Source organism: Saccostrea echinata, unplaced genomic scaffold (genome assembly GCF_033153115.1).
Source record: "Saccostrea echinata isolate AGI-Se365-2 ecotype Australia unplaced genomic scaffold, CSIRO_AGI_Sech_v1 ptg000022l, whole genome shotgun sequence".
NCBI lineage: Eukaryota > Metazoa > Mollusca > Bivalvia > Ostreida > Ostreidae > Saccostrea > Saccostrea echinata.
In genome coordinates, this window is record NW_026889771.1 from 5,280,430 (window position 1) to 5,352,518 (window position 72,089).

General features: G+C 34.0%; 3 protein-coding genes across 4 annotated transcripts in view; 2 read left to right on the plus strand and 1 right to left on the minus strand.

The window, feature by feature from the left end:
- Nucleotides 1-21,156: 21,156 nt before the first annotated feature.
- Nucleotides 21,157-52,361, plus strand: LOC133190814 (uncharacterized). The gene is made up of 10 exons (XM_061326499.1): nt 21,157-21,279; nt 41,978-42,556; nt 43,968-44,033; nt 45,028-45,149; nt 47,268-47,442; nt 50,904-51,001; nt 51,089-51,196; nt 51,463-51,498; nt 51,665-51,766; nt 52,053-52,361. Exons 1-10 carry the CDS (start codon nt 21,270-21,272, stop codon nt 52,344-52,346), a joined length of 1,590 nt encoding a protein of 529 aa, XP_061182483.1. The 5' UTR covers nt 21,157-21,269; the 3' UTR covers nt 52,347-52,361.
- A 9,361-nt stretch (nt 52,362-61,722) lies between these two features.
- Nucleotides 61,723-70,454, minus strand: LOC133190272 (SERPINE1 mRNA-binding protein 1-like). 2 transcript variants are annotated; one of them, XM_061325787.1, is made up of 7 exons: nt 70,121-70,454; nt 69,417-69,543; nt 69,015-69,191; nt 68,773-68,844; nt 66,226-66,300; nt 65,401-65,626; nt 61,723-62,170 (listed from the first exon to the last, which is right to left on the minus strand). In XM_061325787.1, exons 1-7 carry the CDS (start codon nt 70,344-70,346, stop codon nt 61,949-61,951), a joined length of 1,125 nt encoding a protein of 374 aa, XP_061181771.1. In that variant the 5' UTR covers nt 70,347-70,454; the 3' UTR covers nt 61,723-61,948. The 2 variants fall into 2 exon arrangements, with proteins under 2 accessions (XP_061181771.1, XP_061181770.1); XM_061325786.1 differs by having other exon boundaries at nt 68,773-68,847; nt 70,121-70,453.
- Nucleotides 70,455-70,591: 137 nt separating this feature from the next.
- LOC133190271 (zinc finger protein 367-like) overlaps nt 70,592-72,089 on the plus strand; it is a 6,735-nt gene continuing 5,237 nt past the window's right edge. Inside the window, exon 1 of the mRNA XM_061325785.1 lies at nt 70,592-71,150. Within this exon, the coding sequence (XP_061181769.1) occupies nt 70,883-71,150 (268 nt within the window). The 5' untranslated portion in view covers nt 70,592-70,882. The remainder of the gene's footprint in view (nt 71,151-72,089) is intronic.

A 72,089-nucleotide genomic window follows, 5' to 3' on the forward strand; every position in this document is an offset into this window, starting at 1 on the left:
TATGAACAGATATTTCCTGAACTTGACTGCTGAACACCAATGTAAGTATTCAAATGTTGGAGCCAGGCGAACTCTAGTACTCTCAAGACCAAACAGCTTCTAGGTCATTGTGCATCACAACATAGCAATACGGCGGGCCGTTCGTGTAATAAATGCAGTTCTTTTCAGAATATTCGTCTCAAATGTGAATAAAAGTAATAAACAACAATGTTAAAAAGTTCACTGGGAAATGAACTTGGTTGGTACGTGATCAAATCTTCTGAGAAGCCCTTCGGCTTTCACAGGATTTGATCACGTGACCAACCAAGTTTATTTTCCAGAGAACTTAATATAACCCGTTTCACGGTAACTGCGGTACTGCTCTTTTGCAGGGCAAAAAGATATAGTTTGGGGAAATATGACGTAAAAGTACTTGTTAAACATACGTCATTTAATTATCTCCCAACAAAAACTTCGCCAAACATTATTATTTTGCCCTGCAAAAGAGAAGTACCACAGTTACCATGAAGGGGCTAAATTGTTTATTTCTTAATTAATTTTTTTCATCTTCAAATTGTCTTTTAATAGAAACACTGTGTATTTGATGATTTGGAAAATATATGTATAAGGTATGGGAGAAATAAATGAGGAACTGTATTCATTATATTTTTTACTATGTGAGAGGTGTGAATAGTGGTTTGGATGGTGTGAGTGAGTGAGAACCTTAACAATGTAAAGATGTTTATATACAATTAATAAAATTTGTTTATTACAAGAAAAATATCAATAAAAAAGAGATAGATGTGTATTTTTTCATAACACTTGGAGCACATTACATCACATTTAAAGCACTTTTGGGGCATTTTGTATTAGGGATGGCAATCGAATACAGAATTGCTAATTAAATTCATATAGGTGTTTGCCTGATTGTATTCAACATAAACCTAATTCTAGTTATTTAAGAAGAAAACCTATCAACAATACTTCAAGGAGCTTATTCAGCATTTCCAGCTTTTTGACATTATAGTGTATCAGTTCCAAGTTTACAATTTTGCTGTACCATTGACTAACAGAACATTGTTTTCATTTCAACACTTAAAATGTTTGATGCATTTCAATTCTCACATTAAGTAAAGTTATTTCCACACAAAACGAAGTCGGTTCTTCGGATGAGACCGTATAAACCGAAGTCCCGTGTCGCAGTAGATGCTGGCACGAAAATGATCTCTCACTGCTCAATGGCCCTAAGTGCCAAGTATAGGTCAAAATTTGCAGCCTTCCACCTGCAAGTGGTGGCGTCTCCATATGAGTGAAGAATTCTCGAGAGAGCGTTAAACAGCAAACAAACATTCTTTGTTTTTCTGAGATATTAAAAAGGTATATGATCAATCTCTTCATAGACCATCAAGGTCTACTTAGAATGATAGCACTTGCATATCATCTGCATCTTTTTTGCAATATATAACAACCCCATTTGTAAAGAGAATTTAAGTATAACACAAGTATAAAGACAATGTCCTGATTTAATAAATATTTCGCACACAAAATGGATTCAGTGAGAATGTCAGACGCATTAAATTTCCTTGTTTTATTACATCTGCAAATTTTGCAATTTTAAAGATTTTTTTTTTTTTTTGAAAACAGATTTCTATCTACCATTACTTTCGGTACCTTAATTTAGTTTGATGAGTGAATGTCGCACATATTACTCTGATTGCGTCTGAATAGCTTTCGTATTCATTATTGAAATCTATGCCTATGGCCCATATCGGATATTATACTGTCTAGTTTGAGGCTACGGTGCATTATGTTATTGCTTCTCTCTTTCTCAAAGAGCGAAGGCAATTTATTAAAATATTGTTACAAAAGACTTGACTTGCCATACTTTACAAACAGCAGTAATTTTTTTTTTAATTTTATTCTAAATTTTGAAAACTGGTTATTTCTTTTAAACTCTATTTCATTTATTTCAGACAGTTTACTTGTTGTTAAGAGTAACCTAATTACAAAGTGTATAATGAATGTAACAGGTAAACAGAATGGATTTTTTTTAATTCCAGAATATGTTCAATTGTTACGTTATCATAACTAAAAAATATGACATTTTATGAAGGGACATAAAAAACAATTAGAATATTGCACAATAATAATGTTTATGCATTGCCTCTGAAATATATATAAAAGAACTATCAGATGTATTCGTATTTAATAAATACTTACCTCTGTGTTACAAAGCCAGGTGATAACTCGCTTTCTTTTTACATAATGTATGTTCAGTTCAGTTGACAGATCTTGTCGTTATGGTTTGACTGCACATAGAATTCACTATTGATTGATTTTTAAAGTTTACAGATGATAAACACGATGCTCTTGTGAATTATTAATTTGAAAAGGAAGACAATTTCTTCTTCGTAAAGTAAAAAAAAAAATTGTGGAAAGTAGTGACTATATGATTTCACAGCCGATCAAAAAAATAAATTTTATTAAGTACAAGAATGCAGCATAGAAATTGTTCGATGGGCATTCATCTTTTTAAAGTATTTTAATTTGTAGAAAAAAAAATAAGCATTAGCATTTGATAAAAAGATTGCACATTCAAAAGAATTCATCATAGTAAATTTCAGAACGAATTTTAAGCCAGTTAAAAAGGAATACTCTATTACAAAACTTTTAGTGTACTTATCAATTTTATATCATTCAAAGAATATTGCAATACCTATAATTAAAAATTAATTCAGGGAAAGGTTTTCCTAAGTTGTTAGGACTTGTTACCAATCCCTTTGTATTAATTATGCAATGAAAATATCTTCAAAACAAAACAATTAAAAACGGGTATTGTGGGCTTTATTATTGAATTGTTTGTTTGTTTGTTTTTATTGTTTAACGTCCCTCTCGAAAATTTTTCACTCATATGGAGACGCCACCACTTGCCGGTGGAGAGCTACAAATTTTGACCTATACTCGGCACTGAGGGCCATTGAGCAGTGAGGGTTCTTTTTCGTGCCAACACCTACTGCGACACGGGACCTCGGTTTATAAGGTCTCATCCGAAGGACCGGTATTATTGATTTAAAATATCGGTAAAATCATTAGATATGTCAAGAAATTAAACATTATAATGATAGTTTTAATATTTGTTGGCATTAAAACATTAATTATAGATCTCCTATTTAAAGTCGTATTTTCGGGTCTTGTCATTTCTTATCGATTTTCTTTTGTACATTTATTGAGTAAAATAGCAATTTGCCCAAATGCGATAATTTAAACTAGGGTATTGTAAATTTTACTTTCCGTGCTGAATCGCAGTTAAACTATAGTTTACAAATAAGCTTGTCGTTTATGAAAATGGTGAAGTTAACGAACAGTGATCACTCTAAAAATATATATATAACAGGGACCCCCGGAAATTACAGATTGAGATCAGATAGGAAGAGTAAGCTCCCCTGTCGACCAATCAAACCCACCGGAAGCCCTGTGTACTGATCAGGTAGACGAAATATTCCATAGATTCAATATTTGAAGGGGCTTGGACACAGATATAAAATTAATATTTCTTTAAAATAATACATGATTCTAGATACATTTCACCAATTTATTATAAAAGCGCAATTACAAACTTCTTTATCTGAAATTTTTTAACACTACAATTTTCAGGAGGCATTTGATTGATAAACATCCTTGCACTTTCACAAAGTATTAACTTTCCTAAATAATTGAAAAAAAGAAAAAAAAAATTTTTGTGTATTTATGAAAAATATTAAAACTAAAATACACATGGCAGGTGTGACCGGTCGACAGGATCTGCTTACTCCCCCATGGCACCTGATCCCACCTGATGTTTTTAGAGGTCCGGGTTTGCTCTGCTCCCGATTTGTATTGTTTCCATGGACTTTTGAACTTGATTACTGTTCGTTATTTCTATATCTCATCATCCAACTCAGAGTAGAAATGTTACAAAGCAAAACAAACAGACCTGCGTCGTCAGTTCGTGTTCAATGAATGTTATCCAACTTGTCAAGGCACAGGGATAGAAAGCAACTCATTGAATAAAAATCATATCCAACAAAAATTAGATTTTATATTTACCAACTCCTCTTGGCATCCATATCTAAGACGACTTTCGAATTTTTATAACAAATTAACGATTTTAATTATGAGTGGAAGATGAAGGTTAGTATGGGAGCTAGGTTTTACTGTCTAAAAATATTTCCTAGATTTAGAAATAGTTTTAGGTCTGTAAATTTAGGTCTTTATTGATTAGACTTCTAAACTTCTTTATTTGCATTTACCATTTAGAATCATGATTTGGGAAGTGCTAGTTGCATTTCACTAGGCAACCGTAACTACCTTTCTGAATTCTGCTTATCGTCCAAGACTATACATTCTATTGGTTCATATAGACAAGGATCGTAATATATGGTTTATAGCCAACATTTTTTGAGTTCTTGCTTAATGTATCTTTATGAGGTGAACTGTAAAGTCGTAGACTATGACAGCTCATATGTGAAAAGGTAAATAAAATGATCAATCTCAAACAATCAAATCGTTAACAGGGCAACAAATACATTATTGACCTTTGGAAATTCAAGAGGTGGGATCAGTAACTAGAAAAAGTAAGTATCGTCTATCGACCAGTCAAACCCGTGAGCCTTATTCTCAGGAAAACCGAGTAATCCAAAGTCACGATTAGTACGAGTACTTTGTAACATCAACTTATTTGTCAGTTGCCTGTATCGGTTTAAAAATTGATCGTATGCAGAACATGCGTACAAAATCAGTTGGGAACAGAAACACTATATGCCACCGACAGTTGGAACATTACTGAATAAATAGGAGACGTTGACTAGGAACAAGCTAAAGTCTCCAATTTTTCATATAGTTTAGTCGTTAGTCGCCCATTAACATCTATGTTGTCAAAGACTCTCATATGGAGAAATGGTGTGCAATTTATTCATGAGATTGCTTCCACGTGATTTATTTCTCATTAATATTCATAAGATACTGCATATACTCGAAATTCCATTTCTTTAATTTTTTTATGTTAAAACCTGCATGCTGTTTCGTTTTTTTTCTTCAAGCTTCAGTCATAGTTATATGGGTAGAATTTTGTGTGATTAACAGCTGACCACTCAGGATAAAGTTTTTTCTGTTATTAAGTATGTCACACTGATGCAAGAAATTGCCGTTTTCAAATTAAAAAGGCGGTCATAACTCCTTATGAAATGGTAAATCATATGTAATTTATAAAAATAGGCTTTCTCCTGCACTTCTTAATCGGCGGAAGAACTCTGTCAACTTGCAATAAACACTTACATTTCATCCTCAATAATGACAAAAACACCAATTATGTACTCTTTCCTTCATTAAAACAATATAACCTCGCTTCGAATTTTCAAATCAAAAAGGCGGTCGCAACTTTCATTTTAGTATCAACAATCTTGTTATTTCCGGTAGGAGATATTAAGAAGAATCAAACCATCGGCGGAAGAACTTTATCCGAAATAGTTAGGAAATAAAAATTTGCGATATTTTGTACTTTCTCTATATAAATCTTCATGAAATCGGCCGCCATTATAATTCCAATATGGACGATATGCAAATGGGCAGAATGAACACCATTTCTCCATATGTGTGGTGTTTATGATCTCAAGTTCCCTGAGATATTTCGAGTCCACATATGAATGAAAATAACTAATGTAATTTGATAAATAGTTGTCGACATATATCAATTTCGAATTAAAGGCCGTGTAAGAGGTTTTCTTTTCCTTGTGTAGAAGGTATTTTTTAATTAAAAGAATTCTGCTTCACAAGAAATCTGAATACAAAACTTGACAAATATCTATACAATCTCTAGATATAAAGTGTTTAAACATCCACGTCCATACTTTCCAATTACGAAATGAACCCTACCAGGTTTACATATCAAATATAAGTTTTAAATATCAATCAGATTCCAAACAATCAAATTGAATTTGAATTGCCATACGTATACTGGATTTCTAAACTTCATTAAATTCCTTACAAACAAAAATATATAGTTGGTTTCTGTACATGTTCTACAAAGCCTCTTTCTTTACTCCGTATTGATATATTAACGGCAATGGAGAAACTTCAAAAGTTCTGTGCAACAATATATTCGAAAAGTTGTGAAAACCAGATGCAGATACTTAAAAATTCCAAGGAACTCTTAGAAAATTTGAAATCACAAAATTTTACCAAAAACAATAACATCAAAACGTACGTCTTTTCAACACTTTATACAACCATTTCACACGATAAATTAAAGTCCAGACTTTTTGACATCATAGACAGCTGGTTTTACAATAAAAATGTAACTCGTAAATTTACTTACCTTGTCATTGGGCATTTGCATAATTATTTTGTTAAAAAACATTCTGATGATACACACACGTACTCTGAAGTAGATATTAAAAAGAAGTTTGAGTTTCTGAATGACAAGATCTGTGTAGTTTTTGGAGTATAAGCCTTCCAACAATCTGTCGGAATTCCCATACAGTACCAATTGCGCCCCGATACTTTTTCTAGAAAAAGACATTAATTGTAACTTAGCAACAAAACTTCATTATAAAGATGATTTCAAATTTTCTATCGTCAACTCCCCTTACTAATGTAGCAATATACCCTTCTCATTTTTATGGGGTTTATATCTCCCAGTTGATTCAATAGGCATGAGAATGTGCTACGTACGAACAATTTCTATAACGAGGCATGCTACTGACAAACAAGTTTTTGAATCAAGATTATCAACAGTCTCGTTTAAAGTCACCTTTTCGAAAGTTCTATGGTCGATACAATCCATTATGAAGTCGAATGCTGACTGGCGTTTTTCATACTACTTGTTAGGCCATTATTTACACACTGGAATATCGACGGATCTTTCCGTTTGCCCTATCATGACAACAACGAGTAACGTCGGGTGTGACCTGACGACAGGGGATGCTTACTCCTCCTTGGCACCTGATACCACTTTTTTTTTTTTTTTTTTTTTTTTTTTTTTGATGTCCCGATTTGTATTGTTGCAATGGACTTTTTAGCTTGATTACTGCTCGTTATCTCTATATTTCATTTAAAGTATTTTTACCTCATTTTGTCCAGAGATACAATCTCATTTCGTGCACGAAATTAGAAGCAACTTTCAAAACCAATCTGTTATTGATTTAATAGATTTGTCTGACTTCAGGATACGTCATCAGAGTGTGAAGTGTATATTACTGCATCAATTATTCATTATTTTCAATTATCATATATTTTTTTTTTCTTTAGAAGAAAATGGTTTATTTGGTTTATTCATTTAGTAGTGTATACTCAGTAAAATTATTGAAGTAACACTAGACCTCTCGCACAATTCATCTTGCATCAATTTCTGTTTGATGAATTATTAAAAATAAAAATTTATGAAAACCTGCTTTCAAAGGAGACCACTCTTTGAAAATAATTCAGTTTTCAGCTTTTTACATTGATTAATTGACAAAAGCCAAGAAGACGTACTATAACATATTATGTTAAACTCGATTCTTAAATGTTGAAATTTCGTTACACGTAAAAGATTCAGAAAAAAAATTACACGCCAAGTTTATCTTCTGAAAGAATGAATGATATAAGAATCAGATTACACAATGTATTTGTCAATAGTTATCTTTTGTACAGCTTTACGACAATACTACAGTATTGAATATTGATTGAATGTGCACTGTTGAAGGTTTCATATTGAATAGAGTTATCTTTCATAGACTTATTCATGGGAAAAAGTTGCCCAATTAAAGGGTTTCCTCGATCTTTAATTAGTATTATGCTGCTATTCATTTATCTACAATCCAATATTACCTGTAGCAGACAAAAAAGTTCGACAGCATATTCATTCTTGATAAGAATTAGACTAAAAGGGCACATGGAGGACGACCTTCAATTTGCTATCGTCACAAGTTTTTGATGCTATATTCCATATCAAATTAAGAAAAATATATGTAGTTCAAATCAAAGATTTCATTTTCAATTGTATCATGGAAAGAGTCTATTATATAAGTTGATATATCTATAATTAACAATTTATATCCAAACAAGATCTACTCAGTTCAATTCATTTTAACAGAACAATTTACTGAGCATATTAATAACAATTAATGTATACTCAAGTCAAGTAAAACCAGCGTTATTTCGGGGGTTTCTTTTTTCGATATTTTTCTCCTTTCTTCACAGTAAAAAGTTTCGATTTAATTATTCACTTCCTGGAAGAACTTAACAGTTTTTCACCTTTTCTTCAATGGTTCTATTGTACAAACTACATGACTATTTTTTTTAAACCTGTCAATATTGTTGTTATAACTTTTTTTTTTAATTATAAAAGAGAATACCGTCTATTAAGAATTTCATTCAAAAATTTTTTTCACAACTTATATTTTGGGCTTTGAAATTTTTGGCTTTTTTATCGAACGTCAATTGTAATAATGACACTCCCATTTCTTTAGAATTGATAAAGCAATATTCCTCGCAATGTTTTAAGGCTGTGGTGGGGCACTCCTAAAATTTTCAAAGTTAGCGTAAATCATAGTTTCGTCAGGAAAATGTAAAAATGTCTACTCGGTAGACTTCATGCCGGCCCCCAGACCCCCTGCCTAATTTTTGCTCCCTTCCCCTTCAATTCTTGGAATCCCACTCTCTGAGTCTAGCAAGTGAACTCTGCTGAAATGGAGATATCATGAAGTTGGGAGATAGAGTGAGAAACTCTCCGCCTCTGTAAAACTCACATATTGAAATAGATTTGTAAATAATTACATGTATATATTTATCATGTCTATTAAGCTATCACAGCACGTCAATCGATCGAACATGTGTTTACCCCTTGTTTATATGTAGAGAGCCAATATGATTGACTATTATATCTTTAAAATACCTTTTCTACAGATATTCGAATGAAGCATGTGAGAAAAATTTAAGACAATCGAGGGCTCTCTCTCTCAGTGCAGACGGGTGTCTCAGAGCAGCGTGAAATCTTCCACCCCTGTTGATAAGCACCTTTAACAGAACTGATTAACATTTATTCAAATGCATTTGAAAACAACAGGTTCATAAAACTTGCCCGTTTTTTTTCAGTGGCTTTGTCAGTTTGGTATTGGTTAAACTATTATTAATTTCATCTTGACTCACTGTGTGCTTTGATCAGTTTTGTTAGATATTCATTTTATTTTTACTCTAGTAGCTTTATATTTGATTTATGGCGCTAAGGCATAAAATGTTTTGGATTCATTTCATTTACAGCTTGGTAGAGGAATCTCAAAAAGACCCATAATAGGACCTTAAATTCACTCATTCTTCAAGTTTACTCGAGGAAGAGGGCCCATGGGACGTGAAATGAAAATTGACGATCTGTTCTCTCCGTGAAAAGGTTAAATAACATCTGATATTATACCGGTATTGTACTTCAGTTTAAATTGTTTATGATGGAATAAGTCTTATAAATAAATATTTTGATAAAATTAAATTGGGATCTAAATTACTAATTTTTGATAACATAAGAGAGATAATGAAATAAATGTTTCAAGCACCTCGTCTTGATAGTGCACATTGATTACAAAGATGTTGATGAAGAAATGATTCTGTTGCTGTATCCATAGACGTATAATTATACGTCTATGCTGTATCTAATTGTGAAAACAGGATTGTTTGTGAAAACAACATTGAAATAGCCATGGGTAGTGGCACACAGGGAAAGTTTGCCAGTAGTTATAAAGTTTTTATGGATTTGTTTCCTATTAATTTCTTTATTTGATGTTTTAAAGGTGCTTAGACACAGATCTGAAGTTAATATTTACTCAAATTTTCTGTATAATTTCATGAGTAATTTGTTGCTATAGCATTTCATATGAAAATTTGATAAAAATCTTATTTTATCTGGAAGTTGTTGAAACTTCGAATTTCTGGACGCGTTTGATAGACACATCCTTGCACTTTCACAGATTTTAACTTTATCCTTATTACTTTAGAAAAGTAGCAATTTTGTTGTTTATTAATGAAGAATATTAAAACTATAATGCAGAAATTTCAGAGTAGAAATGTAGAAAGCAAAATCCTCTAACCAGTATTGTCAGTCCCTGCTCAGTGGTGTGTGCAGAGTTTAACAATTGAACACACCCGGTGAAACGTACACATTAACAACAACAGAGCTCGTGCCTGTTTACGAAAACAGTTTACGTTTCACGGGTGTATTCAATTTGTTAAACTCTGTACAGAACTACACAACACTGAGCACGGGCTGACAATACTTAAATGAGTGGGTTTTGCTTTCGCACATTTTTACTCTGAATTTTCTGGATTATAGATGTAATATTATTCATTAATACACAACAAAATTGCTACTTTTCTTAAGTATTAAGTATAAAGTTAAAAATTCTGAAAGTGCAAAAGCATGTGGCTATCAAACGCCTCCCGAAATTAGTAGTTTCAATAATTTCCAGATTAAATAAGTTTTTAATTTTATTTTCGTGTGAAATGCTATAGCAACATATAAGTTGTGATATTATACAGAAAATTTGAGAAAATATAAACTTCAAATCTGTGTCTATGCACCTTTAAAACAGATTTTTATACAATTGAATCAAAACATGGACATACCATAGATTTCTATAAAATGATTTTTAATCATATCATATTGATGATCTCCTTTGTCTACTTTATGTGTCAGATATATCATATGAAGGTTTTATTTCGCTGGAATCGAATCAAAAGTCGCTGGTGTCTTGGCGAGTCGAGATTTTAGGAAATTGCAATTATTTTCTATTTAATAAAATGAAACTAAAAACGGATGATGGTTTCAAAGTAACATATGATGTACTCAATATAGCTAGGTTTCAAAGAATGTTCGAGTAGATAACCATGTATAAATAAGTTACTTCTCAAATGAGCTGACCTATCCCTAACAAAAAAATACTATAGGTAACTATAGTTTACTAAAGTTAACTATAGTAAATCAAAGTGTCAAAGTTATCACTATAGTAAATCAAAGTTTTCAAAGTGATCACTATAGTGTCAAAGTGATCACTTTAGTAGATCAAAGTTTTCAAAGTGATCACTATAGTGTCATAGTTATCACTATAGTAAATCAAAGTCTTCAAAGATATCACTATAGTAGATCAGAGTTTTCACTATAGTAATTCAAAGTTTTCGTAGTGATCACTGTAGTAAATCAAAGTTTTCATAGTTATCACTTTAGTAAATCAAAGTGTCAAAGTTATCACTACAGTTAATCAAAGTGTCAAAGTTATCTCTATAGTAAATTAAAGTTTTCATAGTGTCAAAGTTATCACTATAATTAACCCTAGTTAACTGTAGTAAACTATAGTTAACTATAGTATTTTTTTATTAGGGATACTAAAAGGTGTATAAGGAAGAACTGTCTGGGCATTCTTATCAGGGAAAGGGCAAAAATAGGCTGAGCCTGCTGCCCAATCCCATTCACTTCTCTGAATAAAATATTGTTTGTTCACTTTCCATCAGGTGTGACAAGAAATATATAGGGTAAGAGAACTTTCTCCAATTATTGTCTTAACCATATCATTTCTCTCAGGAGGATATCAAATAAGGGTCTGTAGCCTAGATGAGATTTTTATGAATGTAACCTCAATATATCTGACAATTACAACATTTATTAGCCTTACAAGCCTTTGAGACACGTCTTTGACGTACATCTTGTACGATCTCATTTCCCCCTAAATTACTAAGGCCTCTCTCTTTTTAATGAAATAAATGAAGATAACGAACAGTGATCAATCTTTAAAAAAAAAACCCCACAAACAATAGAAATCTGTGAACTCGGTATAAAATACGGACCCCCGGAAACACCAGAGGTGGGATAAGGTGCCTAGGAGGAGTAAGCATCCCATGTCGACCGGTCACACCCGCCGTGAGCCCTCAGTATTGATCAGGTAGACGGAACATTCCATAGTCAAATTAAGTATAAGAAGGCCTAACAATTGGTATGAAAAACGTCAGACAAAATATGTTTAAATGATAGGTTATATTTGCTAACAAGGTCATTATAACGACCATAGAATTTACGAAATGCTGACTGTTAACAGGTTGTTGAAATCCCTTTAACATCAACATATCTGTCAGTAGTAACCTTCCTTGGTTTAAAATTTGATCGTACCCAGAGTATGCTCTTGAGTATGGAATAAGATGGGAGACGTAAACCCCATATGCAGGTGAAAGTGGAATATTATTACACAAATAAAGAAAATTGACGATGGAAACTGACACAAATTAAAACAAATGGCTTAAGACACCAGAGTTGGGATCATGTGCCTAGGAGATGAGTAAGCATCCTCTGTTGACTGGGAATGATACTCTTGATAACAGAAAATCGTTTTTTAACGCAAGCCTATAATATTTAGAATGGCCGAACGAACGGGGAGAGGGCACGGGGGGGGGGGGATAATTTTGCCGACATACATGTATAGTATACTATAGAAAACAGCTTTCTTTTTGCCTATGCCCCGTCAATAATAACTTTTGATAACCTTCTCTTTTTTATTATTATAGAATTTTTGCTTTGGTAGTCCCCCCCCCCTCAACTGAAAATGTTAGACGTCCCTCCAACTGATATTGCTTCCTACGGGCTTGATTTGTGTTGCAATACTAAAAATTTGATATATGGAACACGTCTTTGTAGATACTCTGATGTTTTGCTTCTTTAAATGTAATATTATCTGGACAATGACGATGATGAACTTCAATCACCTTAATTTAAGTCTGCTATTGTATTTCCCACTAACAGTATATGTAAGCAAATATTCTATATTTCGATAATTTAAACATAGGTCTTATACCAGACTGACAATCTGAAATAATTTATTTTGAAGAGTGACACAAAAAATGTTAAAAACATGTATTTCTGAATTTTTGTTTACGCAAAATAATTTTGATACAGGAAGATTGTTATTAACTAAATTTTATCCCCTGACTTAAAATGTGGACATTGAAGATATATAGAAAAAATCTAAAATGGCATAATAATGTTGTTATGTGTTCTTTACATTCTTCAAACATTCATATTGAATATAGAGGTCAAAATGTAATGTCACAGGCTGTTTTATGTAGACCGAAAAAAGTATTTTAATTTCATTAATTTCTTCAATTTGGAAAAGATAAAAATTTTTCGATATTTATAAATAAATATTCCACCACCAAACCGAGTAATTAAAAGAAGATGGGCGTATTTAGCATGTGATCTGCAGGAATCATCTGTACGAAACATTTATAATTAAAATGTCCACGATTTGATCGGCTGACCACAGCTGGACAGGCTTTCCACATAGGAGAATGTTACATTTAATTTGAAATATCTTGTCAAATTGTTATATTTAAGTCCGCTTTTCTTAATAATTACTATAACATAGAAATGCTTCAAATAAATAATAAAAACCTATAAGACAATAGGGGTAGAGAAATACAAGTACATTATTTTGTATATTAAAGTATCAGTAGGTTGGAACAATGTTTTTGCTTTCAGTGCAACAGAATCAGAATTTATACATTTTAAAATAAAACACTACATAAAATTAAACTGATAAAAGAATTGATTATTTGCATTTAAAAAAATATTAACGCTTCATGTAAGGATCGAACCAAAACATTTTCGATTCTATTGCAATGGACGGGTAACGCAATTACTGAGTTATCATTGCTACACACTATATGGATTTTATAACGACAATGAAGCACTGCAATTACACATTGGAATTTTTTGCAAAAAAGCTCATTTTTTATGGTCTCTGGGTCTTCTCTCCATTTTTTACTAATGTTTATTTTTCTTTGAATTAAAATGCACACAAATAACGTTTCAAAATCATGGAGAGATGACCCAGATATAGTAAATTGTTAGAAAAACGTGTTTAAAATGTAACATTTTGTACAAAATGACTCATCTAGCCAATTTTCCTGAAAATTCCTGAATCCCCTCACATTAAAACAACTATAAGACAACCCTAGGATAGGGTATCTTATAGTTCATACTTCACATATGTAATCCTTGTGACATCACCTTCATTTGAATACCAACCACTTTGACCCTTTGACCTTGACCTAGGAGTTTGACCTACTTTTGAGAAACTTTAACCTTGGCCATGACTTTTGAATGGTTGGTGCTAGGGCTTTCATACTTCAAGACCTTCCTTTGGATACCAACCACTTTGACCCTTTGACCTTGACATAGGAGTTTGACCTACTTTCAAAAAACTTTAACCTTGGCCATAACTTTTGAATGGTTGGTGCTAGGGCTTTCATACTTCAAATATGTAATCCTTGTGATAGATGTTACAGGATTTTCAAAAACCTCGTTTAAAGTCAGTATTTCGTAATTTTTATGGTAGTTATAATGACCTTGTTAGAAATACAACCTAACATTGTGTCGTATTTTGACTGACATATTCCATACCTAATGCTAGGCATTTGTTTTTGTACTTAATTTAATTACAGATTATTCCGTCTATCTGATCAATCAATGCACAGGGCTCACGGGGATGTGACCGTCGAAAGGGGATGCTTACTTCTCCCATGCACCTGATCCCACCTCTAAAAGTTCCACGGGTCTGTGTTTTGTGCCATGTTTACAGATTTGTATTGTTTGTAGGTTTTTTTTTTAGATTGATCACTGTCCGTTATCTTCACCTATTTCATCTCATCAGTATATGTGACGGTTAAAATTTAAAATTCCGTTAAAAAAGTTATCTCTTGCACTTGTTAAAGAGTTACTAAATCATGCAAATTATTCTCAAAAAACTTTCCATTTAGTAGCAAGTTTTTAACATTATATAACGAGCAAGGCTTCGCCAGGTTTCTGGAATTTTTAAAAGAAAGATTTGTACCATTTGGTGGGTTCTGGTGTATTCGGTGGATTCCGGTGCATTCTGTGGGTCTTTTTTTCATTTATCAAATAAACAAAATTTAGCAGTATTACTTTAAAGTGATGAATAATTAACTTTTTTCCAAAAATGACGTTTCCTGTTCGTGTTTCGTGTCAAATGGGAGTGTGATAGCACCAAAATCAACTCCCCCTTCCCCCCCCCCCTCCCCCCTTGTGACGAACTTGCCAAAAGTAATTACTTCGACAAAAGGGAACTGAATAAGCTTGCCCAATAGAACCTCTAGTTAAAGCTTTGAGAAACTTTTCTTTAAGCAACAGGGCTCAAAATTGATAAATATGCAACCATACTTATTTAAAATTTTTCTTAAGTTGTAAGGATCTTAGACTTCGAAATTAAAGTAAGGACAAATAAAAGAAAAAATCTACGATCAATATAATGACTTTGTCAGCAAATACAATTTATCATTAATTCGAATGCTAACCGGTCGACAGGGAATGCTACTCCCCCAAGGCACCTGATCCCACCTCTGATGTATTTTAGAGTTCCGTGTTTGATCTGCTCCGATTTGCATTGTTTCAATGGACTTTCGGGCTTGATTACTGTTCGTTATTTCATATTTCATCCTGTGATCCTTTAAAAAATATCTTTGGGAAACCCTATAGAAGGAAGTGCACTTTGATTTGCTGGTTTTAACGATTAAACAATTTTAAAAACAGCTCTCCTCTGTATTATAATTATTGGTTCTCTTTCTGATTCAAAGTTCAGTCACATCACTGAATCACAGTTACCTTGATAATGTTTTGATATTCTGTTAGACTCTGAAAATTTTCTTTAATCTTCAATTCTTTAATCTCCAAATTGCCTTGATCAAGCCACCATATAACTTTCAGAGCGAGATATTGGTAAATAATCCGGATATTTAATCATCGTTATAGAGTGCTCATCTATTCCAGTTTTAAGATAATCTTCCCAATGCAGTGTCGATTCTGCCTATTTCCGAGTCCTTTCAATTAGTAAATCAGAAATGCTGCAGGTGCTTCCCTTGTATTCCTGCTTGTATTACTACATGTAAATAGAGCTTAGTTCAGTTTGACTAGCCACTTTTAGAAAATCTATACAACTTTGAATCACTTAAAGAACAAATTAATGAAGAGAGATTGGAGATTAGCAGCCATACAATACAAGCACATTTAAGAGTGAATCCGAATTTCATGTATTCGAAAAGGTTTTTTTGCAATTGTAGTACTGACAAATTTTCTTTCTCATTACAGAAATGAGCAGGTTTTAGATGTAATTTAATTTTATTGAATTTCAAAGCATGATATTTTGTATTTCTTTAAAGATTACTGATTCCTTATACATACCACAGGCTATCCTTCTTATACATACCACAGACTATCCTTCTTAGGTTCAAAATCGTTATAATAGAGCATCTTCTTATATTAGTAATTCTTATACAATATTAAAAAATAGTGTCTTCTCAATTATTGTGAAATACTGCAAGGAATGAACCTTCGTAAAAATTTAATCCGAATGGACAGAAGCAAGAAATGCCATATGTATAGGAGGTTTTCCCTCGGTGTAATAGGGCTAAAAAAGGGGGGAACCCCGTTCTATAGCTAGCTTTCTATGTTGGAAGGCCTACTATATAGCCAGTTTTCAGGGGAGTGCTATGTAGCCAGTAGAGTCGCTAGGGAAAAAACCATTGTACAACAACGGACAGACCGACAGAAGTTAGGCAATGTTATCCTCTGCTACTGCTACGAAGACGACACAAAAATAAATTCATCCAAACATACAACATCTTGTTGATGATTTGAGCCGAGAATTGCTAATCTGTCATGTAATCCGTGTCTTCAGCAATACTTCGTAATTTGTGTTAATGGCATAGATGCGTGCTGAGTGCAATTATTTCAGTTTTAGAAGAAAGCGTATTCCGACATATTGACTTGAGCGTAGTTTTACATCATTATTTTTTTCCCTTTAAGGATATCTATTCATTGAAATTAAGTAACACAGGAAATAAATAAGGAATACATGTATGTAATGTGCGTTAACCAAATCCTTACCCTAGCACTCGACATAACACCATACCCGAACACTGCATTGTTGCAACCACTATTGAAAAAAACACAATACACAACATTAAACTGTGTTTCCACCAGGAACTCCTGTCATTCTGAACATGTACTGTGTTCTTTAACATGTACCTAAGCCAATTCATAAATGGAGCAGCATTAAATTCATTAAAAAACAAAATATGAGAATGAACTCTTCATGATTTGTTCAAGGTCTTCAACATCTCGGGGGACAAAATCTCAGCAAACATGAACCATAGCCCTTTCGTTGAAAGATAACATACCGTATCCTAGAAAAATCTTTGGCGCGACAATATTCTGACTTAGATGGAATAATAGATTTGGTTAGGTTCAAGGTCATTTCTGAGGATAGATGCCATATAAAAGAAAATGATATCTCTTCAGAACTTGTAATCGCATATGATCCGATTTTTTTCACTTCTCTAGCTCTGTACAGCGAGTTTAAGGACACTTCCAATCAATCAAACACAGTGCAAAGAAATAACATATACCACCACTCTAATCAAGCTTCCTGCAGTGGCCAACAATTGGCATTAATATCTTTTCTTAAGTAGGTTTTACAGCGAATCGAAAACAGACGCGGGCCACCATTACCCCAATTTACAACCAATCAAAAGATTATTATTCATCTATGTCACTTGTTAATTCCTGGAGTGGAGTTACCTTCTTACCTACATCATTACCTTAGATTCATTAGAAAATTTTGTCGCAATATAATATCTGAGAACACAAAACAGAGGAGGGGAAAATCGATTATTTCTAATCAATGCAAGTGTGAACTTCTGTTCGCCTTTTACAATGTAAAACATACTTCAAATTACCAGGTATTGTAAGTGAAGAACTCGCTTATGAATATCAAAATGATCTATCAATTGATTAAAGATAAAGTATGGTGTGATTGTCATTAAAAAGCTGTGAAATAGGATTGAAAATTTTATAAAGTTTAAAAGCTGAATTATGACGAGAAAAAGACCTATTTTAATTTGGGATCCAGGATGTTAGCCAGCCCTTAGAACTATGTACTCTTATAACAGTATTATACGGGTTTTTCCCAATTTTGACCGGGATAGCTAAATAGGTTACCGCTCTTGTAACCTCAATTCCTTTTGACAGTCAAAGAATCCCTCCCAGGCCCTTCTTCTGTAAAAGGATCAAGGTCAAAACATGGGATCCAGGATGTTAGCCAGCCCTTAGAACTATGTACTTTTATAACAGTATTATACGGGTTTTTCCCAATTTTGACCGGACTAGCTAAATAGGTTAGAGCTCTTGTAACCTCAATTCCTTTTTACAGTCAAGGGGTCCCTCCCAGTCCCTTCTCCTGTAAAAAGATGAAGGTCAAAATATGGGATCCAGGGTGTTAGCCAGCCTTTAGAACTATGTACTCTTATAACTATACTATACGAGTTTTCCCAAACTTTGACCGGGCTAGCTAGACAGGTTTCCGTTCTTGTAACCTCAATTCCTTTTGACTGTCAAGGGGTCCCTCCCGGTCCCTTCTCCTGTAAGAAGATGAAGGTCAAAATATGGGATCCAGGATGTTACACAGTTCTTAGAACTATGTAATCTTATAACTGTATTATACGGTTTTTTCCCAACTTTGACCGGGCTAGGTAAATAGGTTACCGCTCTTGTAACCTCAATTCCTTTTGACAGTCAAGGAGTCCCTCCCAGACCCTTCTCCTGTAAAAAGATGAAGGTCAAAATATGGGATCCAGGATATTAGTCAGTTTCTGACACAAGGTTAACCCATTAATTGTATTATATCCATTGTCTTCATTTTGGTCAGGCTAGCTTCACTGGTTTGGGGTCCTCTCTCTTCTTTTTTAAGTGAAGTCTTTGATTCGATTCTTTAACGTGCATTATAATGAGTTATTCAAGTTTTTTTTTTTTTTTTTAAATTATTAGGACACTTACGGTAATTTGAATAGGGAACCGGCCACAGCATGCGGTTCGCCATTCGCTTAGTCAATAGGGAATAGGGAATTACCTTCTAACTTCTGGTTGCCCAATTATTAAAGATTTTCGACAGGATTTTTCGATATTTTCACTCGTGCTTCGCACTCGTGAAAATATCTAAAAATTTTGTCCCACTCGTGAAATAAATTTCATATCCAACAACAAAACATTGAATATCATATATATATATATATATATATATATATATATATATATATATATATATATATATATATATATATATATATATATATATATATATATAAGCCAAGTTCATTTCAATAAGTTTAATTGTTTATTTTTATCAATTGAAATAGATCTTTAAATCTTAACAATGATTACCATATCCATTTTGAATTCTTTTTTTAATCAAAGAAAACTAATTTACAAAAAAATACATTGTAATGCCGAGTAATGCCAGTATTACATTAGATTTAGGAAAGTAATCCATTACAGTAGCATTATATGTAATGCAGATCTATTGGCATCTCTTATTGCTAGCATTACATGAATTCAAAGATATATATATATATTAAAAAGGTGAAGATAACAACAGTGTTCAATCATAAATCCAGTAAACAATATGAATTGTAAACAGGGCAAAATCACTGACCCTTGGAAACACCAGAGGTTGGATCAGGTGCCTATAGGAGGAGTTAGCTTCCCCTGTCGACTGGTCACACCCGTTGTGAACCCTGTGTAATGATCAGGTATACGGAATAATCCGGAGTCAAATTTAGTATAAAAACAAAGGCCTAACAATTGGTATGAAATATGTCAGTCAGAATACGACGCAATGATAGGTTAACTGTGCTAACAAGGCCATTGTGACGACCATAGAATTTACAAAATGCTGAGTTAAAATGAGGTTGTTGAAATCCCCGTAACATCAACTTATCTGTCCGTAACCTGCCTCAAATTAAGAATTGATCGTATTCAGAGCACTCTTTTGAGTATCGAATAAGTTGGGAGACGTAAACTTTATATGTAGGTGACAGAGGAATATTGCTACATAAATAAGGACAGTTGACAATGGAAAAGCTGAAGTCATCTCACTTGTCATACAAATTAGTTTTCTGTTGGCCCTTATCGTTTATAGTCAGTAAAGCATCCAAGTATAAAACAGAAGTTGCAGACTCTGTTGTATCTTTTATTTCAAGTTTAATGGGATATATTGAGTCGACAAATGAATGGAAGAAACTATTTCAAATTGATAGTAACGTCGTCTGTTCTGTTCTGTTATAAAACAGAAGTTGCAGACTCTGTGATATCTTTTATTTCGAGTTCAGTGGGATATATTGAGTCGACAAATGAATGGAAGAAACTATTTCAAATTGATAGTAACGTCGTCTGTTCTGTTCTGTTATAAAACAGAAGTTGCAGACTCTGTGATATCTTTTATTTCGAGTTCAGTGGGATATATTGAGTCGACAAATGAATGGAAGAAACTATTTCAAATTGATAGTAACGTCGTCGATATATCTGAATGTGGAGTTGAGGCCAGAGTAAGTGTTTTCTTCTCTTGTAGAGGTTTTTAAATTTATTCTGCTTAAAAGAAATATAAAAATAGGTCGGCTAATAAAGGAGCACAATTAGTTCCCTCCGAAATTCCAACAATTTTTTGGAAGACATGGTCTCCATTAAAGACTACGAAGATGTTGTCAATGAGAAACTCCAGCTTCAATTTACTATCAACTTCGGGGTACTTGTGTGTAGAATCAGAGTAATTTTTAAAAAAAGGAAGTTTCCTAATGACTAATCACAAGACATGAAAATTTCCGAGATACATTTTTATTAAAGAAGCAGTTATCTGTATGGCATAAAAAGCCTAGATTTCAATTTATCGTGAGGAATGGTTGCAATAAGGTGTAGAAAAGTGATGTGAACAAAACAGATGAAAACGAAAAAAAACATCTAGCATTACAACTAAGTACTAAGCTCTATTTATTTAAAATTCATAATGTAAAACTGTAAATAAATATAGTTTAGTGTCTTAGTTGTAGTGCTAGATGTTTTTTTGTTTTCTTCTGCTTTGTTTTTATGACTTTTTAACCTCTTCTATTTCCTGAGGAAGGGGCAAAGCGTCCCGAAAAATAGACAATTTTTAATTGTACGTGTCGTTGGTCATTTTTAGAGTTTCATATAAATTTCCATCCGTGACCTTATAAATATATATATATATATATATATATAAGAGAGAGAGAAAGAGAAATCTGGTATTTGATGGAACTATTTTAAATAGAACTGTAGCAGCAGACGTGCAAAGGGATCAATACGCCAAGTTGAGCGGTTGTTTCTTCTGGATGTTTAAATCCATATCGGGGAATGGAGATTAGTATAGAAGACTGCTAGGATGGCGGAAGGTAAGCGAATAAGAACTTCATACTTTTTTAGTATTCTGTATTGGTTTGTAATAAATATGTCTATATTTTCCAAAAAATATCTTAATTATGAATTGACTTTCTAATGTATATTAAAAGGTGACTGAAAGTTATAGAAATTCTTTTATTATCATGACATTTATTCTACGGAATGTTTTAAAAAGAAAAAGGTTAACAAAAAATATCCATACTACTTTCTGGGCATTCAATTTTCATGATTTTATATTATAGTTTTATATCTTTCGTTTATGAATAACTTGAAAATGTACATGATATTTGCTCAATTCTTACTTTCAATTGCTCGTGAAAGTAATTGTTAATGCACTTAATTAATCCCATTGCACCAAATTAATTCCACTGTAAGTAAAAAATCATGCGAAAATTATAATCTTAATTTTGAAAGACTTGCTTTTTTCAAATCAAAACTTTTTCTAAATGTTTTCAAAATAATTTTACTTTTTTTTTATTTTTCATGAACATTTCTTCCATTTCACTTAAAAAATTAATGCCTTGTTTTCAGATTTGTAGACATTCTTAGATCAGCAAATACTGTATCTATCACGTTAATAAAGGAAAGTAATTAATATGTTAGATCTTAACGAGTTCAAAAATAATTCCTCTTCTAAATAAAAATCACTGTCAACATAACCATTGACACCTCGTTTGAATCAGTCAATCCGAACACGTGCTATAGAAAGTGATCATCACGAACACATACCATAGAAAGTGATCACTAGCTTTCAGACACGGAAGCTTATCAACTTCGATTTGCTCCACATCTACAGATATAGCGTGTTATTCGTTGGCCTCATAGCCGTCTTGTCAGAAAAAAAATATTTTTCTCTCGATAATGTTAAAATACATTTCTAGAAAGTCCTCACAATCCTCGTTTGTCTTTCTCTTAATTATGATTTTTGTCATATGATAGCTTAAATCTCCCCTGAACAGAGAGATGATGTTAATCATCTCAGATACTGTCAAGTACATTTGCACTCCACAGGTAATTTTCCGCTACATCAAGCTGAATATGAAAAAATGATTACTGATTTTTCCTTTCAAGTATTTTATGAGGTCACCTGAGTGACTCAGGTGACCTTTTGCTATATTCCTTTTGTCCGTCGTTGTGTCGTTGTGTGTCGTCCTTCTGAAAATTTTCAGTTTCTTTTCATAATCACTGAACAAATTTTAACCAATTTTGGTAATACCATCTATGGGTAAAGAGGAAGATAAATTGTGAATTTTGTTGTCTCTGTCTCCCTGGGGCCTGAGGGGTGGGGCCAAAACAATCAAAATTAATGCCATCTTCAACACAGGCACTTGGGGTATGGACCTCCCCCCCCCCTTTTCCATTTTTTTTTTCTTTTTAAATCTGGGATCTAGTCACCTTTTTCCTATTTTTGTATTCTAATATGCACTATACGTTATCGATAATGTAACCCTTTTGTCTCTATAAGCTGTTTTTAAATATACCGTTTTCGACTGGTGCATAAAAAGAGAGAAGGCTTGCAACTCTTTTCTCGTCGTCTGCCTCACCTCGCTTAAACTTCGCGTGATTATTTATCAAAAGCACAAGAAAACATGGCATATGCATACATCAATAAATTTGTTATACATTCTTCTTCCTTTTCATATTTCCATTTAATTTTTATGTGCCCCCAATTTGTAAATATTTCGATTAAATCATCCGCATCTAGAGTAAATTTTGTTGGTGTGCACCAGCTGGGACGGAAGTGCAATAACGGTAACTCCAACTTTACAATTGTTCTGCATTAAAAAAAAATTCCGGCCTTGTAATAAAAATTTTGTGAAATTTGGTTGTTTGAGTCGTATGTTAAATGTTAATCTTCATCCATCAGAAACTGCTAGTTACAGTTATACCTTGTTATATACACAGAACTTACCGTTAATTTTGAAGAGAAAATTCGGGATGTTTTCCGTCTCGCATTTAATGTTCCGAATGGCATTACACATAATGATGATGCCCGAAAATACCGGGCACTTCCGTCCCAGCTGGTGCACACCAACAAAATTTACTCTAGATGCGGATGATTTAATCGAAATATTTACAAATCGGGGGCACATAAAAATTAAATGGAAATATGAGAAGGAAGAAGAATGTATAACAAATTTATTGATGTATGCATATGCCATGTTTTCTTATGCTTTTGATAAATAATCACGCGAAGTTTAAGCGAGGTGAGGCAGACGACGAGAAAAGAGTTGCAAGCCTTCTCTCTTTTTATGCACCAGTCGAAAACGGTATATTTAAAAACAGCTTATAAAGACAAAAGGGTTACATTATCGATAACGTATAGTGCATATTAGAATACAAAAATAGGAAAAAGGTGACTAGATCCCAGATTTAAAAAGAAAAAAAAATGGAAAAGGGGGGGGGGGGGGGGGAGAGGTCCATACCCGCCTGTGATCTTCAAAAGTATTTTTCTTTACTCCTACACATCAAGCATTCAAACTTGATTATGACGATTATAACCAATATTATAGCATTACTATAATAAACATTGAATCCTCCACTAGAATGATTCATTCATGGCCTCTGGTTCAGGGGTTCTGGTGTTTGGATGAGGCTCTATTGATCATATTGTGAAAATATCAGGCAAACCAAGAATTAAGTTAAATTATAAAGTATGATTGCTCTCTCTCTCTCTCTCTCTCTCTCTCTCTCTCTCTCTCTCTCGTTTTCGTTAGAACACTACTGTCAGAGAAAAATGAGTAAAAAAGCAAAGAATTATATTTTTTTCTGATTATTCCTCTCAGTGCTTAAAAACTGTCTCTGAATTTCACTTATTCAGTTCTTTAATGTCTTTCTATGTCTTTGTGTTTTGCTATTTTCCCCGTAAAGATCAATACTTATCAAATTTTATTTCTTAAATCTTGGCCTAAGATATATATAGATCAAATTCTATGCTATACCAGTTAACTTGCAAAAATGCATTGGTTACAATGAATTATATATACATGTATACAGAGAGAGAGTGGAGGAAGGGAGAGGAAGAGAGAGAGAGAACATAAAATGTCTGCTTTGTGATTATGTAGCGTTTGTAGTTTTTAACCTCTCAATCTATATATACGTGCATTGGTCTTTTGCAAAGTTACCTTCACTTAGATTTGGTTCTTTTTAAATGTACATGTATATGTAAAGTTTTTTTAATACCAGGACCTTCTAAAGAAAATCCAGGTATGTTGCCGTTATCCTGATCCATCCTTCACACTTTTCTCTTCTTCAAACTCCTCTAACATTTTATGCAGAAGTCAAATCATTTTTTAGCGTCCTGTAGATGTAGAGTATGGTTTCAGAATCAGATTAAAGCTTCATTGAATTCTTCTAGACTGGTAAAGAATTTAACTACATAAAAGGTTCGTGGGCCACAAAATTTTTTTTTAAAGAAATTAAACCCCTCTCCCCTCCCCCCCCCCCCCAAAAAAAAAATCCCCGCTTGTTAAAACTGTTGTTTCGGTAACGTTTTCATTTGAACAAATTATAATATCACATTTCTTTTTAATTCAGAAACCCCAGAACTACCCAGATCAAATAGCTCTCTCGCTCTCTCTCTCTCTCATTGATTTTTAAAAATATATTACGTATTATCCAAGCATTTAAATAATCGTGGGTGTGCGGATAAGTATTTGAATTGCAAATTTCTACGAGATTGTTCTTAAGTTGAATTTTATCTAAGTATACACCAGAAACATTTTGAGAAAATCAAGGATGATTTCATTTGTATGGTTTATTTCTGATTTCGTAAGATATTTACCGAATTGAGTTTAAATGCATTTTCGGTCAGAGCCTGCAGTCCTTTTCGTTTGAATTTTATGCAAACCGTAACATTATGATATTGATTTTTTAATTTAGAAACGCTCCATTTTATCCTTGATTATCTCGGTTAAACACCCTTTGACCAATTTATTGTGCTTTCTCCAGTACAAAGCAGCTATCTGAGTTTGTTATGTAATAGTCCAGAAGTATGCCTATAAAATTGATAATAAAAGGAAACGAAAAAAAAAAGATAAATTAAAAACAATAATTATATCCATAAACACACAATATAAGATAAACTGACACATTCCTTCCATTATTATTTGTTAGTCTATGAATTATAACTCAGCAACATTTAACAGATATGTGGTTGATCTAATTATGTCGGGAAGGGGGGGGGGGGGTAAAGTTTGATATTTAAAATTCGCATCATAACATATTAAAGATCTAATAATTATGTTGTTTGAGAATCACTTATCTGAATGATTTACATTTTAAAATTCTAGCTCTAATTTCAAAGATGGATTCATCTCGTAACTTCTATGGACGTGGAGACCGGTCCTTCGGATGAGACCGTATAAACCGAGGTCCCGTGTCGCAGTAGGTGCTGGCACGAAAGAGATCCCTCACTGCTAAATGGCCCTAAATGGCCCTGAGTGCCGATTATAGGTCAAAATTTGTAGCCCTCCACCGGCAAGTGGTGGCGTCTCCATATGAGTGAAAAATTCTCGAGAGGGACGTTAAACAACATACAATAAATCAATCTATGAACCAGATGCTTTTGTGATATTTTTAAATCAAGTTTCTTTAGAAATTGAAAAAATATACACATATTCAAAGGAAGGAAATAGATGATGAAAGTACTGAACCCAAACTGCTATTTCATTGAGTTTTTATTTTAATTAATTTATTAATATTTTATCCCCTCTGGAGTCTTTAGCTGTATTAACTTTAGTGATTTGAATTGAAAAAAATTGACTTGTCCAATCCATGTAAATCATATAATAAACTTTCCAGCAGACACTATAAAACCTGTATTATTGTATTGACATCAAATAATGCACAAACCAAAAAGTAACTTCTTCGGATTCACAAAAATACGTTATATGTCCTCTAGTGTTATGCAAATTATTTAGTACAAGAACATTTACCTTTTGCAAAACTCAGATCGTTCTGAGAACAGAAGATTGAGCTTAAACCATGAATCTTATTGATCTTAATTACACGTATGACCAAACTCATACATACACGTACTTACATATTTTCGTAATATATATATTCATCTGAGATCTGTTTTGCAATAAAGAAGATGGTCAAAAAAGGCTTGCAAAATGCCTATAACCTCAAATATACAAAAATCTTATTCGATTTGTGAACTATGTATATATTCAGAGCAAAGTTCTAATTATTAAAAAGTATGAAATTATTATAAACAAAACTTCTCTGCATAAAAATTCTCTCCGTAAAAATTATTCTATGGTAAAAAAGGGATTTTTTGGGGGATTTGAATTCAAGCGATAAAAATCAAGAGTATTAGTTTTCTCTCTTAGAATTTTACGCTAACCACAACACAACACAGCTCATAACAGGTAGCATTAATTAAATCTTGTTTGCGATGTGACCCATGAATAACTGGACTTCAAACATTTCTCGATGATTTTTGTGTCATAAAAGGAGTGGGGTCTGTCAGCTAACATCCGCAACTGTACTCGGCAGTGCTGGTACCGGACATCCATGACTGTACCTGCTCACTAATATCAAAAACGGAATGTCAGAGCAAGATTTTCCGGATTGTTCAACATATTACTCTACATGTTGTTAATTAAGTATGGATTGTTTTTTAATGAAAAATACGAAATTTTGTATATCTATGACTGTATACCTGTGCCTGATATACACCATCTGCGACTGTACCTGTGCCGTACATACACACTACCACTGACTCAACCCGCGCTTGATTAATAACATCCACAACAAAAAATTCTGTGGATTTTCTCCGATTTAAATTTAGACTGAATTCAATCAAAGCGCAATTAACGCTAATCTTTATATTACCATGACAGTGATACCGAGACAAACGATGTCAGCAGTGATTAGGGAAGGATCCAAAACTTTTACAGATTTGAATTTAAAGCTTTATGTTCAGAGTACAATATGAGCCAGGTCTTTAATTTTTTTTTTTTTTTTGGGAGGGGGGGGGGGGTTTGCATGATTTCAATATCCTACGTGCTCAATAATAATGATGAATTTAAAATGAAACATGCTAGTATAATTATAGAAAATATACGAGTAAACAATAAAAAAAAAATAAAAAAAAAAGTAAATTAAAATAAATATTGGACTTAATTTGTAGTCCTTAATTTTACGTTAGAAAGTATAAGTACGTCATAATATTATTAATTTCACCCATTTCATTGACCACGCAAGTGGTGTCAATGAAAAGCACAGGTTTTTCCCCATAAATATACATTTGTATGTCTTACGATATATACGGGTGGAATGGGCTGATTCACGCGTTTTCAATGTGTTATATATAAACATTTCAAGTGCACGCCAGGAAGTAGCCTCCTATGCCCTGAAAAAGAATAGTTCCTAACAAAAAACCTTTATTTTCTTACAAAGTACATAAAATTTACTAGGCACAGGTATCAAAGTTGTAAAAATAGGCTGGAAGAACCCCCCCCCCCCCAAAAAAAAATTCTCAAAAGAAATAAAAATTAATTTTATATGCATGGAACAATTAACATCTTGACTGGTCGATAACCGTGGCGTGATACCTGAAATATGCAGGGTATGGTATTAAAATAATTGCTCATATTAAAGGAAATTAATGCTATAATTATCGATAACATCCGAAGAAAATATTTGTATAAGTAAATATTCTTATTAGATCCGCCTCTCTAAGATTCTGCAATCAATTGTCTGGAATCAATCTATAGGGAATATCGATGAATAGCGTTAATAGCACCCTTATTGTGTTTAGCTCAAAGAAAATCGTAAGGAATTTCTTGGGATGCAACATCCACAACTGTACCTGTCCTGACAACTCTAGAAATTTTACACCATGAGTGTACCGGTGTCTGATTGACAACATCCACCACTGTACCTGTCCAGTACACACACTTTATTCTACATCCATGACTGTGCCTGTGCTTATAAACAACATCCATGACTGTACCTGTCAGTACACACACTTTATTCTACATCCATGACTGTACCTGTGCCTTATAAACAACATCCACGACTGTACCTGTGCAGTATACACATCTTACTCTACATCCCTGACTGTACCTGTGCCTTATAAACAACATCCACGACTGTACCTGTGCATATATACATACTTTATTCTACATCCATGACTGTACCTGTGCCTTATAAACAACATCCACGACTGTACCTGTACCTTATAAACAACATCCATGACTGTACCTGTGCCTTATAAACAACATCCACGACTGTACCTGTGCAGTATACACATCTTACTCTACATCCATGACTGTACTTGTGCCTTATAAACAACATCCATGACTGTACCTGTGCCTTATAAACAACATCCACGACTGTACCTGTGCAGTATACACATTTTACTCTACATCCATGACTGTACCTGTCCATTATAAACAACATCCATGACCGTACCTGTCCAGTACACACACTTTATTCTACATCCATGACTGTACTTGTGCTTATAAACAACATCCATGACTGTACCTGTCCAGTACACACACTTTATTCTACATCCATGACTGTACCTGTGTCTTATAAACAACATCCACGACTGTACCTGTCCAGTACACACACTTTATTCTACATCCATGACTGTACATGTGCCTTATAAACAACATCCACGACTGTACCTGTCCAGTACACACATCTTTCTATACATCCATGACTGTACCTGTGCCTTATAAACAACATCCACGAATGTACCTGTCCAGTACACACACTTTACTCTACATCCCTGACTGTACCTGTGCCTTATAAACAACATCCACAACTTTACCTGCGTATGACACACACTACATCTATGACTGTACCTATGCCTTATAATCAAGATTTACACACAATAAACTTCTCAGGGTTTAAGAGGTACGTATTGTATACTGTATTTGGACCATCCTACCATAAAAAAAACAACAATATTTACAATTTTATTTCACTCACAAATTTTTATCTTTAAGTGTGTACTTGACTCTTAAAATTTGACCATGAAAATCAATTAGAATCAAGTTCGAGACACAATTAATCATCAGTGTACAGGTGGAAAACTCAAAGCTATAAGTCAACATATAGCCAATTACTATTATTAATTTTAATTAATTTTAATAAACATTTGTCGTATACGTTTGACGTATAATCAGTTGTAAACTATGATAATAATACCCCGCAACTTTGGGGTTGGCACAGAAGAAGGTGTAAAAATATTTTCATAGTTGAAAACATTTTAGGATGGAATAGTGCATTTTATCGTGTTAACAATTAAAGAAAGACCTATCGAAAATAATTATTGCAGTACATATAATACTACATGTATCTACACTTCACAATTCAATGTTTAAATGGCATTCAAAAGAAATTAAAAAACAAGAAGTCTGTGAGCCAATGATCACTAGTAATACCCCCGCTTTGACGTGAATGTACACAAGATCAGTTATGGACAGACACAAGAATGAACAAGAAGTTGACATCAGATTCGTACAAAAATGAATCCCACAATATGGCATGCCTAAACAAAGAGTGTGCTAAAATTTCAAGCATCTGCGATGAGTAGTTGCTGAGAAAACTGTGACGAAAATTTTGTTACGGACAGGCAGACAGAGAGACACACAGACAGACGGACAGACAGACAGACACACAAGGGTAAAACAGTATACCCCCCTTCTCCGGGGGTATAATAACCCAATGATGAAAATGACACAAACAGGAGGGGAAAATGAGGAAAAAGTTGGACTTTTTTCATGTGCTTAAGAGCCCTCTATACACTGCACACTAAAGAGTTCTAATTTTGTGGTACATTTATGCAAATAGAGTAATCTGCCCTTTCAACAAAAAACAAGCATTTTGAGAGTATTGCATTAGCAATACTAGTTCCCTACCGGCAAGTGTAATCTGGTTCCCGTTAAAAATTGAAAATGCAATAATTCCGTCAAAAATCAATGAAGCGGAACGAAATGCAAACTTCATCTATAACTCATCAAGGTAAAGTCACATACCAAAAACCAGCTCAATATCTGCAAACGTTTAGAAAAAATATGGAAAACCCTGAAAAAATGAAAAGGTCGTAATTCCGTCAAAAAGCACTGAAGCGGAACGAAATGCAAACTTGATCTGTAACTCATCAAGATACACTCACATGCCAAAAATCAGCTCATCAATATCTGCAAGCGTTTAGAAAAAAAGTGCGGAAAACCAAGTGGGACAGACAGACAGACCGACAGACGGACGGACAGACTCAGAGGAAACCTATAGTCCCCTCCGGCTTCACCGGTAGGGGACTAATAAAATAAATTGAAACCGGAGGGGACGATAGGTTTCCTCTAAGTCTGTCCGTCCGTCTGTCTGTCAAACTGTCCGCCTAGCTGTCCCTCTGTCACTCTGTCCCACTTGGTTTTCCGCACTTTTTTCTAAACGCTTGCAAATATTAAGCTGATTTTGGTATGTTAGTGTGTATTGATGAGTTACAGATCAAGTTTTTAATTTCGTTCTGCTTCATTGATTTTTGAGGGAATTACAATCTTTTTAATTTTTAAGGGTTTTCCACACTTTTTTTCCAAACGTTTGCAGATATTGAGTTGATTTTTGGTATGTGAGTGTATCTTGATGAGTCACAGATCAAGTTTGCATTATGTTCCGCTTCAATGATTTTTTGACAGAATTACAGCATTTTCAATTTTTAATGGGAACTAGATTACACTTGCCGGTAGTGGACTAGTATTGTTAATGCAGAAAGCATGTCTCAATAGCTTTAGTACGCATGCTTGAATAAACCATATGATAGCAAGAATGATAGTAAAATTCTGCCACCTATCGCAGAGTTAATTTAGAAAGTTGACATATTGGAATGATTTTTTCATATTTATATACCGAATATTTATGTGAATTTTATCAAAAAACATAACTTACTTAGGAAAACAAAGAGAGATAAGTCTATAATTTTGGTAAAACTTCATCTCTATAGAAATCAACGGAAAATATTTTTACACCCCCCCCCTTCACTGAAACAACAATTCCTTTTAAAGTATTATGAATTGTTATTTCACAAATTCAAATTTATACCAATTGTATCTTGTTTCAGGGGAGTGGGTTGTTGGGTGGGGGTGGGGGAGGTATGAGGGTGTAGAACATATGTTTACAGACTAAAAGCAGCAAAAATAGTCATTTTATTGCCAATGAATCTAATCCATGCACAGGTACAGTCGTGGATGTTGTTTATAAGGCACAGGTACAGTCGTGGATGTAGAGAAAATTTGTGTGTACTGGACGGGTACAGTCGTGGATGTTGTTTATAATGCAAAGGTACAGTCATGGATGTAGAATAAAGTGTGTGTACTGGACAGGTACAGTCATGGATGTTGTTTATAATGCACAGGTACAGTCATGGATGTTGTTTATAAGGTACAGGTACAGTCAGGGATTTTGTTTATAAGGCACAGGTACAGTCGTGGATGTTGTTTATAAGGCACAGGTAGTCATGGATGTAGAGTAAGATGTGTATACTGCACAGGCACAGTCGTGGATGTTGTTTATAAGGCACATGTACAGTCATGGTTGTAGAATAAAGTGTGTGTACTGGACAGGTACAGTCAGGGATGTTGTTTATAAGACACAGGTACAGTCAGGGATGTAGAATAAAGTGTGTGTACTGGACAGGTACAGTCATGGATGTTGTTTATAAGCACAGGTACAGTCATGGATGTAGAATAAAGTGTGTGTACTGGACAGGTACAGTCGTGAATGTTGTTTTTAAGACACAGGTACAGTCATGGATGTAGAATAAAGTATGTATATATGCACAGGTACAGTCGTGGATGTTGTTTATAAGGCACAGGTACAGTCATGGATGTAGAATAAAGTGTGTGTACTGAACAGGTACAGTCGTGGATGTTGTTTATAAGGCACAGGTACAGTCATGGATGTAGAGTAAGATGTGTATACTGCACAAGTACAGTCGTGGATGTTGTTTATAAGGCACAAGTACAGTCATGGATGTAGAATAAAGTGTGTGTACTGGACGGGTACAGTCACGGATGTTGTTTATAATGCACAGGTACAGTCATGGATGTAGAATAAAGTGTGTGTACTGGACAGGTACAGTCATGGATGTTGTTTATAGGGCACAGGTACAGTCATGGATGTTGTTTATAAGGTACAGGTACAGTCGTGGATGTTGTTTATAAGGCACAGGTACAGTCAGGGATGTTGTTTATAAGGCACAGGTACATTCATGGATGTAGAATAAAGTGTGTGTATTGGACAGGTACAGTCATGGATGTTGTTTATAAGGCACAGGTACAGTCATGGATGTTGTTTATATGCACAGGTACAGTCAGGGATGTTGTTTATAAGGCACAGGTACAGTCAGGGATGTTGTTTATAAGGCACGGGTACAGTCGTGGATGTTGTTTATAAGGCACAGGTACAGTCATGGATGTAGAATAAAGTGTGTGTACTGAACAGGTACAGTCGTGGATGTTGTTTATAAGGCACAGGTACAGTCATGGATGTAGAGTAAGATGTGTATACTGCACAGGTACAGTCGTGGATGTTGTTTATAAGGCACAAGTACAGTCATGGATGTAGAATAAAGTGTGTGTACTGGACGGGTACAGTCACGGATGTTGTTTATAATGCACAGGTACAGTCATGGATGTAGAATAAAGTGTGTGTACTGGACAGGTACAGTCATGGATGTTGTTTATAGGGCACAGGTACAGTCATGGATGTTGTTTATAAGGTACAGGTACAGTCGTGGATGTTGTTTATAAGGCACAGGTACAGTCAGGGATGTTGTTTATAAGGCACAGGTACATTCATGGATGTAGAATAAAGTGTGTGTATTGGACAGGTACAGTCATGGATGTTGTTTATAAGGCACAGGTACAGTCATGGATGTTGTTTATATGCACAGGTACAGTCAGGGATGTTGTTTATAAGGCACAGGTACAGTCAGGGATGTTGTTTATAAGGCACGGGTACAGTCATGGATGTTGTTTATAAGCACTGGTACAGTCATGGATGTAGAATAAAGTGTGTGTACTGGACAGGTTCAGTCATGGATGTTGTTTATAAGGCACAGGTACAGTCATGGATGTTGTTTATGAGGTACAGGTACAGTCGTGGATGTTGTTTATAAGGCACAGGTACAGTCATGGATGTTGTTTATAAGGCACAGGTACATTCATGGATGTAGAATAAAGTGTGTGTATTGGACAGGTACAGTCATGGATGTTGTTTATAAGGCACAGGTACAGTCATGGATGTTGTTTATATGCACAGGTACAGTCAGGGATGTTGTTTATAAGGCACAGGTACAGTCAGGGATGTTGTTTATAAGGCACGGGTACAGTCATGGATGTTGTTTATAAGCACTGGTACAGTCATGGATGTAGAATAAAGTGTGTGTACTGGACAGGTACAGTCGTGGATGTTGTCAATCAGGCACCAGTACAGTCACGGTGTAAAATTTCTAGAGTTGTCTGGACAGTACAGCAGAATCTTAGAGAGGTGGATCTAATAAAAATATTTACTTATACAAATATTTTCTTCGGATGTTATCGATAATTATAGCATTAATTTCCTTTAATATGAGCAATTGTTTTAATACCATACCCAAAATATTCCAGGTATCACACCATGGTTATCGACTAGTCAAGTTGTTAATTGTTTCATTCATATAAAATTAATTTTTATTTCTTTTGAGAATTTTTTTTTTTGGGGGGGGGGGGGGTCTTCCAGCCTATTTTTACAACTTTGATACCTGTGCCTACTAAATTTTATGTACTTTGTAAATAAATATTTTTTTTTGTCAGGAACTATTCTTTTTCAGGGCATAGGAGGCTACTTCCTGGGGTGCACTTGAGATGTTTATATATAACACATTGAAAACGGGTGGGTCAGCCCATTCCACCCGTATATATCGTAAGACATATATTTATGGGAAAAACCTGTGCTTTTCATTGACACCTCTTGCGTGTTCAATGAAATGGGTGAAATTAATAATATTTTGACGTACTTATACTTTTTAACATAAAATTAAGGATTACAAATTAATTCCAATATTTATTTTAATTTCCTTTTTTATTTTACTTTGTTTATTGTTTACTCGTATATTTTCTATAATTGTACTAGCATGTTTCATTTTAAATTCATCATTATTATTGAGCACGTAGGATATTGAAATCATGCCCCCAGCCCCCCCCCCCAAAAAAAAAATTAAAGACCTGGCTCATAAACATAAAGCTTTAAATTTAAATCTGTAAAAGTTTTGGATCCTTCCCTAATCACTGCTGACATTGTTTGTCTCGGTATCACTGTCATGGGTAATATAAAGATTAGAGTTAATTGCGCTTTGATTGAATTCAGTCTAAATTTAAATCGGAGAAAATCCACAGAATTTTTTGTTGTGGATGTTATTAATCAAGCGCGGGTTAAGTTAATCAAGCGCGGGTTGAGTCAGTGGTAGTGTGTATGTACGGCACAGGTACAGTCGCAGATGTTGTATATCAGGCACAGGTATACAGTCATAGATATACAAAATGTACGCTGTAGTAAATGTTACTTTTTCGAGATAATAGCGATCTATGCAATGGATTTAGGCATAGTCAAGCTTACACATATATTTTCCGCGATATATTCACTAAGCTAGTTATCGTTACCGTTTTGGCGATTACAGCCTTCCATAAAGTAGATTAATTATTAACACATTTCGTATGTTTCATTAAAAAAACAATCCATACTTGATTAACAACATATAGTTTAATACGTTGAACAATCCGGAAAATCTTGCTCTGACATTCCGTTTTTGATATTAGTGAGCAGGTACAGTCATGGATGTCCGGTACCAGCATTGCCGAGTACAGTTGCGGATGATAGCTGACAGCCACTGTTGCATAAAAGTGTACATGTATTTTAAAGATGTAGTGGGTCATTGTAACAGTTTTTGTAAAGCAAGCAGAAAATGCGTATTCTAAGATACTTTGAAAATATACTTTGAAAAAAATGTAGCAAAGACCTGCTTATATAGAAAAATTGTGTTAAAGTATGAAGAAATGATCATTTTTTGCCCTCTTTGGTGCGTGCATAATGCTGCATAGACGAATAATGTTAACAATTGTGAGATTATTGCAAATTTTGAAGATTTCACATAAAGTATACATTTATGTTAATTGAAATACCAAAAAAAATTGTGTTATACATGTATTTGAGTTTTAGTTTTCATTAGTTTTCACGTTCTTATTTGTTGAACCAGAGACATTTTTCTCGGCTTTTCGCTCATCTTTTTCATAGTTTATAAGCAGACAAAATTTATTCAACTACCTTCTTTTGAGATGAAAACAAGACAATGTTTTGCAATTGGAAAAGCATTAGGAAATTAATAAAATATGCTGCTAATTCCACTGTAGAGCATTGCCGCCATTTGACAAGCTTCCTTTTCTGAATGTGAAGATATATACTGATCTTTGTCTTTCTCTGGCAGAGGTTTTTGTCAACGTCAATTATAACTGGGTTCAATGATATTGTTTGCTGTTTAAGGCAATTATTCCCGCAGTCTTGTTCTAGTAGCCGGTCTCGGGGGAGAAATAAATCACAGACTAATTTGGTTCTTAGGCCAAAATACGTCACGTTGTCACGTCTTAAAGTTTGTCTGGGAAAAGACAAAGGTCACAATAATTTGAGTTGTTGGCTTTGAAACAATTACCGTATTTTTTAACATATTGTTCTTCTATGGGTATCCGTGTACTTTTCAAGTTTATACTATGGTAATGAACTCAGGGTCTCCCAAGTAGAATTGTACATGTGGCACATTATACAACATGGCGTCTCAAGGTCGCAAAGAAATAGGCAACATTTCCTAAGAAATAAACACATTTAACAATAGCACTTTAATGAACAAGTTTCAAGGCAAGGGAGCAAGGTTCAAAACGAGATTACGAAAAAAAAAATAAGGGAGCGAAAATGATAGGAAGCTAAGAAGAAAATGCAGGAAAAAAGCCAGGGCGACAATGAGAGGTTAGCATCACCCTCCTTGTCTTCCACCTTCTCCCACTCTGTATCCGTTACTACTTCAGAGCCTCATGTTGTAACCCTCGCATTCTCGCTTCCTCGAAATAAAATTGTAATAGTGTATGACCCTATCAGTACAAACACCAAGGCGGTGTCATGCTGATGGAGCATGTGTCGAATCAAATGACAACAGCTAGAGCAGACGATCAAACGCTCAATCTATTTGCAAGGGAATCCTTGATGTTGACACATTTGAAAGTTACTTAGTTGTGGGAAACCTAAAAAATACAGATTTTTCTAAGATTATGTCTCTTTTCCCTAAAAGCTTGTCTTTCGAAAAAGGTCCAGGAATGTTTTCGACAGGCAATAATCAGTCACTTTATTTCTATCAATTAGTTCTCATAGCTTTTATGCAATGTGAGTGGATGATCCATGGAAGTAAATGAATCAGACTGTCTAAAGGATGAGGTTGATAATAAATGCGCTTTTTAACTACTGAGTACACAAATTAACTCCAAGTTGTTGACAATGTGTCCTGTAACATAACTGAAGCAATCTCTCACCAGAGGGCGCGCTACTCAAGCTTCACTTGCACCTCTGTTATGGTCTAAATTACATGAATCTTGTAAAAAAAAAAGGGGGGGGGGGGTAAAGTTTTACTTTGCATTTCACTTGTATTATAAACATTCTAACACAACTTCTCGGGTCTTTCCGGAAAGTACACAAACAACCTCGAATGTGCTTCTTATATAGGCGTCCATGACAACCTCCCTTTTTAAGAACATTGAAATAAATGTAGGGAAACCTCTTATGTGTAAGGTCTGGGGATTAACTTCATTAAATGTTAAGATATTACCTAAAATATTCTACAGAGGGGACTCCATTTTCTGTAAAACATTAACTTCCGGTGATGTCAATACATTCGAGGTGTTTTTTTCGGGCTTACCGGAAAGGCCCGAGAAGATGCATTGAAAAACATTTCGATATTTTTCCATTAACAACGTTATACTTTCCTTCATCTTGGAAATATACCGGGGTACACAAAATCATCAATAAATTGTGTATGAACTACATGTATTTTGTGTCTCCTATATGTAATACAGGGACTACTTTGAAGACGATAAAAGAACTGTGTGAGAGAATTGCGTAAAGCGCCCTATGGTGAGAGCTTGATACATGTAACTGAGGGTATCTTTAAAGTAGGTAAATGATATTTGCTGACGTAATAGGTCACACATGAACAGAAAAGTCAGCTGCAAAAAAATTATGTACTTATTTTCAATACAAATTCTTCAGAAATAATTAATTTACTTTCAATTTGTTTATCCTCTTGGGTGCAATTTTGGGTTTAAAAATGGGTTCAACCAAATTATACATGTATCTTTTTTTTATCTTTCTGACTTTTTTTTTGGTCACGCACAGATTAATCAAAAAGATAGGAAAACTGAAACCAGTGGTATGATTTTGCAATTTGTCTTTTTGGTCAATTTTGAAGTGCATTGAATCAATCAATAGAGTTCTCTGAGAACAAAAAGGCATACGATGACTGGAAGAAATCAAATTTTCACCCTGTCTTGGAGTTTGATGACATAAACTAATACTGTCCTCTTCATGGATTGTGTTTATACACAAGATCAAATAAAAGCATCTAGAACAGAGGATCAAACTCTGGTTAATTATAAATTTTGAATTACTTTCTTTCTTCTGAAAAACAAAATAATTGCTAGAAAGTGTCTCAGCGTCAGAAATTAAATAACATGTATCTATCTGTCAAAGGTCTAGGTGTGCAATAAACTAATCAGTCTTCACTGCCATGGTCAGCCTTACATTAATTCAGTTTTATTCATCGGTATCACGCGCTTGCTTATCTGGAGGATTGTTTTTTAGCTTGAAAATAAAATAAACCTTAGTTGTTGATAATTGAATTCGAATGATAAGTAAAATGAATATGTTTGTGTCTTCAGAAACGATATAATTCACCTTCACTTTATTTGGCCATGAACAATAACCTTTATATTGACAACATAAACCATTTGAAATGTCAGTTATGGTCAACTGTTGCACAATTTACCGAAAAAAATTAGTCCCTGAATGGAAGGAGGACAGAGCATTCAGTCTTTATTACATACACTCTGCTAAGAAAGAGCAATAATACCATAATGTTAGTGTCAAGTATAATTTACTTCGTTTTCTGATGATAATTGAGTTCCAACCGTGCATGACTTATTTTTTGGCTTTCCATTACTTTTCTATTATCAAGGTGTTTACTTTGCCCATGGTGATAATGAATTCCCAACTTTTAATAAAGATCCTAGCAATACTAATCGAACGCTCTCAAATTTTTTTCATGAGAGTGTGCATATACATGTATGTAAACGTGAGATACATTATTTACAATGTGAATTCAGAAGCAATATATTTATTTCCTAAAACACCGAATCATACACTGGAAATTATGTATCGCTCTTACAGTCGATAAATGATGTTATTCATCAACAAAGGCAATGTTATATTCAGATGGGAACACAATTTTACTATTACTGGGAGAAAATTCAGAATGAAAACGGTTGGAGATGAGAGGGACTCTTCTTAATTGCTGTAGATGACCGGCCTTAATCGCCTTATCCTGGCTTTGATATTTCATCCCATAGAATCAATAAATGATTTCTACCTCCGTCCATTGCATGACACTGTCAGCAGATAGAACTGTCAGCATGCTCTCACAAGTTCTTCATTGTTTATTAAGCTGTATATGTTTACGACTAGGACAAATCATATACTAGGCATCAAACATGGTATATCATGTAATTGTTTTTGTCTGTATATGGTGAATGCAATTTTTAGAAAGCAAGATTTATAGCTCACTATATTTGAGGAAAAAAATCACATATATAAATTTATATCTGGGTTTTCTTCATTTATTTCTTTATAAAAGCTCTAGGTATTTTCATGTTTGTTTAAAATATATGTCTTTCTTTTTTATGCTCCTGTAATCGAAGATTCGGGGATTTCGAGTTTTTGCGTTGTCCGTCTGTTTACATTTCTTTATTTTTTATGCCCCCATAATCGAAGAATCGGAGATATCGAGTGTCCGTCTGTTTACCCGTTCGTCCGCAAAAACATTAACATTGCATATAAATTTTGATTGGTTGAAGCTAGGGCTCTCATATTTCACGTTTGCATTCCTTGTAACAAGACCTTCCTTTGGGTACCAACATATTTGGCTTCTTGTCCTTGATCTTTAAGTTTGGCCCACTTTCGCAAAATTTTACCAAACATTAACATTGGTCTTAACCTTTGAACAGTTGGTGCTGGGGCTTTCATACTTCACGTGTATTTCTTGTGACAAGAACTTCCGTTGGGTACAAAGATTTTGAACCTTGACATTAGAGTTTAACCTACCTTTGAAAACTTTAACTTTGGCCTTAACTTTTAAAGGGTTAGTGCTAGGGCTTTCATACTTCAAATGTATATTCCTTAAGATAGGAATTCCCTTTTTATACAAAAAGTTTTGACCTTGACGTCGGAGTTTGGCCTTCTTTGTGAAACGTTAACTTTGACCTTAACTTTTGAATGGTTTATGTTAGGGCTTTCATTTTTCACAGGCGTTTTTCTTGTGACAAGAATTTTTTTTTGATTGACAACAATTTTCAACTTTTGACCTTGACCGCTGTGTTTGACCTACTTTTGAGAAACAATGACCTTGGTCATAACTTTTGAGCGCTTGAAGCTAAAGCTTTCATATTTCTCAGGTGTATTCCTTGTGACAAGACCTTTCCTTAAATACCAAAATTATTGACCTCATGACATTGAACTTGGAGTTTGACTCACTTTTGAAAACAAACTTTAACCTTGACCATTTCCATATGATTGCTGCAAGGGCTTTTATATTTTACCAAGTGTATTTCTTAGGACAAAAACTTTTCTTTTGGTGTCAAAATTTTTTATCTCTTGACCTTGAAGTTTGACTTACAGTTATGAAACTTTAATCTTCGCCATGAGCTGTCATACGGGGGCATAAGTGTTTCACAAACTCATCTTATTTTAGATGTAATAGTGAAAAATCTTTTGACAAGGTCAAGTCTTCCGAGGTATACAATACCATACTATGCAAGACATAACTTTTACACTTCTTATCCCTGGATTTGACTTTATCCAATTGACCATAGTTAAGGATCAATGTACACCCTCTAGGTATATGTTACTTTTGGATAAAAATAAAGTTTAAGTGTATTAAATCATGAACCAGAGTTAAAGTTATTAACTGGACACATATTTTACAATTCAAAACATGCAATTTTGACCTTGTTCAAACACCTTAGTTCAAGGTCATGACAATTTTTATTAGACATAGGCGACCCATAATCAAACTGATTACTTCAGGAATATTATCAAGATTCCAGTCAAAGTCAGACAAAGAGACAGGATTTTGAAAGTATCTTGGGGGAGGGGGATAAAAACACATTTGATTAAGGACAGATGCTACAAACAACTTTTTTTTTTCAAAAATCATTTAAGTATCAACTAAATAAGTTTATATAAGTAAAATGAATACATTTAATCTCATAACGTTTCATTTTTCTGTCAAAGTCTTTAATAATGTCTATAAAATTGTGTATTAGATTTGTAAGGGTGGTAGCAAAAGGGAGAAATTAAAATATTTCATAAATTTCTACAATTTCTTGATATTTTTAGAGATCTGATATATGCCTCATTCACAAATCAATTAAGTCCAAAAAATATATACCAGTTTTCCGTCCTCTCTTGATTCTCACAGAGAAATCAACATTGCATCTTATCGACTTGTTCAAAATATTCAAGTTCATATTAACTTGATATTACTCTTAAATAGCGAGTCACTTGTCGATTTTGCTTTCCAGCTAAACTTATCATTAAGAGAAGTCTTTCGATTTCCCAATAAAGATTTGTAATCACAAAAATAATGTGCATGTAACTGATTGTGAAAACATTGCTTCTGGTTTGAGGTAATGAAACAGTGCATTTAGAAAAAAAAAAAACAAAGCTTGATTTCGAAATGAAAGGATTTGTTTTGCTAAGATTTCCCGATAGGAAGAAAAGCTGGTATTATGGTGGAGCAGACATACACAAATTATACATTTTCTAATTTTCCGTTTACATGAGCACAATCTTTATGCTTCACGAGGTCACACTATCAGATGATGAGTTAACAAGTCTATTTTGATTCTCATTTTCCTGTTAACTTAACTTATCATGAGCCATATCGATTTTAATTTTCCAGCCATAATTTTATGCCTCTTCATGAATTGGGAAGTTTTGCAAACAATACAATGTCTCATTAATATATCTAATCTTTTTCAACTAAGGAATACTGCAAGTTGTTTATTTCTGAGTGACCTTAATGTCTTTAATTTAATTTTGAAAGCTGTATTTCCATTCTGGTCTTAAAAACGCCGAATTTCTTGCCTTATCCCATTCACTTTGGTGAATAAAATATTGTTCAAATTCAATTACTGCAATATCTCAAGGAGATCTTGGTAATGTTAGTTTTCCTACGCATTCGAACGCAAAATCAAAATTTAGCAAAACTTATTTAAAGTTTTAATAAAAAATTCTTTATATGTTAAGTATACATTTGTTCTCAGTCTATGTTGACATATTTTACAGTTCATTTTCATTATAGCTGAAATGATATTTTTGCAGATCATGAATCCTTGGTGAAGTCTGATTTTACAGGAGTGTGTGAAGAGAACTCTTGTATTAACCATTTTGATTCCGACGATGGTTCATTCGTGGACTGCATTCACTTTGATCCACCTGAAGACTCATTAACACAGGCTGAGAGTGTTGAAGTGGACATTTTCTATTCGGCTCCGCCACTAAAGGACCTTTATCGATATCATATCTTTTTCTCGCATTCTGTAGAAGATGCTAAGTGGATTTCCGGAATTGTTCACCGACTTGAGGCAGAGCCTTACAATTACAAATGTCATTACAATGACAGTGTTATACAAACGAAACAAAACATTCAACAGACTTTGATGAGTGCTGTGATTTTAAGTGAAAGAGTTGTTATTGTCCTCTCCCCGAGTTATGTCAAAACAAATTGGACAGAGTTTCAAGAACTACTTCAGAATCTCACAACCTGTAGTTTACATCAACAGCGCATGCTCGTAGTGTTGCTTAAAGATTGCAATATTCCGGAACAACTCCAGCCTTTGGGTTTTCTTGACGCAAGGGAATGTGATTTCTTCGATTGTTTAGTCAGATATCTGAGAAGCGGTAATTTGACTGATAAATTCATTTGAGGTTCCATCTAGGCAAAATATACTGCAGTTTAGTTTGCCTCAACATTCCTCATTTTGTGAATACCGGTATTCTAAAAAATCTTCCTCATTGTAACAATTAGTTTTTGTATCATCTACTGTCATTTTTTTTATACGTGATATCTTAACTTTTAAACTCAATTAACCTTGGTATGTTTCTAAATAGAGAGACAAGATCCAATGCAGAGTCTAGTCACCTTCTTGTGAATAATGGCTTGCATGTACTCTTACGTGCATTAAATCGAGTAGGTCAACGGATGAAATAGAGGTCTGAAAGTACAAAAAATACGATTTATCACGTGCAATAGAAATCAGGAGTCGCCATTGCATTGAAAAGTTCACTTGAGGTGTACCCGTTATTCGCTTCGATCTATAATTCATAAAATGAATCAAAGAGGAAAAAATATTTCTTCCTTTCCGACAAAGAGTCCTGAGCTTTGGATAAAACGATAAAATTTGCAGTTTTGAATAAATATGAAACTTTATTAAGTGCGTTAACGATTCAGAAATGACAAAGTCTATCTGCAAATCATCTTCACCAATGAAACTTTTGTAAATGTGCTCTTTTGTGATTTAAGACAGAAGACTTGTTGTGTCCACCTATAGTTGGTCTTTGATGATATATATTTGAATGATATTAATTTGCTTATAAAACGATTCTGACGATGCAGATAGAACATGATACTAAACTGAAAATTAATCAACAGAGTTCAATTCAGCAACACAAGAATTTAATGTTTGATCATTATTCTTGCAAGAAAAAAAATTTTCTATTAACACTTATTTTAACCAAAGCTAAGGTTCTTATTGGTACGGGTATAAACCAGTCAAAACTTCTGAAATATTACAAATTAATCGCAAAGATATATCATGGACTTGTCGTTGTGTGTTTATTTCCATCAATGCAATGCCGAATTTGTTGAAATAACAGTAAAGAGTCGGCGTCCATTCCTTAGTAAACTATTATATTTACAATTGTCACTTGTCACGAAATTGACATAAGCATAACAGATTGACGTAATGTACGACTGATTCTCCTAAGACCTCGCAGATCCTCTAATATTTATTGACAATTTATAATGATCTATTTCAAACTTGAGTATTGAAAGTTCGCAGAAACTATTTTTACTTGGCCAAATAGATCTTTAATGGAAATTATTCCCCTGCTTCTGTTGGGTTCATTTGTAGTACTACATGTACTATAATTTCTTTAATCTCTGTAAATCTCCCTGTAAACGTGTAAAAAAAAAGTTAATCTTTTATTACTCCTTTCATTAACATGAAATTACAAAATAAACACGATTCATCAACATGCTTTCTTTCATTTTTAAAATACATGTACATACTTCCTCGTCTTGTTTTTTCAGACAGGTTACCGAGAAGCAGCGATTCCTTCTCCAGTGAAATGTCCAGCATTCTGTATCGGCCATTATGTATATTCTTCTATATATTTATATACTGAAACGCAAAAGAAACGCAACAAGCAGTAATCTACAAATATTTGAATTTTTTATCTAATGATTTTCAAAAATGAATACCGTAAGGTAAAACTCGATTTATAAACATCAGAGATTTGATAAAAATGTTAAATTATAATCTTTTAACTTTAGAAAGTAACACATGAATGTTAAAACACCCCCACCCCGGCCATTCAATTACAGTGTACAAGACTGCCATGTACACCAGCTGCAGCTTGATTTCTACGATGCAGTAGGTTCATCAATCTCGAGATCTGAGCGAAAGAAATATTCTTTGCCATTTTTGAATGCCTGTTTTTCAGATGATGAGGTCGAATTTCCTCTAGCCTAGCGCAGTGTAGTAACCCTTGGACTTCCGGTCCAAGGACTGTCATTCATGCCAAAGATCGTAAGAGCCTGTTGAAGCGTGATGTGTTGCATATTTGCATCTGCAACTCTCCATTACCTTTATTTTGATATTTTCCAGCTAGAGCAATGGAAATGCGTACTTAAGTCGTTTTTTAGGAAGCCTTAGCATCGCTTACGGAAAAGAAAGGAGATTTTTTTTTTCGTAACATTGCTTCATTACTTATGATGAACGGATACAAATTCTTAAAAGCCCATATTATTGCCAAATATTCTGTTAAACATGCAATTTTTGATTTCTGTTAAGCGGACTCAAACTTAACTTCCGGTAATGGTATGAAAATCATTCAACCGTTAAATTACCGATATTTACAAAGTTGAAGATGTCCTTACTTTTTAGATACAAAATTTTATTCTTTATATAATATTTCCCCCTAAAATAGGATGTTGCGTTTCTTTTGCGTTTCAGTATATAATTTTGTTAAAAATGTTTTCTGAACACTATACTGTTCTAAATTATTATACTTGATAATTTTCTATCTCGGAATTTGATTCTACACAAATGCCCTTTAACTATAAGATATTTCTTGTCTGAACATTACAGCTGTTGCCAATGGTCAGGTACTGAGTTCAGTCCAGATATCTTTTTGTGGAGCATGGAATGCCGAACTCCAGTACATAGAGGACGATGACGTCCCTACCTCTCTGTGTTGTCATGGCATCGGGGTAATTGTTAAAAGCCTTTCTCTCTCTCTCTCTCTCTCTTTCTCTCTCTCTCTCAAAGTGAACTAGAAGAAATTTAGATTTAAAACGTACCTTCCTTCAGTTAATCTATTGTAATGAGTGCTTGAACAAGATGTGTTTGTGAAACGCTGATGCCCCCGTATGACAGCTTATGACCAAGGATGAATTTTCTCAAATGCAAGTCAAACTCCAGGCTCAAGAGATAAAAATTTCGGTACCCAAGGACAGGTCTTGTCACATTGAAATATGAAAGCCCTTTCCTCAGAAATTTTAAAAGTAGGTCATACTTCAAGTTGAAGGTCATAAGGTCAAAAATATTAGTATTTAAGGAAAGGTCTTGTCACATGGAATAATATTGTGAAATATGAAAGTCCTTGCATTAACGGTTGAAAAAGTTATGGTCAAAGTTAAAGTTTTTCAAAAGAAGGTAAAACCCAAAGGTCAAAGTCAAATGGTCAAAATTATTGGTAACCAAGGGAAGGGCCTGTCACAAGAAACACACATGTGAAATATGATACCCTTAACACTAAGCATTCAAAAGTTATTTCTAAAGTTTTCAAAAGAAGGTCAAACTCCAAGGTCAAAAGACTCTAATTGTTGGGTACCCTAGAAAAGGTCTTGACACTAGAAATATGCATATGATATATAAAATCCCCGACACTTATTGTTCAAAAGGCCATGGTTAAAGTTTTTCAAAAAGTAGGTCAAACTCCTGAGTGAAAGTCAAAAGGTATAAAATGTTATCACATGAAATATTCATGTGAAATAAGAATTCCCTAGCACCAACCGTTCAAATGTCATGACCAAGGTAAAATTTTGATAAAAGTTTGCAAAAGTGGGTCAAACTCCAAGGTCAAATATATTGGTACATATAAAAAGAGCTTGTCACAAGAATTACACAGGTGAAATATGAAAGTTTTATCTCCAGTTATGTGCAAGATTAAAGTTTTTGCGGACAGACAGACACACAGACGGGAGACCAAAATTTTCGAAATCAGGAACATAAAAAAATAGAAGATTAACGAAATAGTAAATGTAGAATTAAATATACAAGGGGAATAAAATCATACACATGTACTCGGAGCGAGTCAAATTCAATTACTGTAAGTTAAAAAGGGAATAATAAAAGACTGAATATTCTTTACTTTCTTAAAAAAATAATAACATTACTTACTTTTACATATACGTATCTTTGTTATTATGCCCCTGTTATCGAAGAATCGAGTGCATATAGCATTTGGTCTGTCCGTCTAGCTGTCTGTATGTCTGTGAATCTGTTGTCTTTAACCTTGTCAATAACTATTGAATGGTTGGTGCTTGGGCTTTCATATTTCACGTGTATGCCTTGTGAAAAGATCTTTCTTTGGGTACCAACATATTTAAATTTGAATCTCAAGTTTGACTTTTTTTGAAAAATTTTACCACTTTAACTTTGTTCATAACTATTGAACGGTTGTTGCATTATATTTTCAAGTGTGTTTTTCGTGTGACCAGGTCTTTCATATGGTACCAAAATTTTGTTTTACCTTTTGACCATACCTTGGAGTTTGACATGCTTTTGAAAAACTTTGACCTTTGCCATAACGTTTGAACGGTTGATGTTGGGGCTTTCATATATTGCATGTGTATTTCACAAGACCTTTCTTCGGGTACCAACATTTTTAACCTTTTGAAATTGACCTTTGTTTTTGACATTCATTTGCAAAAATTTTGACCTTGCTTTAAATTTTGAATGGTTGGTACAAGGCCTCTCATATTTCACTTATTTATTTTCTTGTGACAAGACACTTTTGGTATCAATATTTTTATTACCTTGAACTTGAAAAATGACTAACTTTTGAAAAAACTTCGGCCACCGCCATATTTTCTCAATGGATGATGCTAGGGCTTTCGTATTTAACATTTGTATTCCTTGTGATAAGACTTTTCCTTGGGTACCAAAATTTTTGAACTCTTGACCTTGGAGTTTGACCTACATTTGAAAAACTTTAACCTTGGCCTTGAGCCGCCATTTTTCATGTTTCACAAACACATCTTGATTTGTAAATACATTATATTAGCCTTAAAAAATGTACATTAATACTGCTTGTATCTTTGTAGATGAATTATGCACGGTATATGGAGATACTGAAATCCCTGACAACGATAAGCGGCTGTGAGCACTACCACCTTCTGTTCTCTCTCCGTCCCGTGATCTTTCTCACCATTTCACTCTTTGTTTGGATGATTGTGTTTGTTTTTATTCTGGTCTACTTAATGGACGACTCAAATAAAAGTGAGTTAAAGACAATACACAAGTATAAACTCCAATGTTACCTAATGTCTTTTGGTAAATCTAATGTGATTATCTATGCAAGTTATTTAAGTTAAACTAGTGTGCCTTTTACAGGGGTGCTTGGGAAACGTAATACTTAAATGGCTTTACTCCTCCTATAAATTTAACATAAGAAATGGCAAGAGATTCTCTTGAACAAACTTACTAAAGAAAAAATTGTTTCACTCGAAATACTAGTGAACGAAATAACTTTCCACCAAGGAAAAGTACAAGTGATTAAAAAATTGCTTAGATAAAGAAAACGAATATTCTCCGTAAACGAAAGAAGAAAACTGGGTGAATGTTTGCATCTCAAAGTAAATGCAATGAACAAAGAGTCTTTTGTACAAAGCAATCATTAAAGATTTACAGGGAAGTTGCCAGTCCATAGCAAACAATTGAAGTAGTCCGTCGCGAAATACGCGTTCAAATAGCTACATTTGCCGGATGTTTCGAGTGGAATCAACTGTGATAGGCTGCAGCGGATCACAAGACATTCCAAAAGAGCAAACATCTGTGCATATTACCATCTTAAACATCTGTGTTAGTTTTTTCTCGTTTGAAGCATAGGATATTCAAAAAATGTAATAGAAATTTAAAGAAAAAATTATACATATTATACATACACGTATCTATCGCCAAGTTTTCCTAAAAAGCTTTTCCTTATTCAGTATACAATAATATCTAAACAAGATGTATTTTTGAATACACTGATGCCCCCCGAAGGACAGCTTATGGCCAAGGTTGAAGTATTTCAAAAGTAGGTCTTTACTCCAAGCTATAGGTCATGAGGTTAAAAATACATGTATCATTACTTTAGGGAAGGTCTTGTCACAAGGATTATACATTTGAAATATGAAATCTGAACACTAATCGTTCAAAATTTATCTCCAAGGTTAATTTTTTTCATAAGCAGATCAAACTCCAATGTCAAAAGGTCAAAACTGCTAGTATACGAGGAAAGGACTTGTCATAAGAAATACACATGTGAAATATCAAAGCCCTAACATCAACTGTTCAAAAGTTATGGCTGTCAAGACAACCTTCGTGTTCTGCTAGTCAGGCACAACAGGTTTTTTTTTTCTATTTACAATTTTATTTTATCTATAATAAAATCAGTATAAACAATATTTACAATATATTTACAAAGCTACATGTATTATTTACAATGAATATAACTTAAAGTCTCTATATTAGCCATGTCATCCTGGCGTTCGTGCACAACCACGTCCAGGCTCGCCAACTCCAGCTTCCAGTGGGTCTCCGGTCTGGTTGCCATGTACATCACACAAAATGGCTGGAATATAGCTGGATTATATCAGGAACCTCTAAATTAAATAACATTTTTGAGTCACAGGTTACGTATACTTAAATAAAAATAGCCAACATTGAGCGTAATTGCACTAATGACAAGCCATACAAACAGTAAAACTAACCAAACACTTTTATATATGTAGATAGTGTTAAGAATACACAATTTCTTAATCCCAATGGTTTTAACAGCTAAACCAACAACACCGACTGTATAAACGGCAAAACAAAATACAATGCGTGCATACATAATTTAGTACATTGCACAAAAATAGAACATAACATGCATAAGTAACTCTACTCAGCAAAACATGTATACGTAAACAGTAACAAAAACATTACTTAATCGTATTCTTGCTAATTTAACAAGTCTTAATATAGTTTCAAAAAACTAAAATATATAAGAAAAATTTATAAACTTACCCCTTTTGAAGAAATGGTTGCCATTGTATTATGTTGGACTGTACAAGTACATCAAGCATGAAAAATTATAAAAACGGTTACGTGGTCAGCAGTGCAGAGATTTGAATACTCCTAACACAATAATCAGCAACTGGTCAAAACCTGCAATTTCTAAATCTGAGATTCATTACTGGTAACAATAAGGCCCCGTAAAGGAAAATAGGCTAAATTCATAAGCATAATTTTTAAAAAAACTTATCAATATTTAATATCAATTGTGACAATGGCCAATATTAAAGTTCTTTCAGAAGTAAGCCAAACTCGTACTTGAAGATCAAAAGGTCAAAACTGCTAGTACCCAGGGAAAGGTCTTGTCACAAGGAGTACTCATGTGAAATATGAAAGCCCAAGCACCAACCGTTCAAAAGTTTTGACAAATGTTCAAGTTTTTCAAGAGTAGGTAAACTCCTAGGTGAAGATAAAAGGGTAAAAAAAAATGGTACAATTTTGCTTAAGTGGGTCAAACTCCAAGGTCAAATATATTGGTTAAGGAGAGGGATATGAACATTCTAACGCCAACCAATCAAAAGTTACGGGTAAGATTAAAGTTTTTTTAGAAAAACAGACAGACGGACAGACTAATAAATATATACCACAAATATTTGATTACAGGAATATAAAAATGAAATGAATGGAGATAGCGAACACTATTCAAACTCAAAAGTCCATTAAACAATACAAATTTGGAGCAGAGCAAGCACGGACCCCTAAAACATCAGAGGTGGGATCAGGTGCCATGGAGGAATGAGCATCCCCTGCCGACCGGTCACACCCGCCATGTACTCTTTGTCATGATCGGGTAATAACGGGAAAATCCGTCAACAATTTAGTTTGTAAATAATGACCTAACAATTAGTATGAAAAACGTCAGTCAGCATTTGACTTAATGATAAATTGTATTTGCTTACAAGGTCATTGTATCGACCATAAAACTTACGAAATGACGACTTTAAACGAGACTGGTGAAATTCTTGTTTCATCAACTTGTTTGTCAATAACTTACCTGTTTTAGAAATTGTTCATACGTAGAGCATGCTCTTGCGTATCAAATCAACTGAGAGATATAAACCCCGTATGAAGGTGATGAAAGTATATTACTGCATAAGTAAGGGAAGTTGACGATTGAAAGTGAAAGTCAACACGTTTATCATAAAGGTTGTTTTTTAGATTACCATTAACGTCTTTTTCTAGTAAAATATCCAAATATGAAACAGATGTGTCAGACTCTGTGGTATCTTTTATTTCAAGCTCACTGATGTATATAGTATCGACATACGAATGGAAATAACAATTGTTAATTGACAATACGTCGTCCATTTATTCTTGTAAAAGTGTAAATCAATTATATATATTTGTACATAAAATATACCAGTATTCAGAAAATCTTAGAGGTCGTTTTTGGGGATATCATTTTTTTCTTGTCTATGCATTGAATTTCAAGCTATGAAAATAAGGATTCTGGGTAGAATGCCAAAAAAAAAAAAAGAATGTTTTTCTAAAAAAAAAATTAATAATTTATGTTTTAACAAAAACAAGACCCGTATCAACTTTTTTTTTTACAATTTCTAGAACATTTAATTTTTGTACCCCACATATGACCATCATTTTGCCCTACCTAAATATGTGAATATACAACCATTGTTTTGTAGGTATATTATGTTTTCGGTTAGCTGTCTTCTCCATGCCTATGTTCTTCGTGTTTATGGGTTACTTCCTCAGATGGCGACGCCAGAAAGTTCGACAGAGGGTAAGATCGTTCATTAATCAGGAAACCGATCAATTGATACGATTTTTAGTCCGTATACATCTTCATCAGTCGATAGATGTGTTGTAGATTGCTCGGAAAATGGTACTGAAATGCCTCCCAATCAACGAAGAGCTTTACAAACTAGAAATGCCTTTGTTACTCACCGCAACACTGACGAAAAACGGAGAATTTAATGTATCCTATATCTAAAGCCACATTGATTTGGTTTTCTCGTGATTAAGTTTGGCTTTATTTTCATTTGAAGAGGGGTCTGGTGTTGGGCAAAATACTTCTTCATATCTTTTAATTAAGTTTTTCTGCCTTTTATTAACATTATTCTTGAGTTCATCAGTTCTTAAATGAAACTATGTTTAAGGTTTCCTTCATTTGTCCTCAAACAAAACAAATCTAAGTAATGATACCATTTTTTTCGTAATCTATTTTTCCTCATCTTCAGCAAGATACATTTCATTTATTATTCATTATCGGATTGTACGGTGAGTTTTATATGCATTCCAATATTAATCAAGTCCACACGAACATAAAAATGAAATTTTATTTGAATTATCTTTTATATTTTTCTCTTCGTCTTCTAGAATGACTCATGAATATTTATGTAACATACCACAGTGTAGTACCTTTATCAGTTGTGTGTTTTTGTAGGAAATTGCAGAACTTTTGCTCCAAGCTTGCACAGATAACGAAGAAAGGAAAATCGCTCACTTCATCCGCTTGTATACGTCATGTGACGACTTTCTATCATCGGTAAATTTTAGTCATTTCCTATAATATTCACGCATTTTAAAAATATGCACGCGGTTGTTTAAGGCATTTTAATGAATGACAGCTTAAATTACACAGAAAAATTGAATGAAACTCTCTGGTTCTTGTTTTGACAAATCTACATAATGAATTTATTGGTGTAAACGTGCTGTTAACATCGTGTGCAAAAATATAACACACACACACTCTCTTTTTCTCTCTAAGACCATTCTCTTCTTCTTTGAAGCAAATGATTTTGAACTTCTAATATTTTTGACTACTCTTTCAGGGAACTTTGACAGAACGTCTTTGTGTGATGGTGTCTCCAATTTACTTACACAGATTTATCATGCATGAGCTCCCTATCTCTCCACAGCAAAGACATACGGAGTTCCGCTTGTGTCTCTGTCAGTATATCGAACACATCCTGGATGATTTCTTCAGATGCTCGACGGCCGGGATCGAAACAGCAAGTCTGGCGAAAACATTTCAGGAAAAGTTCATGTTCCGTCTACCGGTTGTGAATTCAAAACATGCCAGTGACATGACTTGTCATGACAACACAAATTCAATATCTGTATGATTTCAGTAAAACATAAAAAAGGTTACAAAATGCATTTCTGTTTGTGTGTGTGATTATGTATCTGTTTTTCAGTTGCAGTCCTGAACCCCTACCTTCGCTGAATGTTATCCTTTTAGGGGAAAAATCACACGACTAGTATTAAACAGAAATTCATATCCCTTGGATCTAGGGTTCAGACCCCAGGATTGGCTAAAGATTCTTTGGTCATATATTTGTTGAAAATACATCATAACTTTGAAATCATATTTAGCCGACGTTTAACTGTACAAGTTGTTTGCATGATACAATCAATCATTTAATCTTCTACCAAAATAGAGACATTCGTGGCCAGGATTCAGACATCACAGTACGGCTAAACTGGTCACGAATTATAAGTACACATATGTCCGCATATGAAATTCTTCTCATTTATTCATGAACATCTAGCAGTCAAACTGTTCATACGATTACAGTAAGAAGGTACTAGTACCCTCCACTAAATTTGTGGATTTTACGTCTATTTGGGTGTAGGGTTCTGGCCCCATGGTAGGGCTTTATCTATTGTATCTTGAAGATTAATGACGTCTTTTTTAAACCTTTTTTAAGCATGGATAGATAAATAAAAAAAATGATTGCACGATTTTGATCAGCAGTTAGCCCTCTGACAATTTCTGAAAAGCATGGTTACTAGGTCCAGGCCAGGGCTCAAGCTGCATGGTTAAACAAAACTGGTCTTTTTTAATTTATCATACATTTGAAGATCTTACTTTTCCTTGGGTATTTAGCAAGGAAACATGCATTATGACATTATGTCATGAGCCCTTTATTGAATTGATAAAATTAATCCCAGGTTCTGGGTAGAGCTAAACTGATTTAATACTGAAGAGGCCGAATGAAAAACATGACGATAACAAACAGTTATAACAGTGAGTCTTATATACCCAATAAAGAATGCGAATCGTGAGTAAGGCAAAAGCACGGACCCCTGGAAACCCAGAGATGGGATCAGTTGTCTAAAAGAAGAAAGTCTTAAGTCAATCGTTCACCTCCACAGTGAATCCTCGGTATTGATTAGGTAAAATGGGTAATCCGTAATCAAATTGGTGTTAAACAATTGTCTATCATTTGGGACATGTCATTCAAAATAACAAAAGGTTGTTATAACGACCAAATAGTTTGTGAAATGCTGACTTTAAACGAGATAGTTGAAAACCCTGTAACATCAACTTATTCATCAATAGCCTGCCTCGGTTTCAAAATTGATCGTACTCAGAATATGCTCTTTTGTATCACTTCAGTTGGGAGACATAAACACCATATGCAAGCGATAATGGAACATTTTTACATAGATAGGGGAAATTGATGATGGAAAAGCTGAAGTCATCCTGTTTGTCGTATAGTTTAATTATTAGTTGCCCATGAAAGTCCAGAGTCAGTACAACATCCAAGTATAAAACACATGTGGCAGACTCTGTGGTGTCTCACTGGAATATATTGAGTTGACATATGAATGAAAACAACAAGAATTTTCTTCTTCACATATAGTTTTTGAATAAATTCTGCCTCTTCAGAATGTAAAAACAAGTCGGCTAGTAGAGAAAGGTAATTAGAGTCCATCAGATTTCCCACAGACTGTTGGAAAATCTGGTCTTCAAAGACTGCATAAGTATTTTTTTCAAATATCAACTTAATACTTGTGTGTAGAATCAGTATGAAATTTAACGAATTCTGAAGATGACCAATCGCATACATGTACTGTATACTGAATCCTCCAATACATCTTGGTAAGGATTTTATGTAGTTTTTGAATCCAAATCAAATTCATTGCCACTTGACTGGAATGTTAAAAGTATTTGAAACTGAAACATAATTTTGAAGAATTTCATCCTCTGAAGGAGAAGCTGTGAGTATAAGTTGGACTGGATAATCAGAAGTGGAATTTTAAAAAAAAACAAGTTCTTCTAAATTTTAGTTGTAATAATGAGCTGTACAAATATAGACTACATGCATATTGTCTCAAGATTCTTAGCTGATACCTCAATGAAAACGTGAAGATAACGGACATTTATTGAACTAAAAAAAATCTACAGTCAATACAAATCTGTGAGCAGGGCATAAAACACGCACCTCCGAAAATTCCAGAGGTGGGGTCAGGTGCCTAGGAGTCGGCCGATCACAAACACCGTGAGCCCTATTATGTATTGATCAGGTAGATGGAATGTTCCGTAGTCAATTTTGGTATAAAACAAAGGTCTAACAATTGATATGAAACATGTCAGCCGAAATACGACCCAATGATAGGTTATATTTGCTAACAAGGTCATTATACCGTCCATGGAATTTCCGAAATGCTGAATTTAAACAAGATTGTTGAAATCCCTGTTACATCAACTTGTCTGTCAGTAGTCTGCCTCGGTGTAAAAAAAAAAATGGTCGTACTCAGGACATACTCTTGAGTATCGAATAAGCTGGGAGACGTCAACACCATGTGCAGGTGATCTAGCGGAATATTACCATCTAAATAAGGAAAGTTGACGATGGAAAAGCTGAAGTCATCTCGTTTGTAATACAATTCAGTTGTTAGTTGGCTCTCACCGTCTAAAGTCAGTAAACCATCCAAATATGAAAAAGATACGACAGACTGTGCCATCTTTTATTTCGAGTTCACTGTGATATATCTAGTTGACATATGTATGGGAGTAACTATATTTTTAATTGATAAAATGCCCATTTGGTATCGGAAAGCCTAAATATTTGTCCGATAAAACATTTAAAGTAGGAGGTGCACAATGGCGCTTTGTAATAAAAAATTTGAGAAATTCTCATTAAATTTTATTCAGTGGTATAGAAAAAGTTCCCCCATTGGGGTCCGCCAATATTACCATGTTATCAAAATTCTGGGGAAGTCTCATTAAATGTTATTCAGTGGTAGGCCTATAGGAGAAGAGATGGGTTCACTTAAGTGTAACGGACGGATGAACGGACACCCCATCACTATAGAATCCCCGCTTTTCAAGCTAGGGGTATAATGAAGTTCTGTCGCAATTGAAAAGATCGAGGTTGCCTAAATTTTTGACCTTTTAAAATGATACCTTTCAAATCGTCATTTTGAAAATATATTTACATCGCCAGTAATGATGTATCCAGCTGAACTGTAGTTGAAAGAGGAGGAAGAACACGAGAGGTTTTTGTTGTTTTAGATGCCAATATCTGTGCACTCTACAGAGTTTCTTTATAATTCAAAAATATGGATACAACAGTTGAAAATAAAAGGTGTAGACCTTACCTTAAAGTATTGTGGAATACAAGTATATCGAATCAGACAAAGTATCTGCTGGTGATAGTGGAATATAACTACATAAATATAAGGAAAGTTGACGATGGAAAAGTTGAAGTTTTTTCTTTCGTATAGTTGTTAGTTGGTTAAGAATGTAAGTATTGTAAACAGCAGGCATTTAAGCTTAAGTAACCGACGGGTTTATCCTAGTACATGTATATTGAAAATGCATTATATCGTTTAAAGTCCTCTTTACTCCTGAGCATCCAGAAGATAAAATTCGTGCACTTCAGTGATGAACAAACTTCCTCTACCAGTTTGTTAAATTCATGTCGTATAATTCCAGAATTCTAGGTAGAGGCGGGCTTTAAGTGGTCACACTTTGGAAACTCATGATACTAAGGTGGCTGTCAAGGACCACGGGTCTCTTGTCTTTCTTGGTACAAGATTTTGTGACACGTATCTTAATGCCAAAATTAAACAGATGAAAAGACAGATATATGTGTATCTGCAATTACCTAAAGTCTTCATATGTAAATCACTTGAACTATTTACAACTTTGTCTTGCTACCAAACAAACTTAGCTGAAAACAAAATTTCGATTCATCCTTTGTTGCCTTTGCATTTACAAGCTTGGGGGTAAACATTCTAATCTAAAAGTTTAAAAACAACCAAAATTGTCACCATGCAGTGCTTAATAATTATCTGATTTCCATGCAGACATATCTGAATTTCACCATTTGATTTTTATTATAAACTTTTAATAGAGTATATTTTATGAACTATTTTTTCATGGTTAAGCATTTACAAAGTTTCCTGTTACCCAAGAGGGCCGCTGGAATAAACAGCACCAAATTCTAGCTACTGATCTTCGATTCTCGATGAGACAATTACGAGTTATCTACAAAATTGTTTATGCAAAATTCTCTTGGGTATGGAGACCAGTAACTGAAGAATCTATTATACGATGGAGGCAGATAAACGTAATAATTAGACTTATTACCTCTGGGAAACAATTTAGCTAATTGCCTGTAGAAACATGAAATTTATGCTTCACCAGTAATTAGTCATTTACAACCTCAACATTCTCAAAAAAAGAATTATTAGACTTTTATGATCAATACTACGTTAGAAAACCACAACAAACAAAATACACTAAACGTGCCATTTTTCTGATCTGATGTCCTGACACCGTATCTTGATTAAATAATATTGATATTAACATCGATTTATACTTTTGCCTTTCAAAAAGTAATTACATAATGATAATATAGCAAGAGCAGCAAAGTGTTTTGTTGGTTTTGTCTTTGTTATGACACCACCAAAGCCATGTGGCAGAAATTATTTAAATTTGTTAGGACATAACCATCCAATTCTTTGTGTATAGAAGTTGCATCCATGTCCTTAAGTTGAAAAAAATGTAGTTAATGCATGTATGATCCTTAGGAATGGATTAAAACACCAAAAAATCCCAAATTCTTATTCACTGCTAAATCTCTAATCAAAACATTGAGAAGTATGTTCTGTTTCTGAGTATTAAATTTTATATACGAAGTGCTTTGCAATAATTATACATTACATTAAATTTAACTTCCCTTGTATTTCCTTCTTTTGCGACGTAAGAGATGAGTTCCAAATGTTCCTTTTATCTAATATTAGCCTGTCCGATTGTATATGGCATATACATGTCAAGCAAGCATCTGATTTGGGTAAACATTATATCATTATGATTCTTCAAGTATTGATGCCTTTATTGTCCAGTATTCAAGAGGGTATAAATCTGTTATTTTTATATAAGCACGTTAAAAAAAATGATGCAATTGATGACTGATATCATAGGTGAATTTTAATAATGGATGGCATCTGCTTGCTTATTTGAGGAACTAAACCATCGATATACTAGTATTTCTCTTTCTGGTCAAAAATCTTAAAATAACAATTTTAATCGTGAAAGACAACTGTGTTCAAATTCCTTATCGCATATTTGAAATTATTAATCTGATATTTAATGTTCAATATTTCCGAACAATTTTGGCTTCTCATTGATAAATTATGATCTTACAGACGAAATATTATTGATTCACCTAATTGTATTTGTGGTCAGAATAAGGATGTTTACCATTTTTTTCTTTGTTTGTACGAGATATATAAAAGTAAGAAACAATCTTTTTGACAAACTTTTTAGATTGGAAAAATGAAATGTATGGAGATAACGAACAGTTTCAAGCTCAAAAGTCCATTAAACAATACAAATTATGGAGCAGAGCAATCACGGACCTCTAAAACATCAGAGGTGGGATCAGGTGCCATGGAGGAGTGAATATCCTCTGCTGACCGGTCACACCCGCCGTGTGCTCCTTGTCATGATCGGGAAATAACGGGAAAATCCGTCGACAATTCAGTGTGTAAATAATGGCCTAACAATTATTATGAAAAACGTCAGTCAGCATTTGACTTAATGATAAATTGTCTTTGCTGACAAGGTCATTGTATCGACCATAGAACTTAAGAATTGACGACTTTAAACTTTAAACGAGACTATTGATATTCTTGCTTCATCAACTTGTTTTTCAATAACTTACCTCGTTTAAGAAATTGTTCATACGTAGAGCATGTTCTTGCGTATCGAATCAACTGAGATATATAAACCCCGTATGCAGGTGATGAAGGTATATTGTTGCATAAGGGAAGTTGGCGATTGAAAAGTTAAAAGTCATCACGTTTATCATAAAGCTTGGTTGTTAGATTACCATTAACGTCTTTTCCTAGTAAAATATCCAAATATGAAACAGATGTGTCAGACTCTGTGGTATATTTTATTTCAAGCTCACTGGGATATCGACATAAGAATGGAAATAGCCATTGTTAATTGACGATACGTCGTCGATATATCTAAATGTCGAGTTGAAGGCCACAACAAGTGTTTTCTTTTCACGTATATGATTTTGAACAAATTCTGTTTCATATGAATTCACGAATACAAAAATAGGTCTGCTAATAACGGGGCGTTATTGGTACCCATGGAAATTCCAATAGATTGTTGGAAGAACCACATAGATATTGTCAATCAGAAACTCAAGCATCTTTCTAATATCAACTTCAGAGTACTTGTGTGTACAATCAGAATTAATGTTTTTTAACAGAATAATTTTGTACATGACCAATGACAAGAAACGATCCTAAAAGACACGCGTCTGTTGCTATGGGGTAGTGATACTTTGTCTTATGATATGCACTGCTTTGTTTTTTAGCTGTTCATAAATTCATTAATGAATCTGGAAGATTTGATTAACATTTCAATTTAATTATGCCACTTGCCAATATTATTTACATGTTATTACTGTGACAATTGTAGTAACTGTATTAACTTTTATTACTAACACCAGGAGAAGAACGTGTAAGTTATAAGAACTTGTTTCTGATCCTTTTGTGTTAAACAATAAGATATGTTCAAATCAAATCTCATTGAACACCTTATTGTTTGTCTGTTTATTTGTAATACATGTATCAAAAATATTTCCCAGAATACATCAAATCATCTACTTCATGATATGGAGTAAATAATTGTCGAAATGATGGAAGTCAAACTCAGCTTTTTAGATTTTAGAGGTGATGTGTGTTGATAAAGCCACGGCCGGGTATGTTGCACATTATGACCCGACAATTAATACCACACATAACATATTGTGTTATGTTGTTATAAGGGAGTTTTATATCTCTTTAATTGATTGCATGCAGGATTATAAGGAAACCTACAATGAAGCAGCTAATAAAATATTGCAAGTTATATTACTTTGCACAGTTTGGTGGTAATTTATACATTAAAGATCCCTGTCAATGGTTCATATTCATTTATTCTCTTTCTTTTTTCTTTTTTTTTTTTTCCTTTTTTTTTTTTTTTTTTTTACTTTTCTGAAAAAAAAAAATCGGTGGAGGCTTAAGTGCTTAATGGCAGCTACGCCCACATTCTTTCTTTTCCTCATTTTTAACAAAGTAACATTTCCATTCAGCACAGTTTTTTTTTTTTCTATTCCTATATTATTTTTTGACGCAGTTCAAATTTCAAGTCTTTTGAAAGCAGTATACTTGTTCTCTTTCCTTATAAAATACTAGTGTATCATATAGTATTTAATTACCTATATAAACCAAAGTTCCATTGTTTCCTTCATAGTATATCAAGTATTTCCTACTCCCCTTAGTAAACCAAAGTAATAATGTGAAAAGAGAGATAACTCGAAAGTTTAACATCAACATTGAAAATTGTATGAAATGAAATCACTGACACTGTCAATATGGTCTGTTAAAACGGCGATGATCACACCCCCTTGAAAATTTTAGCCCTTGTATGTTTTACATTCTGTACTGTACCTTATTACGTGGATTCTTTGGTGAATTATATTTCAATCAATCGTGCAATTTCCGAATACACGAATTTCCACAGCAAAAAAAAAGTTTTTTTATATCCCAGTGAGCTTGAAATAAAAGATACCACAGAGTCTGACACTTCTGTTTCATAGTTGGATATTTTACTAGAGAAAGACGTTAATGGTAATCTAACAAGAAACCTTCATAATGGTAATCTAACAACAAAGCTTTATGATAAACGTTATGACTTTAACTTTTCAATCGTCAACTTCCCTTACTTATGGAGAAATATACCCTTATCACCTGCATATGGGATGTGTATCTCAGTTGATTCGAGTATGCTCTACATATGAACAATTTCTTAAACGAGGTAAGTTATAATATTGACACACAAGTTGATGAAAATTTAAGTTTCGTTTAAAGTCATAATTTCGTAAGTCCTATGGTCGATGCAATGCAAATACAATCTATTATTTTAAGTCATATGCTGACTGGCGTTATGCCCAAACAGGCCATTTCTTCACTACCTGAGGATGCTTGCTTGTAACTATGGCTAATAACTGTCCTGCTTGAGATTTATATTTCTATATCATATACATTTGATCCCCTATATAGTCCCACCTTACCTCTAAGAGGCCATGAATTGAACAAACTTGAATCTGCACTACCTCAGGATGCTTGCATATTAATGTGAATAATCAATGTCCTGCTATTGTGTACATACTTATATGCATCATCCCTCTTTTTTACAGGTTACTCTGCAATGATTCAATTATTCAGAAAATATGTCAGATCCAAAATCCCAAATAACTGTGGTAGTGTGCATCCATAGATGCATCATCAAAGCAAGTTTGGCCCAGGTAGGCTTTATAGTTACTTAAGAATTGACCTGAAAAGGACATTGATTACCAATAATTTTACAGAATCTCACTAAAATAATGTGACCAATAGCCCTTCAACACATAAAATGAATGAAATGCTACACAAATCATATATAATAACTTGTTGAGCTGAAATCAAATGTGCACATCTTCTTTAAACCAAGCCACTGAAGAGTAGTTTTAAATTGTTTAACTTAGGGATACAAAATTCATTAGCTTGCAAGGCTTATGAAATCGTGTTGATTAGTATACAACACTTTCTACACTTGTTTTTGCTTCATCTTGATCTGTATATTTGATATACCTAGCTTTTTTACGTTCGCAACAAACGCCTCAAATAAAGTAGACATGACAGCTTCAACACACATTACACAAATTCCATCTTCAGAAAACTCAATGCTATCATGTACTCTTAAAAAAGTTTAATCTCGTCTTTCATTCAAACACACAAATGAATTCTATATATCAGGAACAGACAGGAAAAGCATACATATAAAGAGGTATATATACCAAGGTTTATTTCTCTTCATATAAAGTGAAATAAACAATTTTACAAATATTTTTCACACCAAATATCAATTTGTTATAAATGTCACTATAACAAACTGAATCATAACAGTTTCATGGTCAATATCAAATGAATTGTCTCTAAATGAATTTTTTAAACATGCTCGAGGCATATATAAAATTGTCAATAGCTTGAACAGTCATTAACGAATAATAAATATCTAAACCAAGCACTTATTAAGCACAGTTCATAAGGTCATTACAACCAATCACATTCTCCATTCACAGCTTTTAATTAAAATGTTCCAACTCTCTTTCAGGCAGTTCACTGAAGTTCTGACAATTCACAGAAGTTTATGTACCATGATTTTTGTTGAGATCTTGGCTGGTTGCCAAGCAGAACAAACATCCACAAAGAAGTGGACAAAACAAATGTACAAGAAACAAAATATAATGAAAAGATGGATTCACATTGAGTTGTGTCTTGCAAGAAACATCACTCCAGTGTTTGGCTTCTTTAAGCAAGTTCCTAACATTCAGTATGAAACTGTATTGTACTTGGGGGAAAATATTGTAAGCAGCAGTGCTGGGCTTTATGCCTCAGTCTTCACGAGACTGGGAAAGTCATTTTCATCATCGAACTTAGGTGCGGATTCCCTAGACCCCCGGCCACCTCTTCCTCCACGTCCGCCCCCACCTCTTCCCCCACCTCTTCTCTCTCTGGGGCCTCTTCCTCTCCCTCCTCTTCTGGTCTCCGTATTGAATACAAATTTAAACTTATTCACCAAGTTCTTTTGTCTGACAGCCTCTTCATCCTGTAAAGGATAGAATATGTCTATGATGTACAATTCTGCATGTCCTACATTCAAAAACTACTGTGCTACAAGCAAACTTGCAGTACTAGCATTATAGAACATTACAAGGAAAGTGATAATGCTAAGAAGACGGCACTTTTCTACTGCATCAATATAGAACCATGTCTCTGATGAGACCGTCGCTGTACTGGTTTGTACTCTTATTAAAGAGAAAAGTAGCATCCAGATTTGACACACTTTTGTTAACATTTACATTAATTGAACTACTGGAAGCATACATATTTTAGTGGTAATCATATTTTAGTGCACTTTGCATTGCTTTTTGTGCACAAATTTATGTACACACTAATACACATATTTGATTAAACTAATAATGCTGTCGTTAAAACTAAGTATACTTATTTATGATTGGGTCATTAAGTTGAAGATGACTGCATTAAATTTTGATGTGCTAATTTATGAAGTTTAGTGTTTACAGTATGTATCCTGATGCTTCTAAAACTTTCTCAAGACTTTCTGCAATTAAATCTGTAGTACAGTGGCTTCCATTTTATCGGATAGCGGTTTAACGAATATTTCGGCTATTTCAATATAATATCAGAGCACAAAACCATTTCTTACATATTTATTAATAATTTCACCTGATATTCTGATGAGAAAATATTGGAATTTCGTTTTATCCGATACAAAAATTTGGACTATCATAGTGTTTTTTGATAATCAGCACCTTGTTCACACCTCCAACTTCGTATGTGAAGCCTTTGTTTACACAGTTTGACACCAATTACCTTGACTGGCTTGAGTACGACAATGAGGGGATTAGTTACGCCTGGACGCACACAGGCACCTTACCTGTGTCAATAGTGGGCATAGTAAACAGAGATGTTTTGATTACAGTTGTGGTGATCAGCTTGGGTTCAATGATGCACTTGTTAATTATGACAATTATTTGCAATTTTTTCGGCGTGAAATTTTAATTATTGAACTGATTAGCTTGTGTATGACAATTTGCTTGGATAATGAAATAAACCTATTCAATCGTTTAACTTGGTCAATTGGCTTAATATTTATTCACTTTTCAGTGCAAAATTTATGGTAAAAATCACAAATGGCCCGTTCTATAAAAATACGTCTCAAAATTCATACCATCTTTCTCCACATGGCTCTCAAAATCTCTCTTCAGCAGACAAGAACGAGACTGGTAAACTCACACACAGTATAAAATACGTAACCGTATTAAAGAAACAAATAAAAACGAAACAATTACATTTATTTAATATTTTTGTTCATTTTTAATTTACAATCTATCCAGGGAAAAATAGTTTACGGTTATTAGTCAAGCATTTAGTCTACTTCCGTTTCCAAAATGGCGACCATCGAAGAAGGAATGTAAACATGTGCTGAAGAACTATCAAAGAATATATTCTATACGTCAATTTATTTGAAAAAAAATTTCATATTAAATTCAAAAGTAAGTGAAATAAATTATTTTTAGTAAAGTCATTAAGTAAACATGTCAAAAGAAAAGGAAAGTGCAAGCTTGAAATTTGCTACAATGTATTATCAATACATGTAGCTCTATACATCTATCTTTGGACTCGGTATGGAGCAATCGGCTATTCTAATTTTCGGCTATTCGGATAAAACTAGGCTGACAACTTGACTATTCGATAAAACGGGAACCACTGTACCAGTTTGAAAATTTTTATTTATTAATATAAGAAGATAAAAATTTTTACTTATTAATGTAAGAAGATATGGCAAGCTGGGTAACTAACATTATGTGTTTAGTATACTTGTTTGCTAGGTCTTACTGAATTCAGACAAATTTCACACAATAGTTTTTTACCACTGCAACTTAGTTCAGTGAAATTTAATCCATTGTACAGTACAGTCTACTTTGGATTATATTGAAATGGACCAACACATTTTTTTTCAATATAACCTACATGCAAGTTCAAATAAGCAATGTTGGCCTATAAAGACGTTTTAAAATCCTAATCCCGATCTAAAACACATAGACATAAACATTACACAGTTGAATTTACGACACTTGAATAGTAAAATGAATTAGTTTGATCATTAAAGATATATTCGAAAAAAGTCCAAATTTTTCAACCTTGGCATAATTTTCTGATCTTATTCTTTATCGGTTGTCAGGGGAAAGTAGCCAGACTCGCATGGCCTCTAGGGCTTCAAAAACAAAGTGCACTTATTTAAGATTGGGTCATTAAGTGAATAAAATAAAATATTAAACAATGACAATGCTGTTAGTACATGTACATTATTGCTAGTGTGCACTGGATTTAACAGAAAAACCTTCACCAATTTGGATTTAGATTTCACAATTTTTATCTTATGCAGACATCAATTCATTTTAGTAAATTTCTTTCTTTCTTGTGAGTTACCCGTTTTCACAAGTGTGTGTTCAAAAAGATGTTCAAAAGCACTGTCAATATGTGATCTGAGAGAACATGATACCCTCAGTAATTTACATCTTATTTAAAAAAAAAAAAAGGTAATGAAAACATGTTAGGTGAAGATCTATGGTACCTGTATAATGACTTTGTCACCAACCATGATGATGACTGGCCAAGAGGACTTCAGTATAACCGTTATAAAAACAACTCATTATCAGTTCTGCAGACCGATAATTTACTTCAATATGTACAATAATTCAATATCACTAATTTCAATTTAACCGATACGTTATTGCAAAGATAATGAGAAATTGAGACTGGGGATTTAGTTTTACTTTGGAATAAGTGATATTACAAAATATGTGATTTCAATATAAGTGGAGTAGGCTGTATAACTGTATTCCAAGTGTTATTGAGATCAGAACAAATCTGTCAAAGGAAAAGCGTTTTCAGTGATTTCACAGAAATCTTTATTTCACAGTTTGCTAGCAAGTTTATTAAAATCACACTAAGGAGGAAGGGTGTTTGCTGAAAATTTCACAGAAATTTCTTATTTTAGTAATCATGGCATCATCATTTGTCCATATCAAAATTTGCATAAAGACAGATGGACAACAGACACCTTACCATCACATATTCTCTTCTGTTCATTTCACAAATGCATTGCTCTAAGGCTGATTTTTAGCTGTACTGGTCAAACCTCTTCTGTTCTTTGACCAGTACAGCTAAAAATCAAATGCATTCGTGAAATGTACCTCCACTCAAAATTGAAACGGAGGTACTATCACTGACTCAGGTCAAAAAATTTACCTCTTCGTATTCCTCTTCTTCGTCGGATTCCTCATTTTCCTCCTCTAGTTTCTTCCTGTAGGCAGTTCCCTTTTTCCATTGGCTTGTTGATGTGTCTCCTTCTCCTGGTTTCCGGATGTTAAATTGGTTTTTAAGTCGATTTTTCTCCTGTTGAGCCTTCCACTCGTCAAGGGTCATTTGTTTGGGTCCTTCTTCAACAGGTTGTTCAGTTGATTCCGTGCTTTCACTGAAATGAGTTTTTTTTTTTCCTTGAGATCTTTGAAACCGAGCTAAACACACAGTGATGGATGGACATGACCACACTAAATGCCCCAGCCATATTGGGAAATTTGTCTACCCTTAGACTAAATCTTTGGACAGACTTGCAATTCTTAATGCGACAGATGATGATATTCTGAAGTTGACAAGATAATCCAAAGGGTTTCAATATAATTGTATTTGTAACAGGAAAAGTTTCAGAAGTTATCTCTCTTTGCTTTTCATTATTAGAGTTGGGAATCCAGTCATAATCCAGACAACATACTGAATCTACCTTGGTCTCAAACATGTCACCAAACAGTATAATGCAATCAGGAGAAATAGGAAATTTGTGGACAAATAGACAGGGCAGTCGTAACTGTATGGCACTTTCAAATCCTTGCAGGGCCTTAACTAAATTCTTTGTAGTGGTCACTAGTATCTTTTAACAGTGGATTGCATTTAAACATGAATACTCCAATGAAATGAATCCAATTTAAATTTGCTTTCAATTGATCTGTTGATGAAGAATTTCACTGGAAATGTATCCCAGTTCCTACTATAATGACATGAACTTGTGCTACTCACTTGGGGTCCTGGTTCTCGGCATCTTCAGATGGATTCCACTCCTTCTGTTCCGTTTCGGCTTCCTTAATCTCCTCCCTACAACAATTTTATTATAATGTATTCTGGTTATCAAGTAAAGTGTTAATTTACTTGGCCTTGATGCAAATTTTTTGTATCAGTAAGTAAATCATTTGGACCTCTTTGAGAAAAAGAAGATAGAAATGGCCCTCTTGATTGTCAGATATATTTTGAGTCAATCCTGCATTAAATCATGCACTATTAAAATAATATTATTTCCTTTAAACTCTGTGCCTTTGGTATCCACTTTCTTGCCTCAATGTAAAAAATTATATATGTTGTATTGATGCAAGATAAGAATTTATGTCAGTATTCAAAAGCATTTTGTGCATCTACTATCAGTATAGCTTGTATAGAAATACCTCTTTAAGACTTAATATGTGATAAAATGTGTAAATATTAGATTATCAGGTGTCGGGTAAAACAATGGGTTTTTTTTTCCAGAGATGTTTACTTGAATCCTACCCATAGTCTGGTAAATAAAATATTCAGGTTTTATTCCCATTACTGTGGAAAAATGTCTATTACTTAGCCCCATCTCATCCCGAGAAGTCACAATTACAGCGCAACAACAAAGTCTATACTACATATCTAATCATTTGTCCAAGTTCTGTATATACATGTATACAAGTTTTTTGTTTTGTTTTTTTACAAGAAGTATCTTTTTACTGATGGCTTTTGATTAGTTTTCAGAACCCATTCCTTCATGCAACTTTTTCTGTATCTTTCCTTGAAATGGGATACGAATCATTTAGGGATGGGTATCGGCAAAAATTTCGTATTGTGATATATCACAATTTTTTCCAAAAAAGATCAGGATAAATCGTGATATTTTTACACACAATTTTTACTACAATTTAAAATGAATTTCCATCATATTTCTTTACTTTTTAAATTTCATTTATTTAATATATAGCATATTTTGATGCCGTTGTTTAACTGTTTTCAACCTTTTTTACACTTCCTATAATTGTCATTCAATAGTTTGAACAAATAAATGAATTATTTCCAGAATTTATAGTTATGTACCAAATACCGGTATTTTAGTCTCCGTATCACGATACGTATCACGCAATGAAAAATCGTGATATACCGATATACGGATAAAATCGCGCATCCCTAAAATCATTATAAAGACGAATTTGAATACCCATTCATTCAAGCATGTTCTGTGCCCAACTTTGGTTGAATTTGACCTTAGGATTCTTGAAAAAAGGATGAATACATTTCATTTACAGATAACACAATGAACAGATTTACAATGTATACCCCTTAATCCTTGAAAAGAAAAAGGATGCAAAAGTTACTAAGAGGAATTTTAAGATTGGCCCTGCCCTTCCCCAACGGGTCATGATTTGAACAAAATTGAATCTACACTACCTAAGGATGCATCCATATAAAAATGAATAATGATGGCTTTGCTATTCTTAAAAAGAAATTTTTTAAAGAATTCTTTCTATATATTGCTATGTAAGGTTTTGATATCCTATTGCGGCCCCATCAACCCCCCCCCCCCCCAACAGATCATGATTTGAACATGCTCGAACCTTCACAATCTAATGAAGCTTTTACACATGTTTGATCTTTTCTGGCCAATTGGTTCTTGAGAAGATTTTAAAAGATGCCATTAAATTCTAATTAATTCTTAATTATATTAATTTGTAAGAGGACAATCCCTTCAATTTAACGTTTCACCCAAGGATGCTTTGTGGCTAGTCTAGTTGAAATTGGCCCTGTGGTACTGGAGAGGAAGTCCAAAATGTGCAAAGTTTTTAGACAACTAACAGACACCTCACCTCTTCAATCAGAAAAACTCACTTGAGCCTTTGGGCTCAGGTGAGCTAATAAAACTCATGAAGGGCAAAATCATTAGAAAAATTTTACCCATTGTGATGAAAACTGAAATCTTTAGCAAGACGTGCATTGTAAGTGTGCATTAATACATGTAGTTTTCTCATTCCCAAAAAGCTGAGTACAACTATGCCATCACATCAATTCTTTATACAGTTCATGCAAAAATATCATATACTGCACGAGACAGAAGCATACTCCTATTTGACATTGCTCAATTTGTCAACTGTACAAACTCTGCAAAGCAAGTGATGTACTCTAGGTTCTATGATAGGTGGGAAAATAAAATTGTGTAGTGGTATGTGCCAGACAATATCCTATGACATAGCCCTAGAGTCAATGTGACATTTGTTCATTTATCAACAACATATCATATATGCTAATTAAAAATATTTTTTAACAAACTTAAAATTGTAGGCATTTTCCCATATCATTACCAGGATCAAGAATCATTCACTTTACAAAAAAAAGAAAAGGGTTACAAAATGCATTAATTTAGAAAACTTCAAGAAAATTTCAATTTTATAGTTTCTTTTTAAATTTTCTGACTCAATAAAATGGGGTCATTAATTGTTAGTGGAGAATAACAGTGTTTCTTGTTAAATTCAAACCCACACCATGAACCAGTTTCTGACTTACTGCAAATCATCCTTGAATGATCCCCAGTTATGAGAACCACTGCCATCTCTCTTTTCTGTCGGCTTCACACCACTGCTGCAGCAAAACCAAATAGTTAATTTATTTGCAAGATCACTGAACTTTTCTGCCACCATGGAATGGCATGGATTGCCATCATCAATAGCATGCCGTCACAAGTTACTGTTTTCATGCATTTTCATACAACAGATTATCAACTGCTGAAGAAAAAATGTAACCCTTACGTTTTATCACTTCCACTATGTCGTTCGAAGTCCCTCTTTGGGCCCCTGTCGAATCCACCACGCCCCCTGCCTCCTCTGGCACCACGACCTTCACCCCTACCTCGTCCACGACCTCGATTACCAAACCTTCCACTCTCAGGTCGGTTGAAATTTCCACCACTGCCCTCCGTCCTCTCTCTATAGTGCAAATGCAACATTTTTATAGAAGTAAAATTTGTCTGCCAAACATTTCATATACAGTATATGCTGATCCCAAACGAAAACACTTGCTCTCTTTTCCAAAAAAATCCAATCTAGTAACACTTAGGTTTTACCTATATTACTAATTTCTTGCAACACTCAATTTAATACTAGAAATTGCAAGGGACACAATTCACTCTGAATTTCAGGTGTTTATATTACCTGAACTCATTCTGAGAATTCTCCTCCCTCCTTCTAGGGGGCCTGGAGTCATTGTCATCCTTCATCTCCCTTGGTTCCCTATTCTGTCGGGCACTGCGAGGGGGACGGGACTGTGCATTAGGTTTGTCTGTTATAGCAAACATTATCAATTAGCCTCAAATGCTTATGGTTTATTGCACAAATTTACTTGATGAAATTTAAAACATTCATTCAGATTGATGAACTGTGTTTTTGTCATCATGGAAAAATGCCCCAAGGGCATGATTCCATTTGTTTGCCATAGATACTAAAACACATTGCCAATATTTTGCTTCATCTGAAACTTCAAAAAAAAAACATGATTGCAAAAATTCTTTTTCTCTTTCATTTTAGCAACTAAACACCCATTACACCATTCATAAACAAAATCCACTACCCTTACATTTCGACATGTTGAAACTCACCCACGTGGGCTGCTCAACGAGTGCAACCGATGACAGAATTTATGTTCAAACTCATAATGTAAAAATAATTGCATATCCCGAACTATGTACATTTCACAGTTTTTTTTATCATTTTTAAATGAAAACATGCATATGGTCAACAATGTCAAATCATATCTCTCTCGAACAAAATGGTACAGCCATGTGACAATGTACGTGTTTTCACACGGAGAAATGTGATATTTTGCTAAGTGCATTCAATACACACAACCATAATATTACCTTCTTTCTTTTGGACAGATTGCTCTGTGGATTTATTGTCTGACTGAGAAGCATTTTGCTTCTTTGCCTTCTTATCCTTTCCTTGCTTTCCCTTGTCCTTTTCCTTCGTGAGTTCCTGCTTCTTCTTTAACTCCTCTTGCTCTTTCAGGAACTCTAAGGGATCAGAAACATCATCTCCGAAGAGATCAAACTTATTTGTAACTGCTATGCCGTATTGCGAGTCCATTTTTCCTCTCTTTTTGGAGGATGTTAATGGATTTTACGGCCTTCCAAATTTTCAGACAGTCAATATGGCGTGTTTCTTGCTGGGTAACCGAGCATGCTCGGGATTTCTCAATGCACTCGGAATCACGATATATAGTAAGGTAAACTCTAGAAAACCCCGATGGTAACAAGGTCAATGTGAATTCGTCAACAATCCAAATATAGCTTTATTTGGCGCGAATTCTTTCTCAGGTGCAAAAACCTTCAAAGTTTTACCGCTAACATTATTAATTAATGCAAAGAGTTAATTAAACAACAAAGTGAACAGTAACATGTAAAGCCCGTTCATCAATTAAAACATCACCAGGGGGTCTAATTTCGCACCATACATATAAGAGGGAGAGAGATCACCCCTATGTTATATTTATAGCACCAGGTAACCGATTGGTCGGATTACCTGTGTAGGAACGTTAACGGGTTTATGCATGACAGTGTGGTTAAATACCACTCAGACACCTACCAGGACTGTTTTCGAGTAGACTTTAAGTTTACATTTATATGATTTCTTCGAATAGGGCAGACATCAGAACGATGCCATACAGCCCCTCACCCACAAGTTTCGGCCGGGGATCACCCGAGGGGGACTCAGCGGACGGGGATAGTGAATATGAGGACCCCAATATGCGGCGTGGACGACCCAGAGCGGATATTGTAAATTCTTTGATATTCAAGGGATCAATGTCGAACTGTAGTATTCGTTGTGAGGTTTGCAGCCGAGTGTTCCCCCGAGAGAAATCATTGCAGGCCCACATGCGGACCCATACAGGTAAAGTTAATAAATATCAATCGAAATTTAAAAGTCTCTGGATATTTAAATCCCCCATCGTAATTATGCACTTCACATTCGATTGGGGGTTTAAACTACTGAAAGTTGTTTTCAAACAAATGCTATAATATGCACGTGCTTCTATTAATCAGTTTCATCAACTCAGCTGATACAACTTTACATGTAGATAGGTTCTAAGAATTTTGGGTTTTATGAACTTGTGCCAGGGTCCTGCATGAGTGGGGTATTGCAAAAGACACCATTCGTGACCTCCATTAAAATCAAAAACGAAAGTGTATTTCCCCCCCATAAAATATTATCAATTTTCCCCATTTTCAAATTATTTTGTGAATGACAGTAAAGATTTAGCACCAAAGGTTGACGAAAAAATTCTTCTCTTTGCGAAACGTGAGTTTAAATGGAAATTTAAATACCAACATTAAATCAATAACTAATTGTCTATTTATTAATAGATTGATAAATATAATGAACTTTAAAGATGAACATTTAAAAGTCTTGTGGGGATTTAAACAGAATCATTTTGGGGCAAACTTTTCCCCTAAGTGGAAGGGGCTGGAAGTTATAAACTTGGGAAAACTTTGGGACTGCGATTATGAAATGCCACAAAAACCGTTCTCCAAGAACGAATTTGAATTGAATAGCTCCTACATGAATAATCACTCAATGTATAGTTTTGAACAAAGACAGGATTTAAACTTGTTTGAACTAGTGTGCCGTTATTTCTGTGCGATTATGTGTGTACCACGCTTGAAGCTAGATCAAATATCGATCCGCTATATCTTTGCACAAGGTTTTAGTTGACAAAAATCATTAGACAGGTAGTCGAAAATACCCAACTTGGACAAGACCACTTATAGCCTGAGGAACATGATTATCAAGTTCGGACAATATATATGCTTGCTTTTGTTTCTTTTTTTA

Bases quoted from the DNA above. Each gene is read 5' to 3' on its own strand.
- LOC133190272 (XM_061325786.1), bottom strand. From the start codon at position 70,346: ATGGACTCGCAATACGGCATAGCAGTTACAAATAAGTTTGATCTCTTC. The intron at 69,544-70,120 runs GTAATATTATGG...TTGCTATAACAG, and splicing joins ATCTGTCCAAAAGAAAGAAG to ACAAACCTAATGCACAGTCC. The intron at 65,627-66,225 runs GTGAGTAGCACA...AACTCATTTCAG, and splicing joins GCCGAGAACCAGGACCCCAA to TGAAAGCACGGAATCAACTG.
- LOC133190814 (XM_061326499.1), top strand. The intron at 47,443-50,903 runs GTGAGTTAAAGA...ATTGTTTTGTAG, and splicing joins AATGGACGACTCAAATAAAA to GTATATTATGTTTTCGGTTA. The intron at 51,197-51,462 runs GTATCCTATATC...ATCTTCAGCAAG, and splicing joins CGAAAAACGGAGAATTTAAT to ATACATTTCATTTATTATTC.